Below are 72,089 nucleotides of genomic sequence, written 5' to 3' on the forward strand. Positions count from 1 at the left end.
CTATCTCCTATTGAAGTGATCTTTTGCTTCTTAGATTTTCTCTCTGATTTCACTCCTGACATTATCTTTTATCTTGCAGATTAGTTTAACTATGAATTTTCTAAATTCCTTCTCTGACATGCCTGTATCACTGTGATACCATTGGATTCTGTTAATGAGATATTCTGATTTGTTCAGGTTAGTTTGTTCTCCTGCTTTTTCACACCCTTTGTATGTCTACCCATTTATCAGTAAGAATATGAGGGATCTGAGCTCCTACCCTACAAATTTATAGTGTCCCTGAAGGTTTCTAGTACTTCACAGTTTAGGGAGAGTCCAATAATAACAACAACCATTGTAAACAATATACAGCATTACACTAAATACTTAGTTCCTATTATGATATCTACACTGCTACTTGGCACTATAAAAAGAAATGGTATGGTAAGTAATTGCCAAGAGTAGAAATGGGTTTGCTATTTCAAACAGGTGAAGAGGGAGAATAAAAAAGAGATGTAGGATGTAATAATTGTGAGGGAGGAGGAGACAGAGTGGTAGTAGTAAAGAGTTAAAGAAGAGTGAAAGACAGAATAATAGAATTCAGCTGTTAGAGAAAGAAAAGAGAGGTAGAGAATCAAGAGAAATAGGAGAAAAATAGTAAAACAAAAAATATGAAAAACAAAACCCAAGTATACCAAGTAAAAACCCTAGCCCTCAAAAGATAGAGTCCAGAAAACTAACTACCTCCAAGTATTGCTAGAAACGAGAAGCATGAAACAAATATGAATATGTACAAATGTCCATGAACCATTAAGCACACAAACAATTTAAGAATAAGGTTCTTAATGGAAGAGTAAGGAATTGTTTCCATTGTGGTAGTCAAATATTGTCAATAATATCATATATTGGTTGTCTGTTTCCAATTGTCTTTCCATTTTTTCTTGAGGAATGTATTGCACATGAGAATAGTAGCTGGAGGCTGTCAAGTCCTCTTCTTTTTTGTGGAGTTCATCAAGTTGCCCATTCTCAGCTTCCCTTGTTGGCAGAATGGGATGGGATGAGTCAGAGGGTGTTGTCTGCTCCACTCATAGCTTGGGGTTGCTATAGAGTTCTGTGAGAGGAGTTCCCATAGCACAGGTTTTGGAGGTCAGGTTTGGGTCGAGCTAGACCCCTCTTCCCATGTTTTGCTGAATGACGATTTGGCTGAAGCTTTTAAATCAGCAAATCTCCAATGCCTACAGGATCCAATCTGTACTGGAAGTCTGCACCCCTGGAGTCTCCCCTGGGTTTGGAGGAGGCAGTCCTTCACTCCCTCCACCACCTGTGGATCCTGCACTTCTCAGTCTCCTGGAATCAGTCCCAAAGCACACATCCACCACACCCCCTCAGCCAGATCAAGTTCCTGGTCCTCCCACATGGTTCCTGTAAACCACCAGACTCAGTGGGTGAGAAGTACCCTGGATCTCTTCAGTCTGAATGTCCTGAATTCCCCTGAGTACAATACTTTCCATGCCTGAATTTCACCTGGTTTTCCTGTCACACTCTGGTAGCATGGCAGGCCTCTGCCAGTCAGGTTTTCAGACCCAGCTGGAAATACACAGATCTGGGGGTCTCAGTTTGGACCCACACCCACCAGCTGATGTAGCACAGTGGGGAATACTGGTGGCTATCTTGGCTCTCCATGGGCTATGCACAGTCTCTTTCCCACATGTGACTCTAGTGTAGCCTACCCACTTGATCAGTAGCAAAGTCCTTGATCACTGATCTCTTCATTTCAAGACACACCACAGTGCCAGCTGAAAACCAGGTTTTCATAGTTCCCCTCTCCAATTTGCCTGTGGTGGGCCTGCATCAGCAGATGTCTGTGCAAGCAATGAGCATTTTCTTTCATTATTTTTTATTTTTTTTATTTTATTCTATCCAAACTTCTGAGTCCCTAGGCTGTTCTGAGAGTCAGCTATTGAATACTGGTAAGGTTTCTCTTTTCACCCACCTCAGTGAAAAGCTATTTGTCTCATTCCACAGAGCAGATTGGAAAACAACCTCCTCTACTCTGCCATTTTGACTTCCCCTAGAATTGTCATTTATAGTTTTGATTCTTATTTAAAGCATTTGCTATCAGACTCATGGAAGAGTACATTAATAAGTACAGTTTTTGACAAACTAAACTTATTTTATGGACTAATTAGTTTTCCTTTAATTATTATTGGCAAAAAATGGTTTTTGAAAAATTAGGTTACTGGTTCAAAACTTCTGTACAAACTGGATTCCTTTTGCTTTTGTTTTGGTTTGTATTCTCCTTGTTAGACTTTGGGACTGTTGCCTGTTAACATTCTACAAAATTCACAACTCTGAGAGAACAATCTGAGCAATATTTTAAGATGATAGCCATCACTTAAAGGACAGATTAGGGCACTGACTCCCAATTCCAGGATTAACCCTGATTCAGTAGAATAGTGAGCTGTAAAATTACAAAGATTAGGGTTAGAATCCACTACTCCACTTGAAGACTGGTGGAACTGACCTTTTTCTCCAACTGAGACTTGGAGTCCAAAACCAAGGAGGATAAAAAGGCTAAAGGACAGACAGGATTTTGGCCCTTGCTCTCCAAGTTCAACCAGGACTCAGGGGATGATGGGACCCCTCTAAAAGGATCCTGCAACCTACTCTCCCAATCAGGGGACTGCAAAGGCCCCAGATACCAGGAGCCCAACCAAACACCATTCTGTGAAGAGGAGAGTCATGGGAGAGGGGAACTAAACCTTGAAAAAATGGATAAAGAAACTGTGGTATATATACACAATGGAATATTATTTAGCCATAAAGAATAATATTATGTCATTTGCAGATAGATGGATGGAATTGGAGATTATCATGCTAAGTGAGTAAGCCAATCCCAAAAACCAAAGGCCGAATGTTTTCCCCAATAGCAGATGGTGATATATAATGGGGGTGGGGGTGGGGGTGAGAGAAGGGAGGAACTTTAGATTACATAGAGGGAAATGAGGTGGGTATGAAAGATGGTGGAATGAGACAGACATCATTACCCTATGTACATGTATGATTACAGGAATGGTATGAATCTACATTAGGCACAACCATAGAAACGAAATGATGTACCCATTTGTGTACAATGAATCGAAATGCAGTCTGTATAAAATAAAAATAAAAAAATTAAGATTTTTACAAATCAAAATAACTGTCTGCATTTCCTTTCAAAGTATTTTAATTATCACTATAGTTAAATAAATGACTTATTTCATGAAGATCTGTGATTTGCTTTTGATTAAATATTTTAACATTTTTGACATCTTTGGCAGGCTTCCCCAGGATCCAAAATTGAAATTAACTTTTTTTGTCCTATAATTAATGTTGAGGTTTTCCAGTCAGATCCCTGGGGATCCTTACAGGACACATATCTTATTTCCCAGAGATGATAAGATACCTATGTTTATTTGGTATATTGGCTTGTAGGAGAAGCATTGTCAAATAATAAAGGGAAGCTGAATCTTGCCTGTGTTATATTTGTTTGGAAGTGCTGCTGATGTGACTCTTCTAAAAATTTTGTAAAATTAGCCCAATGGTCTTATTGTGATGCTGTCAGTCATGATTAGAATCTTAAAATATATGAAATGAAAATAACTGAATTTTCTTATTAGTTACTAAATTGTCACCAGAATTTTCATTGGCTATTCCAAGATTTTTGCCATCTACATTTTTGTTTCTTCTCTAAATGCATCTACAATCAGATTTATGGGGAGGGAAAGTCTAATACAGGCTTTTTAAATTTTATTTTTAATACATGGGAATTGTACATGTTAATAAGTTCAGTGTGATATTTTCTTATACATATAACAGCATATGGTGATCTAATCCAATCACCATTTTCTACCCTCCACTCCCACTTTCCAAACTCTAGTATTAGCTATTCTATTTTGTGTCAACTATTTTGGCTTTCATATACGACAAACAACATGCTATACTTATCTTTCTGTATCTGCCTTATTTTACTTAACATTAGGTCCTCCAGTTCCATCTATTTTGCTGTAAATGCCAGGCTTTTCTTCTTCTTTATGGCTGAATAACACTCCACAATGTTATGTGGTTTTCTGGGGGGTGGAGATGTGGTATCATATTATCTTCCTTTCATATTTCTTTGTTCTCATGTTGGGATTTGCACATCAGACTGATCAGATATCTGTACCATGCCTATAGGGTGGTCTTCTTAACAGATGGCTTTCTCCCAATGATGTGCGTTGGGGTGCCAGTTTGTTATGAAATGTTCTCTTTGATTGTAGCTTTTTATTGTGTGTAGCGCCCTATAGCTCTTTGACCGTGATCAGTGTCTTTGGGTATAATGCCTACTGTGGCAGAGTTGGAAAGACTCATTGTTTCCACAGGCCACGCAAAAGTAGGGACCCTAACTGTTCAGCCTGGCTTGGTGCAGACAGTAGTGAGAATGGGGTGCTCACTATGTGGCTACTAATACAGTGGGAATGGTGGCCCCTGTCAGGGGATGGGTGGGGTTTTCTTCAGGCAGTGTTACTCAGCTACTGTCAAGGGCCTCTGGAACTGGGGGTCCCAGCCATGGTGGGGGCCCTAGTGACTCGATCTCTGATTGGTCAGATGCTGCATGGTTAGATGTGTGGTGGGAACCATAGCACTCCCTCTGTGATGTTTACACGCAGTCCTGACACTCAAGCATGATGAGACCCAGTGCTGGACTGGGGTAGTGGCAGCAGGAGATGCATGGGTGGGCTGGCAACAGGGACTCTGCTTTTCCTCTCTGCCACTCCTGTGGCAGTGCCTACCCTGGAGCAGGACCATAACCAGGGCCTGGCAACTATCTGCTTGGGGCCCCCTTTGGTCATGCATGTCAGGGGACAGAATAGTGGCTGGAGCCACGGAATTACACGCAACTCCTCAGCAAACCCTGGTGGGCAGGCTTGCTGGGGGAACAATGTGTTCTCCTCAACACCTGTAACATGCCTCCAGGTGCAGAACAGGGTGGAGAGGTGGCAGGGACCGTGGGAGCACCAGCCTTCACTTTTGGCACTGGTGTAAGTCCACAAGCTGCTGGTTTTAGAGGGTAAGCACCATGATCTCCTGGTCCTTGAGGAAAGTGTCCTTTGTTCCCCGCTGAGTTACAGTGCAAGGTACCTGGTGGGCTTAGTCACAGTCACTCTGAGCTAAATTGGGTTCATGAGGCAGATTCCCTCTAAGACAGTGCAGTGGAACGTCTGAGGAGTCACAGAGATTGGAGTATGCAGGGTTTTCTTACCCCTAGAGCAACCCAAACTCATTTGATATCTTACTTCTCAAGATGGCTCCTGGTACAGCACCCTGGGGATTTCACTGGAAAATGATGAGAGATCCCTTTCCAATGTCAGACTACTGTGCCGATTTCAGGTTACTTATCTAACTAGACTGTGAACCTGTGAGGACTGTCAGACTTTTTGGTAGCTAAGATTTCCATCATCGGCCCTTGATAAGAGTTGCTGGAAACTATCTCTTTCACTTTTACCTTTGGAAAGGAGAGACTCACCCTCCCATGAATGTGGAGCCAGAGTGGCAGAGGTTGGGGCGTTTCGTTTTTTCTGACTATGTGGTTGTCCCAGGTCTCTGAATCTTGCAAGATATCAGCTATCTTTTGCACACTGATTTACAGTGTTCTCTCATGGTTACTCACCTCCAAATGCAACTATAAACCTGCTACTTTGGTTCTTCTTTGTGGAGAAACTGAGCACTGAGCATCTTTGTTCAGCCATCTTGAGTCTCTTCCCACAAGTACTTTTGAATACAGATTTCTGATACCTTCAAGATCAATGAACTAAATAAAAATGTCCAGAACTGTAGTAAGAAACTGATGGCTTATGCAATTGGTAGCAAAGGTCAAACAGAACAAGAATTAGTTATAGGAGACTGACAGAACTGATAACGTTTATGGCTATTTTTTATCTTTTATTTGGAACACTGCTACATGCTAAACATTTTTTGTTTTTTAGATTAAGGACACTTCTTCCTTAAGCTATGTATACTTTACAGCAATTTGGCAAAATATACTTTTGTGAACAAAGGTGGAAGCATTTACTTCTTTTCTTCCTATTTGATTCCTTCAAGACTCAGAAACTATCAGGAGTAGTTTTTATTTTTTCATGGCAATATAGCCATTTGGGTAAGTTGAATAAGAATCCATTCTATTTATAACAGGATATAGCTGGAAATAGTATGTTTTAAAATATACATTGAAGGACTGGCTTCCAATGTCCCCAGACTTATAGTGAAGAAATCAAATTGTCACTTCCTATCAGGCCCAGGAAACTCAAGTGATTAGATACTACAGGTGAAATCTAATGTCTCCCTTGTTTGCCTTTCTATTTATAGGAGATTTTTAAGTCTGAAATTTCTATATGCTAAGTTGCTGTTCTTGATAAACTTATGTAAATAATCATGCAAAAAGTGATAGAACTAAAAGAATAATTGTCAACAAATTCATTTTTCTTTCATTATCCTTGGTATTCTTTTATTATTATTGGTATGGCTGCCGAGAAAAAATATCTTCTAAAGAAAAATTATAATACACATTATTAGATTATAATTATGTTTATTGTTTTTAAGCTCTTAACAATTATCTACGTGCAGATTAGACTTGATTCTCAATTGTTCTGATTTTCTCTGATATCTGGCCACAGCAATCCAACTAAGAATTGGAACTCCTCTTTCTTAAAGCTCTCTAAGCTGAAGATGGACAATTTGATGTAAATTTCAAGGAATAAGCCTCATGTCTGATGAGTGAGTCCCCCAGAGAACTCATTGAACTGCCTGAGGCTATAGCTAGAGACATTTGAACAGCAGGATGAAAAACTGCTATCAAAACAAGACTCCATGTCTTCATGAGACTCTTGCTCCTTTCAAATTTTCCTTGCCTTTTTTTTTTCCCACTTGGTAGGATGATGGTGTAGTAAAAATTTCACAATATAGATTTTTGAACAAAAATGGAAGACTAGAGGGAGTCTGCACTCTCCCATTTCTCTGCATCTTGGAATTGAAGCAGGGAGATAACTGTTTCTCCTTGAGGTGGGTGATGAGGGCATTCACTGGAATTCAGTAGTAGACATGGAGACTCAGGCAGACCTATAAATGTTGGTGCTGCCAACAAAGGCCAAGAAAGAACACATGAGATCCAAGCCTGTGGCATCAGTGTGGCTGGGTTGGCATAGAAATGAGAGGTGACACGAAGGGATAGAGAAGCACAGCAGAAAAAAATTGGCACAGGACAACTATAGATCAGAATGACTTTGTGAACTTAACGGATACAAAGTCGGCTTGGTGAGCTAGTGTTTGAAAAATTGCTCCATCCCATCAGGATAAATCAAGAACCAAGTTCAACCACCAGTAGCACTTTGAGGGGAGAGAGTAACTGCCAGGAACAGTGGTAACTTAAGAGCAAAGCATAACCACCTATGCTTAAAAAAATTGTTACTGATTATCTCTACAACTCTATTAACCAATGAGGAAGTGGGTGAGAAGTAACAGGGAATCAACTGAAAATAAAGGCATTCATGTTAGCATCCTCAACACTAACTTGTATTGGGAGAAGAAGGAAAGTGGAGAAAAACAGAAAAAACTGGGTGGGGCAGGGAAAGGAACAGAAGACCAATGAAGAGAGCGGAAAGGATGAAAGAGATGGAGTTGAGAAAGAAGAAAAGAGATATTGAGGGGGAAATCCAGTTAATTGAAAAGATACACAAAATTAGATAAACTATGAAAAAGATATTGAGGAATACACTATAAACACTTCACAAAATAACCACTAGGATAGGCAACCAGAAAGATTCAACTTCTCCATGCTGTGGTTTTATAGTGGAGCAACTTTTTTCTAGGTTCACGATTTTAGAATTCTTCAGCTATTTGAATGTTTGTGGGATACAATTATTGTACTATTTGCTTGTTCTTAGCTCTTTTTTATTTAGCTTTTAATTTTTTACAGACTGTGTTTTGATTTATTGTACACAAATGGGAACATAATTTTGTTTCTATGGTTGTAAACAATGTAGATCCATACCATTCGTGTAATCATACATGTACGTAGGGTGACGATGTCATTCCACCATTTTTCATACCCCCCTCCCTCTCATTTCCTTCTACATATTCTTAAGTTCCCCCATTATTCTCAAAAATAAGGAACACTTCACAAATTTGCATGTCATCCTTGTGCAGGGGCCATGCTAATCATCTCTGTATCATTCCAATTTTAGTATATGTGCTGCCAAAGCGAAGCGAGCACTCTTTTATAAAATTTATTTATTTTGATTCATTGTAAACAAATGGGGTACAACTTGTTCCTCTGGTTGTACATGAAGTAGAGTTGCAACATTTGTATAATCATACATGTACATAGGGTAATGATGCTTCTCTCATCCTGTTATTTCTCCTTCCCGCCACCTCTCCCACCCCACTTTTTCCTCTATACAATCCATCTTTGCTCCATTCTTGCCTCCATCCCACTACACATTATGTATCATCATCCGCTTATCAGAGTGATCATTCGTCCTTTGGTTTTTTGAGATTGGCTTGTTTCACTTAGCATGATATTCTCCAACTGTATCTATTTGCCTGCAAATGCCATAATCTTATTATTCTTTACGGCTGAGTAATATTCCATTGTATATATATATACCATAGTTTCTTTATCCATTCATCAATTGAAGGGCATCTAGGTTGGTTCCACAATCTGGCTATTGTGAATTGAGTTTCGGTGAGCATTGATATGGCTGCATCTCTCTAGTATGCTGATTTTAAGTCCTTTGGGTATAGGCCAAGGAGTGGAATAGCTGGGTCAAATGGTGGTTCCATTCCAAGTTTTCTAAGGAATCTCCACACTGCTTTCCAGAGTAGCTGCACTGATTTTCAACCCCACCAGCAATGTATGAGTGTACCTTTTTCCCCACATCCTCACCAACACCTGTTGTTGCTTGTATTCTTGATAATCGCCATTCTAATTGGGGTGAGATGGAATCTTAGGATGGTTTTGATTTGTATTATTACTAGAGATGTGGAACATTTTTTCATATGTTTGTTGATTGCTTGTAGATCTTCTTCTGTGAAGTGTCTGTTCATTTTCTTAGCCCATTTGTCTTCTACTACTTTTGGTGTTGGTCTGTTCTTTTTCTAGGGCTTTGAGCTGTAGTGTTAGGTCATTTATTGTTGAGTTTTACTTCTTTTATTAAATGTGCTCCATGAAATAAATTTTCCTCTAAGTACTGCTTTCATAGTGTTCCAGAGATTTGACATGATGTTTCTTGTTCTCATTTACCTCTAAGAATTTTTTAATTTCCTTCCTGATATCTTCTGTTATCCATTCATCATATAATAGCATATTGTTTAATCTCCAGGTGTTGCTGTTATCCATTCATCATATAATAGTATATTGTTTAATCTCCAGGTGTTGGAGTAGTTTCTGTTTTTTATTCTGTCATTTATTTCTAATTTCAATCCATTATGATCTGATAGAATACAAGATAGTGTCTCTATCTTCTTGTATTTGCTGACATTAGCTTTGTGGCATAATATATGGTCTATTTTAGAGAAGGATCCATGTGCTGCTGAGAAGAAAGTGTATTCGCTCTTGGTTGGATGGTATATTCTATAAATGTCTGTTAAGTCTAAATTATTGATTGTGTTATTGAGATCTATGGTTCTTTGTTCAATTTTTGTTGGAAGATCTGTCCAGTGGTGAGAGAGGCATGTTAAAATCACCTAGTATTATTGTTTTATGGTCTATTGGTTTCTAAAATTGAGAAGGATTTGTTTAACATACATGGATGAGCCACTGTTTGGGCATAGATGTTTATGATTGTTATATCTTGCTGATTTATGCTTCCCTTAAGCAGTATGAAATGTCCTTCTTTATCCCTTCTGACTAACATTGACTTGAAGTCCACATTATCTGAAATGAGTATGGATACTCCAGCTTTTTTGCTGAGTCCATGTACATGGTATGTTTTTCCCCATCCTTTCACCTTTAGTCTATGGGTATCTCTTTCTATGAGGTGAGACTCTTGCAGGCAACATATTGTTGGATCTTTCTTTTTAATCCAATCTGCCAGTCTATGTCTTTTGATTGATGAATTCAGGCCATTAACATTCAAGGTTATTATTGAGATATGATTTGTATTCCCGATCATTTGGTTCATATTTAAAATTTTATTTATTTATTTATTTATTTTTTGACACATCTTGGTTCCTCCTTTATTTGACAGTTCCTTTAGGATAATTCCTCCCTTTGCTGATTTGCTTCTTTGTTTTTTATTTCTTCCTCATGAAATATTTTGCTGAGAATGTTCTGTAATGCTGGCTTTCTTTTTGTAAATTCTTTTAGCTTTTGTTTATCATGGAAAGATTTTATTTCATCGTCAAATTTGAAGGTAAGTTTTGCTGGGTATAAGATTCTTGGTTGGCATCCATTTTCTTTCAGAGCTTGAAAAATGTTGTTCCAGGTCCTTCTAGCTTCTAGGGTCTGGATTGAAAAATCTGCTGATATCCGTATTGGTTTCCCCTGAATGTAATTTGGTTCTTTTCTCTCACAGCCTTTAAAATTCTGTCTTTATTTTGTATGTTAGGTATTTTCATTATAATGTGCCTTGGTGTGGGTCTGTTGTAATTTTGTGTATTTGGAGTCCTATAAGCCTCTTGGACTTGATTTTCCATTTCATTCTTCAGATTTGGGAAATTTTCTGATATTATTTCTTCAAATAGAGTGTTCATTCCTTTGGTTTGTTTCTCTAAGCCTTCCTCAATCCCAATAATTCTCAAATTTGGCCTTTTCATGATATCCCATAGTTCTTGCAGATTCTGTTCATGATTTCTTACCATTCTCTCTGTTTGTTCAACTTTGTTTTCTAGGTTAAATATTTTGTCTTCAATATCTGAAGTTCTGTCTTCCAGCTGTTCTATCCTATTGGTTATGCTTTCTATGGAGTTCTTAATTTGGTTTATTGTTTCCGTCATTTCAAGGATTTCTGTTTGGTTTTTTTTCAATATCTCTAACTCTTTATTGAAATGATCTTTTGCTTCCTGAATTTGCTCTGTTAACTGTCGATTGGTGCGATCATTCAATGCCTGCATTTGCTCTTTCATCCTCATCGTTGCTTCCCTAATCATTTTAATTATGTACATTCTGAACTCCCTTTCTGTCATTTCTTCTGCCATGCTGTCGTTGGATTCTATTGATGTAACATCTAGATTTGTTTGGGGCATTTTCTTTCCTTGTTTTCTCATATTGTTCAGGAATCAGTGGGTCATTAAGATATTGCAGATTTCCTCTATCGACTTATAATGTCCCTGAAGATTGCTAGTATATGCCCTCTTATCCTTCAGTAGCCTGAAGTCTTGGAGGAAGTTGATAATGCGGAGCTCCACAAAGAAGCTGCCTCTCTAGGGGTGGTGACCCTCAGGTGGCGTATATTCCCTGCTAGTGGGCAGAGGTGCTTCCACTTGTTGACCAATGGTCATCCAATGGGGAACTAGGCTGCGGGCTGAGGCAAGGCCTGTTTGTGCCTGTGTCTCTGGTTTTACCGTCCCTGTGGGAAAACCTCTCCCGGCAGGGAAGACTCACTCGGTGGGGATGTCTCGCTGGTCAGTTCCCCTCCTAGAGGTTCCCCTCAATGTACAACTACCGCCTGGGCTGGGCTGTCTTCCTGTGCAACGTTCCCAGGGGCCCGGACCTACCTCCTGGGCCTGGGAGCCTCACCCTCTGCAGGTGAGTGTCCTTAGGCTGCCTCTCCCAGAGAATCTGCCCGCAGTTCTGGAAACTTCGCTCCGCCCCTAGGCGTGTCTCTGTGCGGCTCTTCCAGCAAGAAGCCACCTAGCTCCTGGGACCCTGCTCTGCACCTAATCGCCTGGCTATGCGGCCCCTCCTCTGAGCCACCACCTGGAGCCCCATACAATAGCTCCAATACCCAGAGACCCGCACACACCTCCTCCTCCAGACAGCGGCCCGGTTTCCGACGCAGTCACTAGGAGTCCAAGCAACTCACTTCGCGTCTCCTCCTCCCGCCAACCGCCCGTAGCCCTAGGCAGTCACTCCAAGCCCAAGTGACCCGCCCTGTTCCTCCTCCTCCTCCTTGGGATAGCCCCCCAGGTGTTCAGGAGTGGTGGCTCCGAGACCAAGTGACCCACCACGCTCCTCCTCCAGGCAGGCCACTGGTGTTCAGGAGCAGTCGCTTTGAGTGCAATCAACTCACCACTCACCTCCTCCTCTGGCAACCGCCTGTGGCTCTGATGTAGTCACTCCTAGACCAAGCGACCCGCCGCGCTTCTCCTCTTCCTCCGGGTAACCCCCCGGTGTTCGGAAGCTGTCGTTCTGAGTTCAAACAGCTCGCCACACAGCTCCTCCTCTGGCAACCGCCTGTGGCTTCTAATGCAATCACTCCTAGACCAAGCGACCCGCCGCGCTTCTCCTCTTCCTCCAGGCAACCCCCCGGTGTTCAGAAGCGGTCACTCTGAGTCTAAACAGCTCACCACGCAGCTCCTCCTCAGGCAGTCACCTGGAGCCCCAGTGGTTGCTCCGAGACCAAGTGCTGTGCTGAGTCACCTCCTCTATGATGATCCCAGTTGTCTGTGTTTATCGCTCCAGCGGGGGGAGAGGCGTCTCGCCAGGCAACTCTACTTCACAAAGTTCCCTGCGTTCCGGGGCTACCGCCCATCTGGGACGCCTCCCCAATGGGAGAGACTCACCCGGTGGCCTTGAGCTGGTCCCAAGTCTCTCACTATCTCCTCTTTTGAATCCTGCGTCCTGGAGCAACATGAAATGCAGCCGCCCTCTAGGCCGCCATCTTGAAACCCCCAATAATTCTTATATTTGGTCTTTTCATGATATCCCATACTCTTGGTGATTCTGTTCATGATTTCTTACCATCTTCTCTGTTTGGTCAACTTTGTTTTCAAGATTAAATATTTTTTCTTCAATGTCTGAGGTTCTGTCTTCCTGGTGTTCTATCTTATTGGTTATGCTTTCTATGGAGTTTTTAATTTGGTTTATTGTTTCCTTCTTTTCAAGAATATCTATTTTTTCAGAATCTCTATCTCTTTATTGAAATGATCCTTTGCTTCCTGCATTTGCTCTTTTGACTGTTGATTGGTGTAGCATCTCGGTTTGTTTGGGACACTTCCCTCCCTTGTTTTTTCATATTGGTCAGGTATCTTCTCCTCTTGGAGTGCAAATGTGAAGTATTGCAGTTTCCCCCCTATAGACTTACAGTGTCCCTGCAGGTTTCCAATAATTCACCTCCTAGTCTTCAGTAGCCTGAAGTCTTGGAGGAGCTTGATAATGCAGTGACCCCAAAAGGATGCTACCCCTCTAGGATGGTGGTCTCCAGGTGGGGAATATTCCCTGCTAGTGAGCAGAGGCACCTCCACATGTTGACAGATGCTCAACTGCAGGGACACTAGACTGCTGACTGGGGCCTGGCTGGTATGGGCCTGGGTCTCTGGGCCTACCCCCCAGCAGGGAAATCTCACCTGGCAGCTCTTGTTCTCAACTCTTACCCAAATTAGCAAAACTTGTCAGGGGAGTCTGTGTGCTGATCTCTACCCACTGCTTGCCAGTCAGCATTTACTGGGAAAGTGTTGTCCCTTTTACAGAAGAATTCACCCTCAATGTGACTGTGCTTTTGTACCAAGGGTTGGGAGTGTCACTTTAGCAGGAGCTGCTGGCCAAGCCTCTCACTGAGAGTCTGTAGCCAATCCAGATTGCATTGCAGCATTCATTTAAAAAATGCAGACTATACACTAGGCGCAGTGTGTTCAATGAGCCCAGCAGAGTTTCCAGTTACTTCTGGCCATGGGGGAGGTGGCCAGGCCCTTAGTAGTGTGCTGTAGGTAGAACTTTCCACCCAACCCACACCTGACACACTTCTACATCCTGTCAGTCTTGCTCCTTCTCATAGAGTTCAGAACATCGGTTTCAAATGATGTTCTCCACTCTAAGGCCTGGCAATTCATAGTCCCTGGTTCTGTCCCTTTTGCACTAACTATCTCTGTACTTGGACTTCAAGGAAACCCTAGTACCCCTAACCTTCTTTTATTCCCTTTTTTTCCCCCTTACATTAGACTAAGATTAACTCTGTCCCTGGACAGAATTTTCAACAAATATTCACTCTTCCACATGAACTCATCAATTCCTTCATGCATTTATCAATTTCTATAAAAATAAGTCATGATTACTGTAAGCCCATGCTGTATACTTGTCTCTAAGAACACGGAGATGACAGATAATGAAGACAAGCTGCCAGCACAGGGCCAATGATTAAAACATTGAATTATATCACAATACAGAGATACTGGGAGGAATTAGAACCCGGGGAAAGAACATTCTGGGGTCAGCAGGTTAGGGTTTAATTCAATCCACGGGCATTGTTCTAGAATCATTTTCCTCATCCCTTCAGTAAAACAGGAAAAACTATAATCCCTTCATAACCACAGGATTGCCTTGAGCATACATAATTGTAACAGTTGCTAGAATTTCTATGAATAAGGATTGTTAAGTAAGAAATGTATGTCCCACAGTGTGGAGACTAGAAATCCCAAATCATGGTGTTGGCAAGGCTATTTCCTTCCATGGGTTCTAAAAGAAGCACCTTTTTATTTTTTGGCTCGTATAAGTCATCTTCTCCCTATGTCTCTTCACATTGTCTTCTCTCCATGCTTATTATGGAGATAAGCACATGGTAAAAAATATTCTTTCTATAAGCTTATGAGTCACACTGGATAAGGGCACACCATAACAATCTTATGTTACTTTGATTACTTTTATAAAGATCTTCTGTCCAAATAAAGTCATATTCTGAGTTACTAAGGGTTAGCACTTCAACATATAAATCCGGAAAGAACACAAACAACCCATAACTCTAATATAAATGTGTGAAAGACTTGTACAACATGGAGGCCATCACTGAACATCGATCAAGCATTTACTATGTGTAAGAATCTTAAGGTAGCTCTGAGGATGGGCCCATAGAAGTTCAGCAGAGAGGAAGAACCTGACCTTAGGTCAGGTCCTGGAATGACAGCTAGAGTCTGGATCAGAATGCCACAATCTCCATGACCAAACCCAAGAAACCTAACACACAGATATTGAGAAAAACTGGGATCAGGTGGAACATTGCAATCTGATGGACAAACATGTCCGAAGAATTGGCCCAGCAAGTTTATTTATACGGGGTCTCTTAATCAAGAAGTTAAGGACTATAGTGGCATTGTTCTTTGTGCACCAGAAATTTGGAGGGTTAGAAAGATTCTTGCAGCTATTTCACTGTTGCAATGCTTGGGACTTCCTGTGGCACCCAGGAAGCCCATTGTTCAGTCTCTACCTAGCCAACAAGACTGAAAGTTATAGCACTAGCGAAACATTGTAGTTACCTTGCTATCTATCCCTGGGAGCTGGTGTTTGAACTCAAAGCTATGAGCTAAAAAAAATTCTGTGTCAGGCACAGAATTCTCCCTCTTTACAGGGTTCACCATCAATCGGGCAGTTTTCAATTAGCAGCTTCCCACTGAGAAATTTCCAAGAGTGGCGTCATCTCTGTCCAGGGTCAGTTCAAAGTAGTAATTCATCACTCACTCCTGGCCACCAGAACCCAAGTTCTCTCAACAGTCTAAGTTCTTACTTGTCACCCCTACTGAAAGAACTAGATTTAAAAGGAAGAATATTACCGATTTTATTTACTTGGTGGCAGCATCCAAAAGATTCAGGCACTGAAACAGATGTGGAAATGAGTAGAGAAATTCCAATTCCATGTTCTCACTGGCTCTAATAGAGTGAGCTCTCATCCTGGCTTAAAGCCCTGACTACATGGCGGTGATCTGGGTAGATCAGAGGAGAGGGAAAACCTCATCCTAGCAGTGGCTGTAGTTTTTCTCTTCTGGGTACATAGCTATGTCTGCAAAATTCCAGAGAAAGGGTGACATTTCTAATGTTGATGTGTGAACCCTCTTTCAGCCCTCCACCCAGCCCACAACCCAGACCAAAGGCAACAATGTATTATTCTGATTACTGAATATTTAAGAAAACAGCTGTTCAGAGCTAAACATTTAAAAGTTGTTTTCTCTTTTTGTTGTTCAGTTTTGTAAACCAAATTGAACTCTGTAATGTAAATGGCCCCAGGTGTTAAAAATGAACCTCATATGCACACTGATGTGGGTATACACATCTGATACTTGCTTGTCCTGGGTCACAGGAAGACTAAGTGTCCACTCACTGTAGAAAAAACCATAAGGCTCTGCTCTTGTCATTGAGGTCATGTTCTATGACTTAAGTCTTTGTCACAGCCCTGGGGGTATTCTGTTACTAATCCACAGAGCCTGCCTTCCTGAGTCCAACTCACAGTCAGGGCAGAGACCAAAGGGCTTGGGACACAGTAGGAAGTGACATAACAAACTGCAACTGTCATCACGAACCCGTGGCAGACCATAGCCTCAATCACACTTGCCTACAGGTTACCTTATTTGGTCACTGCTACTTTCTCAAAAGTCCTTCCTTTCCTTTTGGACCCCAAAGCTCACGGTAGTGTGGATTCTTGGCTCCCTAGATTGGCATATATATCTAAATGTGGTCACTCCCCAGTTAGGGTTGCCAAGATCTATTTCTCTTTATGACTGTGATGACCCATCTCTAAATCAAGCCTCATTTCTTGTAACCAGGCCCTCACCTCTTCTTCATGTTGCTATTTGCCCTTCATCTCCTTTGGTATTTCCCCCTAGATGTATCCAAACATTCTCAACTTGATATTTATTTACGTCACTCTTGCTCTGCCCTGAACTCTATCCAGCCTCTATCTCACAGTTGTCATAATCACATCAAAGGTAACAACCCAAGTGGGAAATTTGCATTCCTGGAAATTACATCATTATTCTTTTTGTCCAAAAAAGTTCTGCAATCTGGGTTTTCTCCTTCTATTGTTACCTCCATGTGGTTACACAGATTTTTTTTTTTATTCTAGCACCCCAGGTTTTGATTCTTGACTCAAAGATTAAGCACACACATGGATTTCTGTCTTCACTTTCATTTTTCTTGGAAAACATCCTTATATTTGATAGAATGTGTAGATAACTCCATTGTGATACATGCAAAGGAAATACACATCAGTTAACATGATGATGACTCAATCTTCAGAACCTCCTCCACGTGGATATTCACAGTCTCTGGGTGTGGTTTCAGGACTTGAGCCCAAAAATTCTCATTCCCTGAGAAGTGGAGGACTGGAGAAGGAATCAGAGAGAGACAGAGGGAAACATGGCTCTTTCCTTGGGCCAAGGCAAGAATGGAATCCCACATCATGAGTCAGATACAGTCCCGTGTCAGAAGAGCCCTACAGTGGATGGCAGAGACCAGCAGATGGCTATATCTGAGTCCCCTCTCATGGCAGAAGGACACCATTGCCTCAGTTGCCATTGAGGGGGGTCTCACCTCTGCCCTGGCACACCATAACTGTGTGATCATAGAAATGTCACTCAGCCTCTCCAAGTCTATGGCCCCCCTTTGAAAGATGAAGATGTACATCAGCTTTCCTTGGTAGGCATTTGCATTGAGCGAATTAATTTATGTTGTCCAATGACTCACAGGAGGCATTTGACGAATGTGAGTGGTCACTTGAGTGAGTTCTTACAAACTGTGAGCCTCCAGTACTCTCTTGTTTGTCATTCCCGATGGAAGTTTTCTGCTTCTCACCTCAGTTACTTTGCCAAGCCCTCTCCTCTCCAACTCCCTGAAACAGTATCATTCAGCTCCAAAGACATGACTTCTGGCTCCAGGCTTTTGGGGCATGCAGACCCCCTGAAGACTGAGGGACCAGAGAGTCACTCCACGTGCAGGATCAGTCTTCTCCTCTGTTTCCAACCTGGGTCACAGGAATCTTGGCCAACCTCTTCATTCATGCCCTTCACCACAACTTGAAGAGGTGACCAAACCCAGAGGTATGGCATTTAGGAGGGTAGGGGATAATCTCTGAGGATGACCTTTCCTCCTATTCCCACTCGGGGCATAGTGTCCCTTCATGGTTTAGAAGCAATGGATTGATCCCTACTTGTCCTGGCTCTACTGCTCTCTCTGCCGGTGTCCGACCCTTCCTGGTTTGCACCTGGTTCTGCTCAACACAGCTCCTCCTTCCTTTTCTTCTCAGGAGGATGTAGGTGAGGTGTCTTACATTGGTAATGGGGTAGGGGAGAGGAGAAGTCGTCTCTGGGAACAACCCTGATGTATGTTTGTCATTCCCTATGTTGCCTTATAGCTTATTTTAGGTGGTAGTTGTGGGAAAGAAGCCTTTGGTGGGTGTATCTCTGCCCCAAAGCAGGTGCCATTTCAGATTATGCCATGAAGACATTGTCTCACTGCCTTTCCCAAGATCCAGACAAATTTCAGCATCAGTGGGTTTTCCACACTTCAGTGCGTTTTGGTGTTTTCCTCACTTTAAGTACTTGACTTTATGAAGAAGAAATTCTCCTATAAATTTAACCTCAGGTATTATGCCCTTTGGTTGCCAGGATTTTTACAGGGTAGATTCTTCTCTCCCACATATTCTCAACCCTCCCACTGCTTTTTACATTCAAGTTGCTAATCCTCAGATCACGGAAGCAAGGGATTAGTTGATTGGGTTAGTTTTCAAAAGCTTGGACTGTACCAACGGTTCAGATATCTTAAAGGTGGTAACCCTTTGAAGACAGCTTACAACAATGGGCATTCTCTCCACATTTTCAGTCTCTCCCAACATGATTTTTGACTGCATGTGAATGGTTCATGTTCCTCTTGTAGCTTTCCAAGTTGTAAAAACTTGAAAGATCAAGTATGATCTATTTACCTTGAAATTACACTTAGAGTCCAGATAGTCCAATAGGGACAAACTGGAAAAGAATTAGAAATCTAGTTTAACTCAACAATTCCAACTGGCCACTCTGCTTCTAACTGACACATGACACCAACTGCCTCTCTGCATTGCACCCAGGGGGAACTTCCTTCTCAACATGGAAAGGTTTTCATAAAAACAGTAATATTTGTTTATCGTGCAACACAGAAAATGCCTAGATCCTCCCTCTTGTGGTTGTTCAATATATGTTTAATGAAACCTAAATGTGCAAAGCTCAGTTCAACCATCTTGGTGGGGAGGGAGGATGAGAAAGACAGGATCCTTCCCTTCGTTTTATGTGAAAGGGGAAAACAGATAGGTAGACAATTAAGTGTAATTGTCACAGAGAGCAGGAAGTGCAGGAAGAAATAAAGATGCTGTCACCAGAGAGGACCTGCTAGGAGAGGGCGCTCTCAGAAAGCTTCTTGATGGAGAGAAGGTTGAAGGTGAACTGCAAAGTTGATACAAGGTCTCAGTGGGTGAAGAGTAGGGGCAGAGCAATCTGGGGCAGGGAAGCAAGCAGAAAGGCTCTGGGGTGGGAAAAATCTTGATGTCTTTCAGGAGCTGCCCATGATGAGACAATCATCAGGGAACAGGTTGGAAAGATCAAGGGAGGGTGTTGGTACTCCATGACAGTCTCACTAAGGTGAAAGAAGATGATATGGAAAAGCCTCGTCTGCATGCCCAGAACAAAGATAGTATTGCACTAAATAAATGGCAGTGCAATTATCACAGAAAACAGGAAGTTCAGGAAGGAAATAAAGAAGGTGTTACCAGAGAGGCCAATGGAGAAGACCTGCTTGGAGAGGGACCTGGGGAAGGCTTCTTGTTGGAGAGGACATTGGAGATGAGCCTGGAAGGGTGATAAGGACCTGGCTGTGTGGCGAGTTGGGGGAAGACATTGTGGAGGGAGGGACAACAAGCACAAAGGCTCTGGAGTGGGAAACTCACGATATCCCAGAAAGCAGCCCATGATGAGACAGTCCTGAGATGAGGTTGGAGAGGTCAGGGCAGGGTGGTGTGTGCTCCATGATATCAGCAGAATGAAGAAAGAAAATACATGAAAGCCCTTGCCTCATGCTCAACATGCTGCTGGTATTAGAGTAAATAAATAATACTCAAGCAGTAGAAAGACAGGGGTTAGATTTGGGAGATGATGCCCCTGACTCTGACACTCACGTCTTTTGTGACGTTGAGAAGATCAATTGCGATCTCTGGCATTAGTTCTCTTGTCTGTAAAATAACATTAGCAACACCTGGTAAACTGAGGCACAGGTGTGTTTTTCAACGTCTAGGCACTGTGCAAATATGGAGGAGATATTTTTGAAGCTTGTGTGCTAACACTGTGCAGGGTGCTGAGGGGAGCAGCCTCACTTTCTCAGCTTGACCTCTATCCATCATGCCAAGACAATTGGAGGTCTGGAATGTCCCCAACCAATAAACAAAAACAACAAACACACAAAAATCCACAAGAGTTCTGTGCCTTCCTTCAGTCAGGAAAATCAGCAACATTTAGGCTTCAAGGGTGAATGTCTGGAATATTCAGCCTTTGTAGATGAATAAATGTAAGTGAGAAATGTAAAATGGCATCACTATCAATCTCAACTTTATGAAAATCCGGAAAGTAGGAACGGCCCAGGGTAACCTACCTCTGGAGAACCTGTTCGAAGTTGCCACCTCAGGACCTGTGGCCTATTCTCTGCTTTCCTTCACTTATAAACTGAAACAGGAAGCACCCAGAAATATTAAGAAATATCAGTTTATCTTTTAAAATGTGGCATCCAAACCTGACCTGGTTTGAGGAGGATGGCGATCTAACCAGTCTCGAGTTACTCACTTCCTCTCTCGCTCATCAAATCAGGAAGTATAATTGAGATCATCAGTGTGTGCAGGTCTCTGCCTCATGCTATGGGGAAATTAGGAAATACAAAGCCCAGGAACAGCATTCCAGGAGTCTTTGGTTGGGGTGTACATATATAAAAAAGATTGGAAAAAATATTTAGTGGTAAGTAAATCTTGACATGCCAAACACAGTTTTCCTAAAACATCAGCTCACACTGCACATGTAGCTGTGTATTCTGCTCCTTGTCAGTTTTTTGGAAGCATTGCTCTTATCCTGTTAGGTTTTCCATAAGAATCATTTGCAGTGACTACGTGCATCTAGCCACATGGTTCTCTCTACATATTGACACACTATGTGGAGCAGATGATCTGTGGTGTCTCCTGCTACTTGGAAACACTAGATGAAACATGATAGACAAGACATGCTCCCTGCGACCTTGGTCATGTTGTAGGACTGTACCTCCAGCTAATCTTAATTCACATTAATGGTCAACAGCAATGTCTCTGGGTCAAGGTGATCTTTCCTTTGTCCAGCTGGTTGAACCTGGGCAAGTAGCTAAATTTCTTCCTTAGGTTTCCTAACTATGCTATGAGATGTTTTGTGTTTAAAACCATTTTTAGGAAACTGAAAGCATTCCCCCTAAAAACTGGAACAAGGCAGGGATGCCCTCTTTCACCACTTCTTTTCAATATCATCCTTGAAACTCTAGCCAGAGCAATTAGACAGACCAAAGAAATTAAAGGGATACGAATAGGAAAAGAAGAACTCAAACTAATCCCTATTTGCTGATGATATGATTACATACTTAGAGGAACCAGGAAATTCCACAGAGAACTTTTAGATCTCATAAGTGAATTCAGTAAAGTAGCGGGATATAAGATCAATGCACATAAATCTAATGCATTTTTAAACATGTGATGAATCTTCATAAGAGAAATTAGGAAAACTACCTCCGTTCACAATAGCATCGAAAAAAATAAAAATACTTGGAATCAATCTCACAAAAGAGGTGAAAGACCTCTACAATGAGAACTACAGAACACTAAAGAAAGAAAGTAAAGAAAACCTTAGAAGATGGAAAGATCTCCCATGTTCTTGGATAGGCAGAATTATATTGTCAAAATGGCTATACTACCAAAAGTGCTATACGATTCAATGCAATTCCATTAAAATACCAATGATGTACCTTACAGAAATAGAGCAAGCAATTATGAACTTCATCGGAAGAATAAAAACCCAGAATAGCTAAAGCAATCCTGTGGCAAGAAAGAGTGAAGCAGGGATATCGCAATACCAGATCTTCAACTCTATTACAAAGCAGTAGTAGTAAAAACGGAATGGTATTGGTACCAAAAATAGACAGGTAGATCATGGTACAGAAGAGAGGACATGGACACAAACTCAAATAAATACATCTTCTCATACTAGACAAAGGAGCCAAAATACGCAATGGAAAAAAGGATGCCTCTTCAACAATGGTGCTGGGGAGAATTGGAAATCCATATGCAACAGAATGAAATTAAACCCATATCTCTCACCATGCAAGAAACTAACTAAAAAATGGATTAAGGGACCTTGGTATCCGACCATAGACCTGCATCTTACTAGACTAAAAGTAGGTCCAGAGCTTCAACATGTCGGCTTAGGACCAGACTTCCTCAACAGGACTCCCATAGCACAAGAAATAAAAGCAAGAATCAATAACTGGGATAGATTCAAACTAAAAAGCTTTCTCTCAGCAAAGGACACTATCAGCAATGCAAAGAAAGAGCCTACAGAGTGGGAAAATCTTTGCCAATCATACTTCAGATAGAGCACTAATCTCCGATCTATAAAGAACTCAAAAAACTCTACACCAAGAATGCAAATAATCCAATCGACAAATGGCTAAGGAAATGAATAGACACTTCACAGAAGAAGATCTACAAGCAATCAACAAACATATGGAAAAATGTTCAACATCTCTAGTAATAAGAGAAATGCAAATCAAACTACCCTAAGATTCCATCTCACCCCAATAGAATGGCGATTATCAAGAATACAAGCAACAACAGGTGTTGGCGAGGATGTGGGGAGAAAGGTACTCTCATACATTGCTGGTGGGGCTGCAAACTAGTGTAGCCACTCTGGAAAGCAGTGTGGAGGTTCCTTAGAAAACTTGGAATGGAAACCACCGTTTGACCCAGCTATCCCACTCCTTTCGTCTATACCCAAAGGACTTAAAATCGCATGCTACAAAGATACAGCCACATCAATGTTCATAGCTGCTCAGTTCACAATAGCCAGATTGTGGAACCACCTAGATGTCCTTCAATTGATGAATGGATAAGAAACTGTGGTATATATATACATGGAATATTACTCTGCCATAAAGAATGGATAAAATTATCCATTTGCCTGCAAATGGATGAAATTGGAGAATATCATGCTAAGTGAGATAAGCCAATCTCAAAAAACCAAAGGACGAATGATATCGCTAATAAGTGGATGATGACACATAATGGGGGTGGGAGGGGTTAGTGTTAGGGTTAGAGTTAGGTTTAGGGAGGGGGGCAAGAATGGAGGAAGGAGGGACTGTATGGAGGGAAAAGAGGGGTGAGAGGGGTGCGGGGGAAGGGAAAAATAACAGAATGAATCAAACAACATTACTCTATGTAAATTTATGATTACACAAATGGTATGCCTTTACTCCATATACAAACAGAGAAACAATTGTATCCCATTGTTTACAATAAAAAAAAAACATTTTTAGGGTTGTTGTGAAAGAAGGGAGATAAAGATTTGAGCATTGCCCTGAACATAGAGTGCTCACTACTCTAAAGAAGACTTAGGGATGGAAAGGAACCTCAGAATGAGGGGAAAAGTTGAGAGGAACGTGGTTTAAAAAGTTACATGTTCCTCTGCCTTTGGGTTCTGAGAGGGCTCAGGATCAGAGCAAAAAGAGGAAAGAACTCTGGCCCCACTCTTGATTACAAATCACGTGTCATGACGATTCCACTAGTTATCAGTGACCAGTTCTGCTTCCTCAAATGTTTATATGAACTTTAGATAAGTGCCACCTAGATAAGCGTCAAAAGCAGGATTTGTTTAAGAAAACAGACTTCTCCTGGGATGGAGAAGTGGTCTATGGCTGGTGCTCTGTGTCACCAGAAGTGAGAGCATCCTGTCTTTTTGTACATTTTAGGTTTTCTTTGGTCTCCTGCCTCTTACCCCTTATCTCTGTCCTTCCTGTGTACAATGCTAGGCCAAGGAGATGTTGGTGGGAGGCCAAACGTTGAGAAGCAGATGCCTGGAAGGGCCAAGGTGGAGGTGACTGGGGGCAGGAAGGGAGTAGCAGCCAGGGGGGGCATTAACTAGCAGCTCTCTCTCTGTTCAGGGGGTGGTTCTTTAACAACCTTCTGGAAGGGGCAGTATAGGCAGGTAATCTTGGTAATCAAAGGGTCTGGAGGCTTAACATTCCACACTCCAGACTCCGAGAGGTAGTGCTCCCACTTCCAGGTCCCAAAACCAGCCTCCATTTATGCGATCCAGCCCCATTACCTATCTACACTGAATGCCAATCTTTAATTCTTGCTTCAATGATGTAAGGGGATAAAAAAAAAAGGTGGTGGAAAAAAAATCATTTGGATGAGTGAAGTGGTCAGGCCAGAAGGAAACTTGCAGCCCTGGGAGATCCAGGTTCCAAGGAATTCTTCCTGAAGTATCTTTTGTGTTTACTCTCTGAATGCTGCATGTTTGGTTTGATCTTGGAGAATTATGAGAAGTGAGAGTGAGGGACCTTCAGATAGACAAGTCCCTTCCATTATTCTCCTTGGTGTGTTGGTGATGACCTTCCACAAATCACCCTCCCCTCAGGTGGTCTCCTATTCCTTCCCCCACACCCTATTCTTAGTGTTTTCCTTGCCTGGCGGACATTTTTTTCCTCCACTATGGCTTTATCATATTTTACTATACAAATGTCATTTTCTACACTCACTCACAAGACAGTGAGGCTGAGAAATTTTCTTGAATTTGCTGAAAGACTGAAAGAATGAGCTGAGCTCAAGGGTAATTGAGAAAAGGATTAACAGGCTCCTTACAAAGAAGACACTGAACTCAGAGAGGACAAGTTGCTGGCTACATATGTAATGAGGTGGATCTGGGCCTGCAGCCTCCTGAGTCCAACTCTAGTGCTCCCTCCACCAGCATGGCCACCCTGGATCTTAAGACCACAGTGAATACGGTGTGTACCAGGGACTATTTCTGAGGCAGCTGGGACTCAGATATTGGAATCCAAAAATTGGGGTCAGATTTGGAGACCAATAGGAAAGGATTCCAGTTCCATCACCCACATTCAATGGCCAATTTCCTTGAATATCTCGTCACCTCTTAGGAATAATAAATTTTTCATCACTAAAATCATGGTAGTAGTACAAGCAATCACACCTACTGAATGTTTGATGAATTAGGCTAAGAATTCCTTGAAGTCTGGGTTTATTACTGTTTCTTAAGTAACTTGCCTAGCCCATAGTTGGTACTCAACAAATATCTGTGTGCAATATGTTGAAGGGAAAGTGAGTACGTGCATGAACTTTGCCTCTGTCAGCTGATGAGACATGGACCTCACTGTTTCCCAAGGTTATCTTTCAGGTTAATTGACTCTATACTCAGGTCCATTTCTGTCTCAAACTTCTCCCTCCCACATGTAGATGAAGCAATTATCCCAGACTTAGGCAGCACTGGTAAGAATCTCTCAGTGATAGTGAGGGAGAGTGTGTGATCTAGAAGCTTCTGCACCATGAGCAACTTAGCCCTGAGCCCCCTCACCTGCTTTGAAGGCTCTTTTCCTACAAACACCTCAATTTACTTCTTTATAACAATTAATTCTTCATCATTAAATAATGGTATTAGTACAAACACCGATACCTACTGAATGTTTGATTAATTACCTAGGAGATTCTTATTTTTGAGTTCATGTCTGTTCTTCAAGCAGCTCTGTCACACCAACTAGAATGTAGCCTAGCACATAATTGGTGCCCAAAAAATATATGTAATCAATATGGAGAGGGGAAAGTAGGTGTGTGCAAGGCCATTGCCTTTGTCAGCAGATAAGGTTTTAACCTCACTGTTTCCCAAGGTGAAACTTTCAAGTTACTCAATTCTGTACACTCAGACTAAGCTTTGCCCTCACCCTTCTCCCTCCCACAAGTGGGTGGGACCATCCTCCCAGACTTAACCAGGGGCCCTCAGTGACAGGGAATAGTGAGTGATCCAGAAGCTTCCGCACCATGAGTGTCTCTGCACTGAGCCTCACCAGACTCTTGGGTGGCAACTCTGGGTTCCTCCAGCTGGCCTCCCTGCTTGGCCTGCTTCTGCTGCTCTTCAAGGCTGTCCAGTTCCTCCTGCACAGGCAGTGGCTGCTCAAAGCCTTCCAGCAGTTTCCATCCCCACCTTCCCACTGGCTCTTTGGGCACAAGGTAGGAAGGAATGGAAAGGGGAGTAGGAGGGAAGGGAGGCTACAGCCCAAAGACTGGCCAGGAAGTCCACAGGACAAAGCCTCTTGCATGCACTCGGCTCCTGAGGAACACCCAGATTACCTCCCAGCTGGGCTCATCCCAGCGCCAGGAGCTCACTCATTGAATAGAAGCCTGTCCTGCTATTACTCAGCTCTGTCACTTGATCCATCATCATGCAGATCTGACATCTGTCCTGGCAGCCCGGCATGATAGAGGGCTGTGCTTGGTTCTTCCTGAGTCTTTGCCACTCCAGACTAAGCACACCTAGACCCCTCAGAGAACCCCCACTCAGAACCGGCCTTCTGCATCCTTTCCTGCCCCAGTCACTGAATGTCATACTATTTTCTGGTCCTGAGTTTTCTCTGAAACTCAGACATTAGTGTGATGGAGTCACTACCTGAGGGGTGCTTGCTGGGTGGTAATGAGAGACATGAGTAATGAATATCAGGACATGTCAGGACACAGGAAATCAGTTACCTCTGCTCAGAGGGAAGGATCAAGTGGCTCTGTTGGCTGCAAACTAAAGCTGTTTCCAGAATGTGTGTTTTGGGGGGCAAATGTATGTCATGGGTAGAGGTGAGGAGAATGGCAGCACACTTTCTGCAGGTGAGCGTGACTGGTGTTAGACTTGCCCCCAAGAGAAGATTTGTTTATCTCTCCTTCAACACACCTTGCACTGTGAGCTCTTTGGGGTTGGGCACACCAACACTCTCTTATACCTCAGTGCCCCCAGCAAAGCCTGGCACCTTGCATAGAGTGAGAGGAAGGAGGGAAAGGAACAGCCTTAGGGCAGAGGAGGTACAGGTGAACTTCCTGCACTTCCAGCCTGAGGAGGGGCACAGAGCATGGTAAGGGGCAGTGGGAAGGGAGCTCTGCAAGGGATTGTGTTCTGAACACACTTAGGAGGAGGTGGAGGACATGAAGCTCATGCAGACAGCTGAGCTCTCACCCCCACAGCTCCACGGAGGCACACAGCTCTATCCTACAGGGCCACAGGATCCAGCTTAGGGCAAGTTCTGGGAGACAGAAAAGGTCTGGAGACAGCACAGATCAGTCTCTAGACACAGTCCCAAATCTCTAACTTCTGCTGAAAGATCCAGAAATATGTCCCTATGGTTCTGCTGCCCTTCACTGCAGTCCCAAAAGCAGAAAAAGTGAAGATTTTTAAAGATTTGTCTTTCCCCTGATATCAGATCCCAAAGGACCAGGAGCTGAAACACACTCTGACATGGGTAGGTGAATTCCCGAGTGCGTGCCCACAGTGGCTCTGGGGCAGCAAAGTTCGTTTCCTTGTCTATGACCCTGACTACCTGAAGGTGATTCTGGGGAGATCAGGTGAGTGAAGCCCCAATTCAACAGTTTCAGTTCTTCTCTTCAGAGAACATGCCCCATGTCTGTGAAAGTCCAGAAAAAAGGTGGCAATTCATTAAAAAATATCAAAATAATCTACATACTGTTCTCCCTGGACACACCTAGTATATGGGCAACAGTACTTACTTCAGAGCAGATATTTACAACAGCTTGTGACCTGATTATTTTTGTCTTATTTTTTTACTCTCTCTTCTTTAAACTCATCTGTGGTGATTTGTTAAGTAGACTATTGTTTGTTAAGTAGACTATTTGTTAAGTAGACTATTGTTAAGTAGAGGTGATCTGTTAGGTATATTGACCTGTGTCTGAAAAGCAAACTTCATATCCACAGTGTCTTTGATTTGAAACCTCTAATTTCCCTCATTTATGTAATGGGCTTACTAAGCCATCACTCATTGTGAAAACACTCCAAGGCTCAGTTGTATTCTTTGGCATTGAAAACGTGGCCTATGTTCCTTGCCAGCTCCTCTACAGTCCTGCTGGTTTATGGAGCCTGTCTTCCTGAGTGAGCCCTTCCACTGTCCCTGTGAAAACAGAATGGGATATGAGGCAGTGGGAGGTGACATGGATCAAAATGCCTATTGACAGTCATCAGAACTCATGACAGCCCATAGCCTCAACCACAGTTGCCCTGAGTCTGCATTATTTGTCTCTCCTTTGCAACTAATCCTGTTACTTATTTTTCAGATCCGAAAGCTCATACTATCTATAGACTTGTGGCTCCCTGGATTGGTATGTATACTAAACGTGGGCACTCTGAAATTAGGTTGTAAAATCTCTCTCTGACTCACAGAGAACAAGAGTTATCGTGATAGACCCTATATGAAACCTCATTTCTTCTCTTCTATCCAGAATCCCACCCTTCCTCAAGCTGTTGTGGGCCCTCCTGAGACTCACTCCTTCCACCTCTCCTTCTAGGTATATCCAGTCTCAGCCTGACGTGTACTTAGGCACCTCTTTCTCCTGCCCACAAATCCTTTCCACATTTACTTTGCAGCTGTCATAATTACTTTAGATGTCACAGCCCATTTGGGAAATTCATATTTCTGAAAATCACCAATCATTAATGTATTATCCAAAGAAGTTTAACCCTTGGGTCTCTTCCTCCAAGAGTCCCAGCCTCAGGCTCTCTCAAATGGTCCCAGTCTCCCTCTCATCCCACTGCCCACTCATTCCACACACATGACCATGTATGGCCCAGGGTACGGTTTGCTCCTGTTGAATGGGCAGAGGTGGTTTCAGCACCGCCGGATGTTGACCCCAGCCTTCCACTACGACATCCTGAAGCCCTACGTGGGAATCATGGCTGACTCTGTCAGAGTGATGCTGGTGAGTCTCTCTCTCCCTTTCATTTCCATTCACTCACTCGAGGCACACACTCAGATTCCTCACTTGAACACCCATCAGAAACAGTCACACAGAATTACAGTCTCAGGCCTTTAATGTGAGAGTCAGGTCTTCAAAAGTTGGAGGGACAGAATAAACACAGGCATCAGGAAAGAGTCACTATTTTATGGTCCAAGACAGAGATCATCATGGTGAATATAGATTCTTCTTTCAACTTCCAAGTCTTTAGAACAGTGGACTGGAAAAGGAGTTGATCCATTTTGTCAACAGGAGTACCTGTCCTCCACTTGCCTGGTCAATGGCATCTTCAGTAGTGGTGCACCTCCCCTGGTATGATTCATTCCTGGTGGACCTGAGGGCTTCCACATGGACTTGAGTGACCCATGTATTGATATTGACACCAGGTCCACATCTCACAGCAAACCATCAAAACTTATCACACCCATCAAAATTCAGCTCAATGATCTGACAATGCTCAGCAACTTTCATGAAGAATAATGAATTGAAGTATTTTCAATATGTGGTTCATATACACTACAGGGTCTATTTGCTTGTCATGATCTTGTCCTCATATTTGGTATTCTGACAGTTTTTAAGTCTAGCTCATAAATTTCAAACCTAAAGGGTGGCCCAGGGTCTTTTCGTCAACTGAATGGTCATAACTGTTTCCCCCAGATTCTAAATTTAATAAGCTATTATGTAAATATTTGTTTAATTCTGTATGAACATTTCTGAGAAAGAGGAATCAGAATACAAATGTTTGCTTTACACTCTTAATTTGCTAAAATGCATGTGGCCCAGGGATTCAGGAAAGTATACCTGGAGATGCAGAGAAAGAGGGTGGCCTAATTAGCACAGGCGTTCTGGGGAACTGAGAAGGGCAATGATCTTCTCCCTCCCCAGGACAAATGGGAGCAGCTCATTGGGCAGGACTCCCTTCTGGAGATTTTTCAGCATGTCTCCCTGATGACCCTGGACACCATCATGAAGTGTGCCTTCAGCTACCAGGGCAGTGTCCAGTTGGACAGGTTAGTGCCAAACCCTCAGCTGTGGGATCCTTGTTCTTACCAACTGGTATAAATTTACAAGAGTTGAGTGATGCATCTTGGATGCTCACAACTATCAAATAGGAGATTTGTACTGAAGTCCCAGGCCAGGCCCTAATTCCTGACCAGACCCAAATGTGCCCCAGTCACAGGTCCCTGATTCCTGAATGGGGTAGAAGCCTGTTTGCTCATGCCATCTTCTACAGGCCAGATGCTCACAAGAGATGTGGCACAGATATATGGTGTACCTCAGTGTTGTCTGTTCCCATCATTGAGGGACTCTCCACAAAATCCACTCGGCTTCCAGGTCATGTCTCTCCATAGAACAATCTGTTCTGCCATCTCTCCATCAGGAATTCCCAATCCTACATCAAGGCTGTTGGAGATCTGAACTACTTCATTTTTTCTCGTGTGAGGAATGTCTTTCACCAGAATGACACCTTCTACAGACTGACCTCTGATGGCCGCTTGTTCCACCAGGCCTGCCAGCTTGCTCATGAGCACACAGGTTCTGTCTCTAATCCTGTCTCCCTTCCTCTACCTGGCTGTCTAAAAGATAGGACCATGGCCCCTGAGACAGAGGCAGGACCCCTGCTCACATGCAGAACCTAGGACACCTCATGCTGGGCACTAGAAGCTGAGACGTTAGTGTGTCAGGTACAGCATAATGCCAGTATTGTCACATTATTAATGTTGAATGAGACCCATCCCACCAGCATTCAACAGGGATTCCAGTGGCTATGCTCCTGAGGGAGGCCTGCCCTGGATCAGTTAGTGCTGGCCTCCCACATGTCCACACACCTGTGCAACCTAAGTTCTTCAGGGCAACCAGATTGTCATAGAGGGTACACGACTTATTAGGGGTTGCGGCAGCTATGTGTTCTGCCTTGTAACTTCTTTCCTGGGACAGATAAAGTGATCAGGCAGAGAAAGGCTCAGCTGCAGGATGAGGGAGAGCTGGAGAAGGTCAGGAGGAAGAGGCGCTTGGATTTCCTGGACATCCTCCTGTTTGCCAAAGTGAGTGTGTGGGAAAGAAGTCTGTGACTTTCCCCAGGAGCAGAGCAAGGGACAAACCCTGCTCTCTCATCCATGGCCTCCCCAGATGGAGAATGGAAGCAGCCTGTCTGATGAGGACCTGCGTGCAGAGGTGGACACCTTCATGTTTGAGGGCCATGACACCACGGCCAGTGGTATCTCCTGGATCTTCTATGCTCTGGCCACACACCCTGAGCATCAGCAGAAGTGCAGGGAGGAGGTCCAGAGCCTCCTGGGGGATGGAGCCTCCATTACCTGGTGAGTGAGAACTCAAGAGGTGGAAAGGCCCTGCCTCTGATAAGGACAAGTGCATGTCTTCCTAGGTTCTGCCTGCCCATCAGGATGTCTTTCACTTCAGGGACCACCTGGACCAGATGCCCTACACTACCATGTGCATCAAGGAAGCCCTGAGGCTCTATCCACCAGTACCAAATGTGAGCAGAGATCTTGGCAAACCTATCACTTTTCCTGACGGACGCTCCTTACCCAAAGGTATGAGCTTTGTATACTCACTCTCGTAAGCTTTCCCAGGGAGAAGAGGCATCAGAAGTCCACCTGTGTTTTAGCTCTTATGAACCTCTCAGTCTCCCTTACCTCCTCTATGGAAAGGATACTTTGAAATTTGGATGAGTCTTATGAAATTCTTGACATGGAACTTGAAATTAGAAAAATCTCAATAAAAAATGTGAGACTCTAGATTAAATATCGACCTCCAGATATTAGCCTTAAAATTGTCAGTACTTAAGAAGTACAAGGGAGAGAATCATACAGATCTGGGAGATGTGACTTTTTTCCAAGTGTCAGGGCAAAGGAGGGAGATCCTAAAAACCCATGGTACAAGTCAGGTGGTCCAGAATCTAAGGAACATTGAGAGGGAGAGAAAAGAAAAGCTGGTATTCCTGCCCTGATAGGAAGCCACCCATTGTCTCACCCAACATTGAGTCTGCCACATCCCAGCTGTGTGAATGTGGAAAAGATAATCAACCTCAGTGAAACTCCAGTATATCTTATGAAAATGGGAGTTAACCAGTGTGTTCTGAAGGGTCCCTGGGAGTGTTGGGTGAGAGCATGTATACTCCCACTGGTTCACGCAGGGTATTGGATGACTGTGTGTTGTCACTTCATTTACTGTAGCAGTGAGTCTCCAACATTTTCTTGCTCTCAATCCTAGGCTCATGGTTTTCTGGTCCTCACCTTTGCTCAGGTGCTTTGCCATGCCAACATTGCCTTCCTGTAGTAAAATCATCCTGCACAAAGTGATGACTTCTGGGATTCAGGCAACTTATGCATGCATGTTTCTTCTGGTTGAGAGACCAGGGCTCTAGCCCACTGGCATAATTAGTCTTCTGTCTCCTAACCTCCCACAGGTATCATGGTCACACTCTTCATTTATGGCCTTCACCACAACCCGAAGGTGTGGCCAAACCCAGAGGTATGAGGCCCTGTGGGGATGGAAGGGTATTGTCTCCCAGGACCAACACCTCCTCCTGCTCCCACCTTGTGGATCCTGTCCCCTCGTGGTTGAAAGCAGGGACTTGATCCCAACTTGTCCTGGCCCTGCTGCTGTCTCTGCAGGTGTTTGATCCTTCTCGGTTTGCACCTGGTTCTTCTCGACACAGCCACTCCTTCCTGCCCTTCTCAGGAGGATCAAGGTGAGATGTCCTCTGAGTGGCAATAGGATGGGGAGAAGGGAGAGTCTCTGTCATGTACGTCCCCAGTATGTGTAATCCCTAGTTTTCTATGTGGCTTCTTCATGTAGGCCCTTGTTTGTTGGTTTTTGTGAGTAGACGGTGTCGTGTGTTTGTGTCTGTGTCCAAAAGACAGGACACACTCGGAGAGTCTGACCCACTGCCCTTCCCATGGCCATCTTGTTGGTGACTCAAACACCAAAATACACAGAAGTCTGAGGCACAAGTGTCATTGTGTCTTGGTGCTTTCTTCATTTTGGAGAATGAATTTTCAGAATTAGGTTTTTATGTGCAAACTTCCCTTCAGGTGTTTGTTTTCCTCAACTGTCAGATATGTTAAGAGGTGGATTTCTTTTTCTCCCCACATTTCCAGTGAACTCACCACCTTTTCTACTGAATTCATCAGTGGTCACTGTGATGCATCATTGAAGCATTTCCATATATTGAGCATCACACACTGTTGTTCTTACTGTAGAAGCCCTATGTGTGAAGTGTGCAGCCTATTGTACAAGAGTGAACACTAGTGAGTGTGATTTCATGCAGTATTGGCTTCTGCCCTTCAATTTTTGGTCTCATTCTAATATTCACAATTGGTGTCCATGTTGCTAGTCAGTAAAATGCTGCCTGTGGAGATGGATCTCTACCCCACAGTTCATGGTATAGGATGAGGAAGCTAAACTTCCTCTGAGAGAAAACTCACTATTAAATTGACACAGAGCACATACAGTCTTGTACACTCACAAACACACCTGAAGTAGCTGTTGAGCTAAATAGGACCATGCAAAAGGGCTTGCTGTGAAAACCCAACAAGACTTCAGGAATTGACTTGTGAAATACAGATTGTTGTAAATCTACTAAATAATTAATAGGAAAATTTTTCTGAGTCCAAAATCCTGTGACTTTTACAATGCCCAGTTAACTTTCAGAGAACAGGCATTAAAAAATTTTCTGCAGAGAATTCATATCTCTCAGAAATATTTATCCTGTATTTGATTCCTATCAGATACTAGCTACAAATCATGGCACTGACCCTGGAGGGCAGGACAGTATAAGGTAGATCACTACTATGTAGAAATGCTTTTACTCTGGGGGTCCCATTGCATTCATTTTATTTTTACAGTTCAATTAATCTAAATCAAGTACAAAAGTATTAAAACATTATTTTTCTCTGTGCCAAGCCCTGTGCTCTGATGCAGTTTTCCATTCTTGGTTCAGTAATAACAGAAAGGCGATGTTCAGAATCAGACACCTACCACTGAAACAGATGAACTTTTTTTTCCTTTTTGTCACACTCTCATCACTCATTGAAGATCTCATGCAATGTTCTGTGTCCCTGGCACTGTCGGAAGCCCTAGGCTGTGGTGGCTACTTGAATAAAACAGATGGTAGCTTAGGGACTTGGGAGAGAGAAGGACAGCCAGGAGAAGGTTGGGGGTCAGCTGGCCATTGTCCTGAGCCTTGAGGATGTTCAGGGAGAGATAGAGGGAGGACATCATTAGTAACCTCAAGAAGATGAGCTGAAGCAGGAAGTAGGGCTGGACAGGTAAGAGGTGTGTGAGGCAGCAGCCCACAGAGGGTGTGCAGGGAGCCCAGGCCTTGGATACGGCCATGACTGGTGGAGGGCATGAGATTAGGGAGGCAGAGGGGCAGAGAGACCAGTGAATCTTGGATAGAGAAACTGAAGATGCCAAGGAGGGATATTTCTGGAGTGGAAGTCTAGAGGTGCTGGTGGACCAACGGTGTGCAGGGGAGGCTGGAGCCTTGACCCCTGGGTGGGAGGAGATGGATCCCCAGCACAATGTCCTAATCAGGAGCTGCCACTGACATCTGATTCTGCTGTCCTTTGTCTCCCCAGATAGGATCCCAGGGAGTGTGGGCCTCACCTTCCCTCATGGCCCAGACCAGTGATAGCCACACTGAAGAGTCAGGAACCATTTGTAGAGAGAATAAACAAGTCAATGACTAATTCTTAAAATGAGAAGTGTTATTCGATTTCATTGTTCAGTGTGCCAGCCTTTTCTCAGCAGAGATTTCATGCCTACGAACGTACAAGTAGGGCCAGAGCTTCCCTGCAGGAGTAGGGGTCTTGTCAAAGGGCAGGAGAGTGTGAATCAAGGCCAGAAGCAGAGCGTCTGCCAGCTCTCGTTGTAGGAGGTTTCCCAATGCTCAGCTCTTTTCAGGAGCTCCGGGCTCAAGGCCTCTGCAGCTCAGAACGGGATCTGAGACCACTTTCTCTGTCCCTACCTGGTTCAGGAACTGCATTGGGAAGCAATTTGCCATGAATGAGCTGAAAGTGGCCGTGGCCCTGACCCTACTTCGTTTGAGCTACTGGCGGATCCCACCAGGGTGCCTGTCCCCATGGTACTCCCTGTGTTGAAGTCCAAGAATGGAATCCACCTGCATCTCAAGAAGATCCAATAATTCTGGTGGGGGGAAGGACATTTCTGCAGGCCAGCTATTTGACATCTTGTGTTTGTGTCACCTGTTCCTGTACATCACCTTTTGCCCACATCCTGCTTTCTATCTTTTCACTTGCCCTTCTTCCCACCTGCCTGCTCTCCTGCCTCCTGGCCTCCTGTCTGTTGGCCTCCGTTTCTCATCTTGCTCCAGGCTCCCTACCTGCCTCTCTTTCCATCTCTACCCTCCGGCCTGTATCTCTCTCCCCTCGCCACCCGCCTGCCCACCACCCTGTCTGCTCCTTAACCAATCATTTCCCTTGTGTTGCCTGTCTGTCCATCTGTGAGTTTCCTGCGGCTGCTACAATAAATGACAACAACCTCAGTGGCTCTGTATGACAGAAATCTACTTCCTTGTGGTTCTGAAGATCAGAGTTCTAACCTGGGTCTCACAGGGATGCAGCCAAGGTAACTGCACTCTCACAACACATCCTGGGCCATTGGTGTGCCTCTGCCTTTGTCATCTCCATCATCTGGAGCTGCATTGCTGGGCTTCAGAGCCATGATCACTATTCAAATCCAGGACACCTTTGAATCTCTCCATTTCTGTCTTCACAAGAAATCTCTATTGTAAAAATATTTGTGATTACATTTTGCCCACTGTAAAAATACCGAACATTCAGTCATCCCAATATTAGGACGTTTATATATTATTGTACATTATTCACCTTAACACACTTTTTTCCTATCACTCAATCTGTTCATCTATATTTCTCATGAAAATGTCTGTCCTAATGTCTTTATCTTCCCTCCCTCTTGCAATAAAGTTCACAAAGTTGGATGAAGTGTCCATCTTCCCTTGGAAGGAGATGAAGGGAAAATAACGGAGAATGGGGGAAAAGAAAGAAACAGGTCCCTTCTGAGGAAGGAAGAAGATGACATCTTTCTTGTGATGTCAGGACTCTGCTTTCCAGGTGCAGCCCACCCTCTACAGGATGGGACCTGTCTGTCCAGGGATCATGGGACCCCCTGATGCCCCACAACTGCCCAGTTTTTTATGGTTCCATGTAGCTAAGTTTAGGCAAAGATCTCTTCCCTTAGAGTTAAAAGAGCAAAGTTCACACTTGTTTGGAAAAGAGAAGATGCTCCTCTTTTTTATCCAAGGGGTAATGCTTCACATGCTAGGTTTTAAAAAATATCACAAGCTAGAGTTTTGAGCTGAGTATGAGGGCCACCTGATGGTGCTCTGCACCCTATTTGGACCTACGGAGCGAGGTGGGAATCCGCTGACCCTGTCTCTTGCCTGGCTGCTGATGCTCCTTACTTGCCTCATATGAATTATAACTTACTTCTATTGCTAGTTTGTATCGCAGGATCTACTGTCCCCAAACCATTCCAAACCTATGGCCCTGGATGCCATAGACCAGCATCCCTAGATCCCTTTGTTCATGGTTTGACACCATCTTATCCACAAATAGGCTTCTCCCCAGAGTGCCAATAGCCAGGGCTTCCTCCCAGGCCCCTGGATTCCCAGGTCACTGGATGAGTTCAGGCCTGCTCTAAGAGAAACTACTGAGGGCAGGATGAACATGAAGTGCCTGATCCAAGGATTAAGGAAGGAGAATGAATGAGAATGGAAATGACCTGGACAGGCTGTACAGCAGTTATTCTTCTGGCCTCAGGTGGGACAGGAGGGCTCATGCTGGCCATGCTCAGAGAGCAGAGCACAAGAGGCGCTAACTACCATTATGACACTCATCATCATGGAGCTGCACCACATGAGAGCAAGTGTCAATGTCTGAGTCCCAGAGGTGGAGACCTGACCCTGACCCAGGAGCAGGAGAAGGTGGGGCAAGAGGGAGAAGTAGGAATGTCCACATGTAATAGGTGACTTGGGTTCTTGCCTCTTCCATACATGTAAAATAACCAAAATGGTTTGGAGAGTTAAGAGATAGCCCACAGAAAGGCAGAAAAAGTTTTCAAATTAGGTGACTATACACCACACACCACACACACACACACACACACACACACACATACACTATTATATATAAAGTATTCATTCAACAGTAAAAATACAACCATCCTATGCAAAAATAGATACAAAACTTCAGTAGTCTTCTCCCTGAAGAGCATGGCTTTATGGTCAATAGAGGAACATGAAGATATATTCAACATTATTAGTTGTTATAATAATGGCGCAAATCAAAACCACAATGAGATACCCTTAGGGTGGCTTAAATTATTTTTTAAGGAACACAAGAAATATTGGATATAATGTGGACAAATGGTAACTTTTATGCATTATAAATGAAGGTAAAATTGTTTTAATCAATTAGGAAAAACAAGGTGGTGTTTCCTCAGAAAGCTAGAAATCGAGTTTATAGTATAGAATTCAGCAATTCCACTACCATGTGTTTATCCCAAACATTTGAAAACTGTACTACAACAGATCTATTTATTTTCATTTCAGCTTGTTCATAGAGTTACGAGATAGAGCACACCCAGCTGTCCCATTGACAAATGAATGTACATCCAAAAATGTGGCGGGTAACCTACAGTTGATATTATTTTGGTTATAGAAAGTCAATGGGCTCTGACACCTGGTATAGCATGAATGGTACTGATGAGAATAGGCTCATGAAGAGAGCCAGACACAAGAAGACAAGTCTTGTAAGCTTCCATTCATAGATAGTACAATAGGCAATTAATTGAACAGGTACAGAAACAAAACTAGAAAAAGTAGAAATTCGAGGTTAGGAAGAAATGGGAAAGAGAGAATGGGGTTTTGCTTAATGGTTACAATATTTCTGTTTGAGGTGATGAAAGGTTTTGAAATAGTGGTGATGACTGCAAAAACATAATGAATGTAATTAATGCCTGTAAATTGTAGAATTCAAATTGATCAAATTGTCAAACTTTTATACTATATGTTTTACTCTTCTTTTTTATTGGCTCTTTTTAGTTAGACATGATAATAGAATTGATATAATTATAAAAAGCATAGAATATAATTCGTTCTAATTCAGTCCACAGTCCTTCCCCTGCCCCTCTCTTCCTCCCAACACCTGTTCTCTCCTTTCTTGCTCTACTGATCTTTCTGCTATTAACTTATAGGTTTTTTTAATGTTATTAAAATTTGTTCTGTTTCATTATACATGACAACAGAATGCAGTTTGACACATTGTACACAAATGGAGCACAACTTCTCATTCCTCTGTCTATACATGGTGCAGAGTAACACCAGTCTTGCAATCATACATGTATATATGGTAATAATGTCTGTCCCATTCTACCATCCTACCCATCCCCATAACCCTGCCCTCTGCTCACTCCCCTCTGCCCAATATAAAGTTCCTCCAATCTTCCCTATCCACCCCCATTATGGATCAGCATCTGCTTATCAAAAAATACTTTGGGCCTTTGGTTTTGGGGGTTTGGCTTATTTTGCTTTGGTATGATATTCTCCAGCTCCATTCATTTCCCTGCAAAAGCCATAATTTCATTCTTCTTTAAGACTCAGTAATATTCCATTGTGTAAATATACCATAGTTTCTTTATCCATTCATCTGTTGAAGAGCATCTAAGTTGAATCCATAATTTACTGTGAATTGAGCTGCTATAAACATTGATGTGACTGCAGCACTGTAGTATGCTAATTTTAAGTCCTTTGGTATAAACTGAGGAGTGGTATAGCTGAGTCAAATGGCAGTTCCATTCCAACTCTTCTGAGGAATCTCCACACTGCGTTTCCAGAGTGATTGCACCAATTTGCAGTCCCACCAGCAATGTACGAAGGGTACCTTTTCCCTCACATCCTCGACATCACTTATTGTTACTTGCCATAATTGCCATTCTGACTGGAGTGAGATGAAATCTAAGAGTAGTTTTGATTTGCATTTCTCTAATTGCTAGAGATGTTGAATATTTTTCATATATTTGTTGATTGATTGTATTTCTTCTTCTGTGAAGTATCTGTTCAGTTCCTTAGCCCATTTATTGATTGGGTTATTTGGTTTTAGGTTGTTAAGGTTTTTTGAGTTCTTTATATATCCTGGAGATTGGGTAAGTCATATGTCTCTAGAAATATGTTGATGTCTTCAAGATTTTCTATTTTATGGAGTATAATTTTTAAAATAGTTTCTGATTATCTTCCATATTTCAGTAGTTTCCATCATGATATTTCCTTCGTCATAACCAATTTTAGTAATTTGAGTTTCTCTCTCTTATTCTCCTTAGCATGACTAAGGGTTTTTTATTTATTTTTCAAAGAACCAACTATTTGTTTTGTCACTTTTTTTGAATTGTTTCTTTATTTTCAATTTCATCAACTTCATCTCTGTTTGTAATTATTTCCCATCTTCTGCTTTTGATGTGGATTTACTCTTATTTTCTAGGGCTTTGAGATGTAATGTTGGGTTATTTATTCATTGACTTTCTATTCTTTAATGAATAAACTCAATTCATTGAACTTTCCTCTTAGCAATGCCTTCATGATTCCCCAGAGATATTGATATGTAGTATCACTATTCTCATTTACCTCCAAGTATTTTTTATTTCATCTATTATCCATTCATCATTCAATAGTATATTATTTAGTCTCCAGATGTTAGAGTAGTTTGTATTTTTTATTCTATCACTGATTTCTAATTTTATTCCATTATAATCTGATAGAAAGCAGGGCATTATCTCAAATTTTTTGTATTTGCTAATTGTTGGTTTATGGCATAAGATATGGTCTGTTTTACAGAAGTATCTATGTACTTCTGAGGAGAAAGCGTATTCGCTCATCGATGGAATGAAATATTCTACATATATCTGTTAAATCTAAATTACTGATTGCATTATTATTTCTATGTTTCTTTGTTTAGTTTTTGTTTGGAAGATCTATCCAGTAGTGAGAGAGGTGTGTTAAAGCCACCCAATATTATTGTGATGTGGTCTATTTGATTCTTGAATTGAGTAGGGTTTGTTGATATACATAGATGCTCCATTGTTTAAGGCATAAATATTTATGATCGTTATGTCTTCTTCTTGTATCATTTCCTTAAGTGATATGAAATGTACTTCTTTGTTCCTTCTGATTAACTTTGGCTTGAAGTCCACTTTATCTGATATGAGGACAGAAATTCCTGCTTGTTTACACAATTCATGTAAGTGATATGTTTTTTCCCATCCTTTCACCTTAAGTCTGTGGATATCTTTGCCTATGAGGTGAGTCTCTTGGAGAAAGTATATTATTTGGTTCTTGTATTTAAATCCAATCTGCCAGTCTTTGTCTTTTGATTGATAAGTTTAGAACATTAATGGTCAAGGTTATTATTAAGATATTATTTGTGTTCCCAGTCATGTGGTTTATTTCTAGTTTTTAATTTGAATTAGTTTCTCCTTTGATTGACTGTACCTTTAGTGTAGTTCCTCCCTTTGTGGGTTTTCCCTCTTTTTTATTTCATCTCCATGGAATATTCTGTTGAGAATATTCTGAAGTGCAGGCTTTCTGATTGCAAATTCTTTTAACTTTTATCATGAAATGTTTTTATTTCATCTTCAAATATGAAGCTTAGTTTGCTGGATATAGGAGTCTTGGTTGGTATTCATTTTCTTATAGAACTTGGTATATGTTATTCCAGAATCTCCTACCTTTGAGGGTCTGGGTTGAGAAATCAGCCGAGATCTGTGTTGGTTTCCCCCTATATGTAATCTCTTATTTTTCTTTCATAGTCTTTAAAATTCTATCCTTATTCTGTATGCTAGGCATTTTCACTATAATGTGCCTTGATGTGAGCCTGTTGTAATTTTGCACATTTGGGGTCCTGTAACCCTGTTGTATTTGATTTTCCATTTTATTCTTTAGATTTGGGGAATTGTCTGATATTATTTCATTGAAAGGATTGTTATTCCTTTGATTTGTATCTCTGAGTCTTCTTCTATCCTGATAAAACTTAAATTTGGTCTTTTCATGTTATCCCGTAATTCTTGGAAGTTCTTTTCATCATTTCTTAGCATCTTCTTTCCATGGTCAACTCTATTTTCAAATTATGTATTTTTTTCTTCATTGCTGGAGGTTCTGTCTTTCAAGTGGTCTAATTTGTTGGTGAAGCTTTCTATTGAAATTATTAATTTGGTTAATTGTTTCCTTCATTTAAAGGATTTCTATTTGGTTTTTTGTTTGTTTGTTTGTTTGTTTTTTGGAGAATCTTTATCTCTTTATTGAAGTGACATTTTACTACCTGTATTTGCTCTCTTACATCATCCTTTACTCTGCAGATCAGTTTAACTATGTACATTCTAAATTCCTTCTCTGACATTTTTTCCACCATGGTGTTGATCAATTCTGTGTTTGGAGTATCTTGATTTGCTTGGGGTTATTTGTTCCCCTGCTTTTTCATGTTGTTTGTGTGTATATCCATCTAACAGTATGAATCTGATGCAGTAGAGTTTCTACTCTGTAGACATATAGTGTCCCCCGACTATTTGCAGTACCTCACTATTCAGAGTGAGACAAATAATAACAACAATGAATGTAAACAATTTATAGCATTAAAGTAAGTAGTCCCTACTAAAATGTCTACAATGTTAATTATCACAATAAACAGAAATGATATGATCACTTATTACCTATAATAAAAGAGCAAGTTTGCAAAAGGGTTTACATTTTCAAATGGTGGACAGGGAGAGAACAGAAGTGATGTAGGATGTGATGATTATGAGGGAGAGGAGGGAGAAGACAAAAAACTGAAGGAAGAGAGAACAATAGAGATTAGCTAGTAGCAGAAGAAAAGAGAGAATCAAGGGAACAGACCAGAGAAAAGATATATATATAAAGCAAAATTGTTAAAAAATTTGAAAATAAAAGAGTACAAAATAAATATACTAACCAAAACATTAGGATGTAATGTTCAAAAAAACTAACCCACACAAAATAACTGACTTCAAAACTGCTATAAGATAAGAAGAAAAATAATAGGAAACTATATAAATGTCCATGTACCATTAAGGTAATAATTAAACAGTGAAAAAAAAAATCTTGATGAAAAGTTAAAGAATTCTTTTCATTGGGGTTCAAAATATTCTCAGATTCTCTTCTAAGTAGTTTTAGGTGGGGTCTTCAGACGTTGCTGAATGCTAATTGGTCTGGATATTTCAAATCAGCACACCTCCACTACCCAGTACATGTTGGTCCACACTGGAACACTTTATACCAGGGATCTCCCCTGGGGTTCCACTCATATCATGGGAGAACCAATTTTTAGTTCCCTACATTACCTGCAGACCACACATTTCCTGGTCTTGGGTTTAGTCTCCAAATAGTTTCTCCTGACCCTGCCCTTCTGAGTTCCCAGTCAGATCCATTTCTCCCAGTAAGTTTTGCAAGCAGTCAGATTGGAGGGGAGGGGTAGAGCCAGTGGGGTTTCCATGACCAGTATGTCCCCTGTGTAAACCTCTCTCCATGTTTGGTTTACTTCTGGTCACTTAAGCACACTCTATGTCGTGGAAAATGTGTTTACTGTACTTGTATTTCGGGTGAAACTCAGGTTTGCCAGAAATTGGCTTCCTCAGTTGCTGGCCTCTGCAGCAGAGCTGCAAAATGTTCTTTCCTTTGTCCTCTACACGTGGACTGGAGAGATGGTGACTTTCTTTCCCCACACATGACTATCGTGCAGCAAGTCCTTCGGATTTGTTGGGAAATGTCCTTGGTCTCTAAATGCTCATACCCAGACACACCTTGGCCTCCCAAAAAATGTGGGTTCCTTTAATTCCCTTATCCCTCTATAGTGCTCACAGAGGAACCTCTCTGGCTGGAGCTTCTGGCCTGGTTGTGGTAGTGGCTGTGCTGCTGGGGATTTTTTTTTTTCTTATTTTATTACATCCAACCTCCTATGTCCCTGGTCTGCTTTGAATGTCCAGTTTTATGTTCCAGTAAAGTTCCCCCTTTTTGTGTTCACCCACCATAGAGAAGTTGCCTGTCTGCTTTCTTGGTTGCATGCCATGGAGCAGCCAGGAACGTGACCTCCTCGTTTCTACCATCTTGAATCTTCACCCTTCTCTTGCAACTTCATGGAATAATTTGAGAAAGACTGCTGTTACTTCTTCTGTAATGGTCTGGTAGAATTCAGCTGAGAATCCATGAGGTCCAGGTTTTTTTCTTTTTTGGAAGGCTTTTAATTGCTGTTTCAATTTCATTACTTAATATTGGTCTGTTTATTTTCTATATACTCCTGGTTCAATTTAGGCAGGTTGTATGTGTCTGAAAATGTGTCCATGTCTTCCAGATTTTCTAGTTTTTTGGAGTATACATTTTCAAAATAGAATCAGATAATCCTCTGAATTTCAGAGGGGTCTGTGGTGATATTTCCTTTTCCATCTCTGATCTTGTCAATTTCCTTCTTCTCACTCTATTTGGGTTAGTTTGACTAAGGTTTGTCAGTTTTATTTATTTTTTCAATGAACCAACTCTTCATTACATGAATCCTGTGCATTGTATTCTTTTCTTTTTTTTTTTTAATTTGTTCTTTTTAGTTATACACGTCAATAGAGTATATTTTGACATATTTATACAAAAATGGAGTGTAGGCCTAGGACTGCAGCTCAGTAGCAGAGCACTTGTCTAGCATGTGGAGACACTAATTTTGATTCTTAGCACCACATAAAAATGAAACAAAATAAAGTCTTGCTGTTCATCTACAACTACAATTTTTAAAATGCAGAGTATTGTTTTCTTATTCTCAATTTCATTGATTATATCTCTGATATTAATTATTTATTGTCTTCTATTGGTTTTATAGTACGTTTTTCTTTTTCCAAGGCCTTGAGGTGGAGCATAAGCTTATTTATTTGGGATCTCTTTAATTTTTTTTAATGTACAGTACTCAGTACTGTAAATTTTAATGTACAGTACTCAGTACTATAAATTTGCCTTCCAAATCTGCTTTCATACTGTCCCAGAAATTTTGATATATCATTTCCTTGTTCTTATTCATTTCTAAGAATTATTGATTTCTATTCTCCTTTCCTCTTTATCCATTCTTCATATAAGAGGAGTACTGTTCAATCTCCATGAGTTTATGTGTTTTTATTATTTTTCTTGCTGTTGATTTCTAGTTTCATTTTATTATGATCCAATATGACAGGATCATATCAAATTTTAAATATTTGCTAAGATTTGCTTTATCACCTAGAATATGAACTTTTTTCTATTTTGAAAAAAGTTCCATAAGCAGCTGAGAAGAAGGTAAATTCAGTTACTTGGGGGTGGAATATTCTGTAGATGCCCATTAGGTCCTATTGATTTTTAGTATTGTTTAGGTTGGGGGTATCTTTGTTGATTTTTGTTTTGATAACATATCCATTGGTGATAAGGGTGTATTGAAATCCCCAATATTGTTGTATTGGAATCTTTGTGGACTATTTTTTCATATAATTGGGCACATTAACATTTGGAGCATAAATGTTTATTATGATTATACCTTCTTGTTTGCTTGTTCCCTTTACTAGGATTTAATCTCTTCTCATTAGTTTTTGCTTAAAATCTGCTTTGTCTGATATGGAATAGCTAGCCTTCTTGTTTTGGGAGTCCATTTGTGAGGAATACCTTTTCCATCCTTTTACCTTCAGCCTGTGGGTGTGCTTGACTATGAGTTTGTTGTAAACATCCTGTAGTTGGAACTTGTTTTTTGATCCATTCTGCTAATCTGTGCATTTTAATTAGGAAGTTGATACCATTAACATCAGCAAGTGTATGGATATGTGTTTGTGTTTCCTGCCATTTTGGATTTGTTGCTATATTTTATCCTGTTTGATTCTTCTATTGAACTTCCTGTTTATGGACTTTGGGAATTGTTTTTTAGTTCTTTGATGTGCAGTTTATCTTTGAGTATTCTTTTAGTGCTGACTTGGTACTCATAAATTCTTTTAGTTTATTCTTCTTGTGCAAAGTTTTTATTTCCCCTCTTGAATTTGAAACCGAACTTTGCTGGGAATAGTAACATTGGCTGGCAGTTGATTTCCTTTAGGGCTTGGAACATCTCTTTCCAGTCCCTTCTTGATTTTAGGGTCTAAGCTGAGAATCAGAAGTGAGTCTCTTGGTTTGTCTCTAAATGTGATCTGACATTTCTCTCTTGTGGTTTTAATATTCTTTCCCTGTTTCTACAGTGAGTAATTTGATTATGATATGTCTAAGCAAGCTTCTCATTTGACTTGGTCTATTTGAGGTCCTATAAGTCTCCTGCATGTGCATGTGATCTCATTTCTGATATGAGAGAAGTTTTCTATAACTGTCTCATTGAAAATGTTCTTTATGCCTTTAGCTTGTATCTCCATGTTCTCCTCTATCCCTCAGGTTTGATCTTTTAAAGTTGTCCCAGAGTTCTTGTGTATTCTTGTCATGTTCTATATTTTTTTCCTTTTTCCTGCCTCTTTGTACTCAAGATCATATAGCCTGTCTTCAATGCCTGAAGTTCTGTCTTCAAGGCTGAAGTTATATTTTCTACACAATCTAATCTGTTAGTGTTGCCTTCAAATTAGTTTTAATTTGATTGATAATATATTTCATTTCTAGAGATTCTGCTTGGTTTCACTTCACTATTTCTATGTCTTTGTGAAAGTGGTCTTCCATCTCCTGTAATTGCTCTCTTGATGTGAAAAGATCAGGAGTTGATACCTAGCTCACATCTGCCATCTTCACCTCCATTATATTTCACTCTTTTTAAAATTAATATATGCCAGGAATGATGGAAAAATAAAAGTGTACACTTTAGGGTATGTAAATTGTATATCAATGAAGATATTAATTTTAACCAAGGAAAAGAGAGAAAATCAAGTAAGTAAAACCAGAGATGAAAAAGGAGACATCATATCAGAACCACAGACATACAAAGGATCTTTAGGTACTATCACAAACAACTCTTGGAAACAAATGAAAAATCTAGAATAAATGCATAAATATCTGGATACATAAAACTGAACAAAATTGAATTTTTAGGACATAGAAAGCCTGAACAGATCAACACAAATTAACAAGTGTGATCCAATAATAAAAGTCTTCCCAAAATGAAAAGACAATAACTAGTCATTCTCACTGGTGAATTTTACCAAACTGTTAAAAGAAGAACTAAGGCCAGTTCTCCTCAAACTATTCCAAAGTATTGACAGGGAAGGAACTCTTAGAATTTCATTCTGAGAGGCCAGAATTACTTTTACCAAAAGAAGACAAAGTCATTACAAAAGAGGAAGAAAAAAACAGATCAATATCACTGAGGTACATAGATACAAAAACTCAACAAAACCCTAGAAAACCAAATATAACGCCACACAAAAAGATTGTACATCATGAGGAAAAGGGCCTCGTCCATGGGGTATAAGGATGTTTCAACACACATAAATGAATGTATGTAATACATCACATCCACAAAATGATGGATAAGAGTCATAATCATGTAAATAAATGGAGAGAAAGGCTTAAAAAAGCTCTCAACTAGTTAGAGAAGGAATGTACCTCAGTTCAATAAGGACTATATTAAAAACCAAAAGCCAAGATCAAACTAAGTGGGGAAAAACTGAAATGATTTCCTCCAAGATCAGGAACAAGACAAATATGTTCACTTTTATCACTGTTAAACAACTTGCTACTGGAAGTCTTAGAAAGATCAAAGGACAAGAGAAGGACACTGTAGGTCAAATTATCCTATTCGCAGACTATATGATTTTATATGTAGAAAAACCTACAGTCTCTACCCCAAAACTGATAAAACTGACAAATGAATTCAGAAAGGTTGCAGAATACAAAATCAACACAGAAAAAATTAGTAGCTTTTTAATACACCAATTAAAACTTCTTTTTATTTATTTATTTTTTTTAATTTTTACAGTCTGCATTTTGATTCATTGTACACAAATGGGGTACATTATTTCATTTCTATGGTTGTGCATGATGTAGATTCATACCATTCCTGTAATCAAACATGTACGTAGGGTAATGATGTCTGTCTCATTCCACACTTTTTCATACCCACCTCATTTCCCTCTGCATAATCTAAAGTTCCTTCATTCTTCTCTCACCCCCACCTCCCATCCCTATTATATATCATCATCCAGTTATCAGGGATGGCTTATTTTGGGATTGGATTATTTCACTTAGCATGGTGTGGATGTGGGGGAAAAGGCACACTTTTACATTGCTTGTGGAGTTGCAAATTAGTGCAGCCACTCTGGAAAGCAGTATGGAGAATCCTCAGAAAACTTGGAATGGAACCACTGTTTGACCCAGTTAATCCCACTCCTCGGTTTACATCCAAAGATTTTAAAATTAGCATACTACAGTAATGCAGCCACATCAATGTTTATAGCAGCTCAAACTTCTTGATAGAGAAACCAGGAAGCATTCACATTCACATTAGCTACAAATAAGGAAGGAGAAGTAAAAGAAACCTAGAACTAAACTTAACCAAGGAAGTGAATTATCTCTGCACTGAAAATTATAAAACATTGCTCAAAGATATTGAAGAGGAAACAAAAAAAATGCAAAACATTCCATGATTGTGAATTGGAAGAATTAATATTGGCAAAATGTCCATACTACCTGAAGTAATCTACAAATTCAATGTACTTTCTGTAGAAACACCAGTCACAGAAATGGAAAAATCATTCCTCAAAGTTGTATACAACCACAAAAGACTCCAAAGAACCAAGCAACAAAATAAACAAAGCTTGGAGGCATTACAATACCTGACTTCAGAATGTATTACAAAGCTATAGTATTCAAAGCAGTATGGTACTGGCATTAAAAAAGAAAATGGAACTGAATAGAGAACCCATGGATACCACATATTTGCAGTCAACTGATTTTATACAAACATGGTAATAACATACACTGGAGGAAAGAGATTCTCTTCAATAGGTGGTGCTATAACAACCAGATATCCATGCACAGAAGAAAGAAATGAGATCCCTGTCTCTCAGCATGTACACAAATCAACTCTAACTGGATCTAAGACTTAAGTGTAAGAACTAAAACTATGAAACTACAAAAAATATATAGGGGAGATTCTTCAGGACATTGAACTGGGTCAGGATATTTTAGATATGACCCCAATCGCACAGGCACCACAAACAAAAGCAAAAATAGACTTAATAGGATCCATCAAACTAAAAAGCTTCTGTACATCAAAAGAAGCAATCAACAGAGTAAAGAGACAACCTACAGAATGGGAGAAAATATTTGCAAATTATCTGACAAGATATTGATTTCCAAAACATATAAGTAACTCAATACCCAAAGGAAAAATAATTAATCTCATTTTAAAATGGATGAATGACCTGAATAGACTTTTATTCAATGAGGATATGCAAATGGTCAACAAATATACTTTAAAATGCTCAATTTCAGGACTCATTACAGAAATGTAAATTAAAATCAGGATGAGGGAGAAAAACATCACAGGAACCCACAACTATAGCAGCTGAATTAAAACAACAGTTCTGTGGTGATATACTGAGGTAGGAGTCTTTCCCCAGCAGGGAAAGCTGGTTGACAATTCAGAGAGGTAACAGCCAGGTGAAAATAAAAGATATTACTTTGTAGAACATGAAGAGAAGTAATTATTGTGCAGCAACAGGTGTGCAGTAGCTCAGTGGGGGGTGGAAAGGAAATTCTTCTCTAATGAACCTCATGGGAGGCTGAAGCAGGAGGATCGCCAGTTCAAAACCAGCCTCAGCAACTTAGTAAGAACTTGTCTCAAAATAAAAAATAAAAATGCTGAGGAAGTGGCTCAATGGATAAGCTCCCCTGAGTTCAATCCCTGGTATACCCCCAACAAAAAGGATGAATGACCTTGAATGACCTGAATATATCTTTCTCCGAAAAGGATATGCAAATGGCCAAAAAGTACTTTTAAATGTTAAATTTCAGAATCATTAAGTAAATGTACATTAAAACCAGGATTAGGTAGAAAACATGACATATCAGAGGAACCCACAATATTATAGCAGTTCCCCAATATTGAAAGCTCTGCCACAGCATGTTCAGGTAGGAAGACAGTAAGAGGAAGTTGGCTGGCAGCTCAGAGAGGCAGCAACCCAGTGAAGAACCAAAAATACTGCTTTCTAGAATAGAGGATCAACAAAAGGAAAAGCTTGATCAGTGACAGGCACAGGAAAGTTCATTGAGGGAGAAGTAGCTCCCCTCCAATGAACCAAAAGAAATTATTCCACTAAGTAGAAGATAAACAGGCACTGCTGTCCATAAAATTGACAATCTGAGCAGAAAATGTCAGACATGGCAAACTGAGCTGGTGCAAGAGAAAGTTCTAACACTCTGGTGGAAATGGTGAAAGCAGGTAAGTGGTGACAAATTTAAATGACTCTTCGTTTTGGACTTTTGTGGTAGGAGACAAAGAAGTTACTGCAGTTGATCTTGGTTTTTCATATTTCAATCTCTATTTTTGTGTTTTATTTGTCATGTTCTTAGAATACTAGTTTTTCAAATACTCAAGACAGAACCACCAGACTATCAGTGGGTGACTATCATGAGTCATTCTAGGCATAAGAGTGAGACAGAAACACGGACTTGGAAGAAGTAAAGGAAGCCATAGATGCTGGTCTATCAGGATGCAGAGCAGAGAAGAGCAAAGGGTGCTTTCATTTTAAACTGGTGATCTGATCTCTGGGATAAGGAATATGGTTGACAGGGAGGGAAATAGGATGAATCAGGGTTGGATAGAAAGTGGTTATCCCACTACATGCTACTGTGGGTCCTGCACCACCTACCCCATGCCCAGAAAGTCCTAGAGGGTAGGCTGATATCCCCCCCCCCACCACCACACACACACACACACACACACACACACACACACACAGCTCAAGGACTAGGCTCTCACACCAAGGGTGCAACACAATTCAGATCAGTCCAGTGGATGCAGGTGAGAGGCCTGGCCTGCAGCCCAGCCAGACTTACACTCCCACCCCTGTTCACAATAACCAAGACACGTGGAGGGTGCAGTCCCCACTGAATCAGACCAGAGACTGCCAGACAAGGAGGTGGTGGTACTCTACATGTAGACTCCCCAGAAAATATTGGTCAGTTTCCATCAGTGCCAAGAACAAATAAACAGCATATTTTGTCAAGTAAACTTCCTCTTAGTTGGGAGAATCTTAAATTGAAATTCCAGAAAGAAAGCTGTCCATGTCCAAAACCTCAGCAAGAAGAAACCAAATCTCTCTATGACAGTTATGGCACTAACTGTTTGACAGAAACTATCTACCCAGTATCTACCCACATTTTGTACTTGCCAGAGTTCTAAATTTATATAGTTTGTCAATTAGTTGAATCTTCTCTAAATACCTCTTTTCTTCTGTCCCATCTCCATCTCCTTCCCATATTCTTTGTCTGTTTTTCTTCCCTCGTTTTATCTTGTCTCCCTTCCCTCTTCAATTTTTCCCCCATTTTCTCAATTTTTATTTCTTCTTCCAAGTCAATTTAGTCCACTATCACTCATGCTTAAACTTTTCAGTCTATTCTATATTATTTCTCACCCATTTTTCTCTTTAATAGAACTGTAGAGATTACTACTAACAATTTTTAAAGCATATGTGAATATGCTATATACTTTCACCTTTTATCAAATGCATAAATGCATTCTGTCATGTATAACTAATTAGAACAAATATTTTTTTTAAAGTTGCACAGGTAGTTGAAATTTAACTTGTTGATTATGCTTATTGGATATGTTAAAACTAGGGTATATCTCCATCCCAGGACTTGCTATAAATACTTAACTACACACTAAAAGCTCAGAAAATAAAATCAAAACTTAATAATTGCTATTATGCCAAATTAAAAAGCTTCCTCACAACCTAAGAAATAAGAGCTTAAGAGAGATCCTCCATAAAGAGAAAAATCTTTGCCAGTTACTTTTCTGCCATAGGATTAATATCCAGAATATATAAAGAACTCAGAACACTCAACACAAGACAAACCAATAACCTGATCAAAAATGGGCAAATAAACTCAACAGACATTTCTCAAAAGAAGAAATACAAATGGTCAGCAAATACACGAAAAAAATGTTCACCATCTTTAGCAATTGGGGAAACACAAATCAAAACTACACTGAGGTTTCATATCACTCCCTTCCTAATGGCAATCATGAAGAATACAAATAATAACAAATGATGGCACAAATGCAAGAAGTAAGGAACACTTACACTTTGTTGGTGGCATTGTAAATTAGTATAATCACTCTGAGAATCAGTATGGAACATTCCTCACAAGACTAGGAATGGAATCACCATGTGACCCAGCTACTCTACTCCTTGGTATTTATCCACAAGAATCAAAATCAGCACATAATAGTACATGCATACCAATGTTTGTAGCAGTTAAATTTACAATAGACAATTTATCAGATCATCCTCGGTATTCATCAACAGGTGAATGGATGAAGAAAATGTGAGATACACACACACACACACACACACACACACACACACACATGTTTAATACAACCATAAAAAGGAATGAAAGTATGACATTCGCTCATAAATGTTTGGAACTGGAGAACATCATCTTAAGTGAAAAAAATAAACCTCAGAAAATCAAGAGTGGAATGTTTTTTTCTCATTATGAGGAAGCTAGAGAGTAAAAAGGAAAGAAAAGGGACCTCAGGAAAAAAAGAACAAGGATCAGTGGAATAAAGAAAGGGGATCCAGGGAGGGAAAAGGGATGAAAAGGGTAGAGAAAGGGGAATAAATTAGACAAATGTATGCTCTGTTCATATAAAAATATATCACAATTAATTCCAACATTATGTATACTTATAATGCACCAATAAATTTTTAAATTAAATATAACTTTGGTGTGCTTATGATAAACGTCATCTTGAGAAAAGGTTTTGCATGAGAAATTCAATTTTTGAAGAGAATTAAAATGGAAAAGAGAAATGTGAAATTGCATCAGCATCAAAATTCACTTCATTAAAATCCAGAAAGCAAGAAGGGCCCAGGAAGCTTTCCCCCACAAGAGTACTTGCTAGTACTTGCTTCCAGCTGTCACCTCAGGGATCTACATCCTATCTTCTGCGTTTCTTTGCTTATAAACTGAACAAGGAAGTATCCAGAAATATGAATCATTTCTGTTTAAAAATGTAGTACCCCAATCTGAGTCTACTCTGAAAAAGATGGAATCTAGCCAGTCCCAAGTTTTAGTCATTCCCTCTCTCCCTCATTCATCAAACCAGTTAGCATTAGCTATCATCAACAGTCGCAGCCTCTGCCCCAGGCTACGGGAAGCATAACAGACAATGCCTGCTTACAACCTTCCAGGAGGCTTTAGTACAGGTGTCTGAATAACAAATGGATCAAAAAGATGTTTACTTGTTAATAAAGCTGATAATGCCAAGCTAAATTTCTCTAAATTCAGATTCATACTTTTCATATAGTTCTACAGTCTGCTTTTATCGTTATGCTATAAAATTTGCTTACAGATTCCCAAGTTCCTTTGAGCATATTTTTCAATGACCGTGCTACACCTCACTACATGGTTTTGCCTCACACCTTCTCAGAGGAGCTTCCCTGGATAATGAGACTTGCATTCATGCCATTATGTGGTGTAGATAGTCTGTCACATCTTCCCATTCCTTGGAAACACTGAGAATAAAACAAAACAAATGTGGAATACCACCTGGAACATTTGGAATCTGCAATGTATAGACAGGAGACTCAACCTCATCCTCATCTCCACATTGATGTTTCACGTCTAAGCCTCTGAATCCATACTGGGGTAGAAACTGGCCACACCTCTGATTAACTGGGTGATGCTGAGCAAGCAACTAACCTGTTCCTGCCTCAGATTTCCATCTATATTATAATTTTAAAGATAAAACTATTGTGTCACATGGTGGTATTGTCAGGGGAAGCTGTGAAGTTCTTCGTTCCAGGCCCTGAACATAATAACTGCTCACTCAGAGTTGGCTTTTACTACATATGGGTCAAACTATATGGGACTCAGGATTCAGAGAGGGAAAGAAACAGTCACAACCAGAATTCAAAGCCAAATTCTCACTCCAAAGCTCTTTCCATTATTGTCCCTTGTGATATGGATGAAAAGTGTGTGTGGAGCCATGGTCAAGGTCCAAGAGTTCCTTGTGGGAAAGTAGAGCAGAATATTCCCTTCCCTAAATTCTTCTTGGGACTGTTCATTATTTCAGACACTCAACAAATATTTGAGGGTGGAAAGTAACCAGAGAATAAGGGGATAGTTGAATGGAATGGGATGCAAATATTGGCATTCCTCTCTGCCCTTGGTTTTCAATAGGGCTATTGATTTTTGAGAGATAGAGAAGAACTCTGGACCTATGGGTTGTGTAATGAATCCCCTCTCATGAGGTAAAACAGAAGGAAGATGGTGGGAAAGAGTTTGGATGGAATGATTTGGGAGCAAACCTGTAGCTTCAGGAAGAGCTGACCTCAAAGGGATTCTTCCTGAAATACCAGTTTTGTTTTCCTCTCTACCTTCTGCACACTGAATTTGACCTGGTGGGATTGCTTATGATGAAAAACATGAAGATGAGGATCTTGAAGATGAACACGTTTCTGTCCTTGTCTTCCATCAATTTGTTGATGCCCATTCCTTTACCTCGCCCCCTCTGCCCAGTGAACTCCCATTCATCCTTCCAGACCCTGTTGCTCTGTTTCCATTTTCTCTTCCCCAAGTGGACATTCCTCCAGAATAGTTTTATCAATTTGGTTTTCTGCCTTTACCTACTATGTCGTGAAGTCAAGAAACTTTTGTTGAATGAATGAATGACTCAAAGAAGGAACAACCCTATAAAGTAATTAGAAAAAAGATAATAAATTCCACCTTATGAAAGAAGACACCGAACTTAGGATACGCTGCTGCCTACATGTAGTGAGGCTGACCTGGGTTTTGATCCTCCTGAGTCCAAGGCCAGTTCACCATTCACCAGCACCCTTACCTGGGTCACAACTGCAGGGTGGATAGGACAAGTCCCAGGGACTATTTCAGAGCAGCTATGGCAGAGAGTTTTAGAGTTCAATTTAAAGTGATTCTAACTCTACCAAGAATTTTCAGTGGTTCTTTTCCCCTGTGTGATTGATTTTTCATCACTAAAATTGAGGAAACATCACAAGCAACCACACTTGATAAACTGGATCATGTAATCCTTGAAATCTGGTATATGTTTGTAATCTTTGCAGCTAAGCAGTTGTGTGCGTGACTATTACCACTTTTAGCTAGTAAAGCTGTTCTGTTCGCCAAGGTGGATCTGTCAAGTTAATTACCACTGGACTCTGAGAACAAAGTTCAGCCCCTCTCCACAAGTGGCAGGGGCCAAAGAGGGCAGGCTGGACACTCAGTGATTTGTAGTGGGTTAAGGAAAGAAAGTGAGCTGGGAATGTCCTGGACAGGGTGTTTGGCAGTTTCCCTGGCATCAGGTGGTACAGAAGGGCTTGTGCTAGCCAGAATCAGATAGCACAGGACAGGGGAAACACATTTCAATTATGTACCACCCCTGTCCTGTGGGTGAGAAAATCCTAAAACCACATGAGGAAAATCTCAATATCTGCATCCCAGAGGATGGAGAGGGGGAAGCCTAACACTGACCTAAGAGATGGAAAAGGGAGCAAGAAGGAAAAAACTGTAAGTCCACATATAAAAGAATTGGACCTGTGCTGATACCATATACACAAAGAAACAAAAACTGGATAGAAGAGTTGAAAGAGCACCCAATGAATGACAGAAAATGTTCCCAGATCAAATGAAAATACATAAAGAACTCCTATACTTAATAACAAAAATACAACCACCCAAGGAATAAATGAGTAAAAGATTTTAGGGTGGACACTTCCCCAAAGAAAATATGTGAATGTCAATAAGCAAGACATGAAAAGAGGTCCAACATCACTAGTTCTTAGGGAAAAGAAAAAAATCAAGACCACAATGAGGTACTCCTTACAGTGGCTGTAACAACTTTTTAATGGAAAATAACAAATGCCAAACAAAATGTGGAAACATAGGAAGGTAATATAGTGTGACTAAAAGCAGTTTACTTATAATGGCACAATTTGGAAAGCACGGTGTTGGTTCCTCTAAAAGATAAAAAGGCAAAAAGATACAGAAATTCCACTCCTAGGTTTAGATCCAAAGGAACTAAAAGCAGGGACTCAAACAGGTTATCTGTGATGCCGAGTACAACATGACGCACAAGAGGCATAAGGTAGAAAGAACCCAGTGCCTATCAACAGATGGATGGGTACACAAAATGTGGTACATACTTACAACAGAATAATATTCAATCACAGAAAGGAATAAAGTTCCGATACATGCTACAGCATGGATGACTAAGCAAAATAAGCCAGACACAGAAGGACAACTATCACATGATTCCACTTAGAGTAGTAAATAAATTCAGGGAGACAGAAAATATACTGAGAAAACAGGTTGAGTTAATATGAACTGGGTGAAGAGTAAATAAGGGAACATTGCCTATTGTTTACAAAATTTCTCTTTGGGATGATAAAAAGGGTTTGGAAATAGATAGTGGTCATGCTTGGAAAACATCCCAGATTTCATTAAAACCACCAGATTATACAAAAATCCAATGATTACATTGTCAATCTTATGTCCTATATATTCCAATAATTTAAAACAATTAATATATGTCTATATCAAAAATCCATGTAAATTTTATGTAGGTAAATAATATTGTAAAAGCTATGTTTTTGGTATCTTTGTCTAGTATGAGATAACTGTATTTGTGTGGGTTTGTCTCTGGGTCTTCTATTCTGTACAATTGGTCTTCATGTCTGTTTTTGTGCCAATACCAAATTGTTACTATTGCTCTGTAGTATAGTTTAAGGTCTGGTAAACTATACTACCTCCTGCTTCACTTTTCTTGCTCAGGATTACTTTGGCTATTCTGGATCTCTTATTTTTCCAAATGAATTTCATGATTACTTTTTCTATTTCTATGAAGAATGTCATTGAGATTTTAATAGGAATTGTAATAAATCAGTATGATACTTTTGGTAGTATGATCATTTTTTTTTTCTTTTTTTTTTTTTTTTTTATTTATTTTTTTTACGTTTACATAGGGTAATGATGTTTATTATATTTTTCCCCTCCACCCCACCCCTCCCACCCCTCCCACCCCTCCCACCCCTCTTTTCCCTCTACACAGTCCTTCTTTCCTTCATTCTTACTGCTCTCCTTAGCCTAACTCTAAACCTAACCCTAAACCTAATGCTAGCCCCTCCCACCCCCCATTATATGTCCTCATCCGCTTATCAGCGAGATCATTTGTCCTTTAGTTTTTTGAGATTGGCTTATCTCACTTAGCATGATATTCTCCAATTTCGACCATTTGCCTACAAATGCCATAATTTTATCATTCTTCATTGCGGAGAAATATTCCATTGTATAAATATGCCACAGTTTCTTTATCCATCCATCAACTGAAGGGCATCTAGGTTGGTTCCACAATCTGGCTATGGTGAATTGAGCAGCAATGAACATTGATGTGGCTGTATCTCTGTAGTATGCTGATTTTAAGTCCTTTGGGTATAGGCCAAGGAGTGGGATAGCTGGGTCAAATGGTGTTTCCATTCCAAGCTTTCTGAGGAATCTCCACACTGCTTTCCAGAGTGGTTGCACTAATTTGCAACCCCACCAGCAATGTATGAGTGTTCCTTTTTCACCACATCCTCGCCAACACCTATTGTTGCTTGTATTCTTGATAATCGCCATTCTAATTGGGGTGAGATGAAATCTTAGGGTGGTTTTGATTTGCATTTCCCTTATTACTAGGGATGTTGAACATTTTTTCATATATCTGGTGATTACTTGTACATCTTCTTCTGTGAAGTGTCTGTTCATTTCCTTAGCCCATTTGTTGATTGGATTATTTGTATTCTTCGTGTAGAGTTTTTTGAGTTCTTTATAGATTCTGGAAATTAGCGCTCTATCTGAGGTATGGTTGGCAAAGATATTCTCCCACTCTGTAGGCTCTCTCTTCACATTTCTGATAGTTTCCTTTGCTGAGAGAAAGCTTTTTAGTTTGAATCTATCCCAGTTGTTTATTCTTGCTTTTATTTCTTGTGCTATGGGAGTCCTGTTAAGGAAATCTGATCCTGAGCCAACAAGTTGAAGATTTGGACCTACTTTTTCTTCTATAAGATGCAGGGTCTCTGGTCTGATTCCGAGGTCCTTGATCCATTTTGAGTTGAGTTTTGTGTAGGGTGAGAGATAGGGGTTTAGTTTCATTCTATTGCATATAGTTTTCCAGTTTTCCCAGCACCATTTGTTGAAGAGGCTATCTTTTCTCCATTGCATATTGTTGGAACCTTTGTCTAGTATGAGAAAATTGTATTTATTTGGGTTTGTGTCCATGTCCTCTATTCTGTACCATTGATCTACCTGTCTATTTTGGTACCAATACCATGCCGTTTTTGTTACTATTGCTTTGTAGTAGAGTTGAAGATCTGGTATTGCAATACCCCCTGCTTCGCTCTTGCTACTGAGGATTGCTTTAGCTATTCTAGGTTTTTTATTCTTCCAGATGAATTTCATAATTGCTTGCTCTATTTCTGCGAGGTACATCATTGGGATTTTAATTGGAATTGCATTGAATCTGTATAGAACTTTAGGTAGTATAGCCATTTTGACGATATTAATTCTGCCTATCCAGGAACATGGGAGATCTTTCCATCTTCTAAGGTTTTCTTGAATTTCTTTCTTTAGTGTCCTGTAGTTCTCATTGTAGAGGTCTTTCACCTCTTTTGTGAGATTGATTCCCAAGTATTTTATTTTTTTCGATGCTATTGTGAATGGAGTAGTTTTCCTAATTTCTCTTTCTGAAGATTCATCACTTATGTATAAAAATGCATTGGATTTATGAGCATTGATCTTGTAACCTGCTACTTTACTGAATTCACTTATGAGTTCTAAAAGTTTTCTGGTGGAATTTCCAGGTTCCTCTAAATATATAATCATGTCATCAGCGAACAGGGATAGTTTGAGTTCTTCTTTTCCTATTCGTATCCCTTTAATTTCTTTGGTTTGTCTGATTGCTCTGGCTAGAGTCTCAAGGACGATGTTGAATAGAAGCGGTGAAAGAGGGCATCCCTGCCTTGTTCCAGTTTTTAGGGGGAACGCTTTCAGTTTTTCACCATTTAGAATGATATTAGCCATGGGCTTAGCGTAGATGGCCTTTATAATGTTTAGGAATGTTCCCATTACCCCACTTTTTTCTAGTGTTTTGAGCATGAAGGGATGCTGTATTTTATCAAATGCTTTTTCTGCATCTATTGAAATAATCATGTGATTCTTAACTTTAAGTCTGTTGATATGGTGAATGACATTTATTGATTTCCGAATGTTGAACCAACCTTGCATCCCTGGGATAAAACCCACTTGATCGTGGTGCACTATCTTTTTAATATATATTTGTATGCGATTTGCTAAAATTTTGTTGAGAATTTTTGCATCGATGTTCATTAAGGATATTGGTCTGAAATTTTCTTTCCTTGATGTGTCTCTGTCTGGTTTAGGTATCAGGGTGATATTGGCTTCATAGAACGAGTTTGGTAGGGTTCCCTCCTCTTCTATTTCATGGAATAGTTTGAGGAGTATTGGAATGAGCTCTTCTTTAAAGGTTTTATAGAACTCGGCTGAGAACCCATCTGGTCCTGGACTTTTCTTTGTTGGTAGGCTTTTGATGACCTCTTCTATTTCATTGCTTGAAACTGGTTTATTTAAGTTGTGTATGTCCTCCTCGTTCAGTTTAGGTAGTTCATATGTCTCTAGAAATTTGTTGATGTCTTCAAGGTTTTCTGTTTTGTTGGAGTATAGATTTTCGAAATAGCTTCTAATTATGTTTTGTATAATAAAACATCTGTTGTGATGTTTCCTTGTTCACTCCGAATTTTAGTAATTTGAGTTTTCTCCCTCTTTCTCTTTGTTAGTGTGGCTAAGGGTTTATCAATTTTATTTATTTTTTCAAAGAACCAACTATTTATTTTATTAATTTTTCCGATTGTTTCTTTTGTTTCGATTTCGTTGATTTCGGCTCTGATTTTAACTATTTCCTGTCTTCTACTACTTTTGGTATTGGTCTGCTCTTCTTTTTCTAGTGCTTTGAGCTGTAGTGTTAACTCGTTTATTTGTTGATTTCTACTTCTTTTTTTGAATGCACCCCATGAAATAAATCTTCCTCTAAGTACTGCTTTCATAGTGTCCCAGAGATTTTGATATGATGTGTCTTTGTTCTCGTTTACTTCTAAGAATTTTTTTATTTCCCTCCTGATGTCTTCTGTTATCCATTCATCATATAATAGTGTATTATTTAGTCTCCAGGTATTGGAGAAGTTTCTGTTTTTTATTCTGTCATTTATTTCTAATTTCAATCCATTATGATCTGATAGAGTACAAGGTAGTATCTCTATCTTCTTGTATTTACTAACAGTAGCTTTGTGGCATAAAATATGGTCTATTTTAGAGAAGGATCCATGTGCTGCTGAGAAGAAAGTGTATTCATTCTGTGTTGGATGGTATATTCTATATATGTCCGTTAAGTCTAAATTGCTGATTGTGTTGTTGAGATCTATAGTTTCTTTATTCAATTTTTGTTTGGACGATCTATCCAGTGGTGAGAGAGGTGTGTTAAAATCGCCTAGTATTATTGTGTTGTGGTCTATTTGGTTTCTGGAATTGAGAAGGATTTGTTTGACGTACGTGGATGAGCCAATGTTCGGGGCATAGATATTTATGATTGTTATGTCTTGCTGATTTATGCTTCCCTTAAGCAGCATGTAATGTCCTTCTTTATCCCTTCTGAGTAGTTTTGGTTTGAAGTCCACATTATCTGAGATGAGGATGGATACTCCAGCTTTTTTGCTGTGTCCGTGTGCATGGTATGTTTTTCCCCATCCTTTCACCTTTAGTCTATGGGTGTCTCTTTCTATGAGATGAGTCTCTTGCAGGCAGCATATTGTTGGATTTTTCTTTTTAATCCAATCTGCCAGTCTGTGTCTTTTGATTGATGAATTCAGGCCATTAACATTCAGGGTTATTATTGTGATATGATTTGTATTCCCAGTCAATTGACTCATATTTGTTTTTGACATGATTTGGTTTCTCCTTTATTTGGCTATTCCTTTAGGCTAGCGCCTCCTGTTGCTGATTTGCATCGTTGTTTTTCATCTCTTCCTCATGGAATATTTTGCTGAGAATGTTCTGTAATGCTGGCTTTCTTTTTGTAAATTCCTTTAGCTTTTGTTTATCATGGAAGGATCTTATTTCATCGTCAAATTTGAAGGTAAGTTTTGCTGGGTATAAGATTCTTGGTTGGCATCCATTTTCTTTCAGGGCTTGGTATATGTTGTTCCAGGCCCTTCTAGCTTTTAGGGTCTGGATTGAAAAATCTGCTGATATTCTTATTGGTTTCCCTCTGAATGTAATTTGATTCTTTTCTCTCGCGGCCTTTAAAATTCTGTCTTTATTTTGTATGTTAGGTATTTTCATAATAATGTGCCTTGGTGTGGGTCTGTTGTAATTTTGTGTGTTTGGAGTTCTATAAGCCTCTTGTACTTGGTTTTCCATTTCGTTCTTCAGATTTGGGAAATTTTCTGATATTATTTCATTGAATAGATTGTTCATTCCTTTGGTTTGTTTCTCTAAGCCTTCCTCAATCCCAATAATTCTCAAATTTGGCCTTTTCATGATATCCCATAGTTCTTGGAGATTCTGTTCATGATTTCTTACCATCTTCTCTGTTTGTTCCACTTTGTTTTCAAGGTTAAATATTTTGTCTTCAATGTCTGAGGTTCTGTCTTCCAGGTGTTCTATCCTATTGGTTATGCTTTCTATGGAGTTTTTAACTTGGTTTATTGTTTCCTTCATTTCAAGGATTTCAGTTTGGTTTTTTTTCAGTATCTCTAACTCTTTATTGAAATGATCTCTTGCTTCCCGTATTTGGTCTTTTAACTGTTGATTGGTGCGATCATTTAATGCCTGCATTTGCTCTTTCATCTCCTCCTTCAATGCCTGCATTTGCTCTTTCATCTCCTCATTAGCTTCCCTGATCGTTTTAATTACGTACATTCTGAACTCCCTTTCTGACATTTCTTCTGCTCTGCTGTCATTGGGTTTTATTGATGTAGTATCTAGGTTTGTTTGGGACATTTTCTTCCCTTGTTTTCTCATAATGGTCAGTTGTCAGTGGGACCCTGAGATATTGCAGTTTTCCACTATTGGCTTATAGTGTCCCAGTAGATTTCCAGTGTATCACCTCCCAGCCTTCAGTAGCCTGATGTCTTGGAGGAATCTGATAAAGCAGCTCATTCGAAGAATACTGCCCCTAGCCCCCTACTGGTTCCACGTTTTGGAACTGGCTCTGTGCGGAAACGCTCTCACTGTGGGCCTGTACCGTGCAGCTGGCCGTGTGGGAAGAGCCCACTGCCGGAGTGTGGAAGACTACCTTGGGAAGACTCAAGCTGCCCTGCCCGGCTCTGCTAAGCCACCTCTATCTGGGCCTGCCACCCGGGCTGAGCTTTACCCAGTGGGCAGACTCACCCGTGGCTCCACTTCAGTCCGAGTCTCTCAATGCCTCCCCTTCTTAACTCCTGGGTTCTGGAGCGACCGGGGGTGCAGTCTCCCTCTAGGCCGCCATCTTGGATCGCCCCGTGAAGAGAGCCCGCAGCCGGAGTGGGCAGAGCTGCCTGAAGAGGTCTCCGGCTGCCCTGTCCTTATCCCTGAGGCTGATTGCAGATCGAGGCTCTCCGCTGGTTCTTTGCAGGAGTACACTGCACTGCAGGGGCTCCGGGACTCGGAGCGTGCTCTGTTCAGACAGGCTCTCACTAGCGGGCCAGTTCCGTTCCGAGAACCTGGAGAAGCTGGCTGTGTGGGCGGGGCCCACCGCCGGAGTGCGCAGGACTGCCTGTAGATGACTCTAGCTGCCCTGCCCGGCTCCGATAAGCCACCTCTATTTGGGCCTGCCACCCGGGCCGAGCTTTACCCAGTGGGCAGACTCACCCGTGGCTCCACTTCAGTCCGAGTCTCTCAATGCCTCCCCTTCTTAACTCCTGGGTTCTGGAGCGACCGGGGGTGCAGTCTCCCTCTAGGCCGCCATCTTGGATCGCCCCGTGAAGAGAGCCCGCAGCCGGAGTGGGCAGATCCGCCTGAAGAGGTCTCCGGCTGCCCTGACCTTATCCCTGAGGCTGACTGCAGATCAGTATGATCATTTTGACAATGTTAATTCTGCTTATCCAAGAGTATGGGAGATCTTTCCATCTTCTAATGTCTTCTTCAATTTCTTTCTTTAGAGTTCTGTAATTTTCATTGTAGAGTTCTTTTGCCTCTTTGGTTAGATTGATTCCCAAGTAATTTGCTTTTTTGAGGCTATTGTGAATGGGATGATTTTCCTAATTTCTCTTTCAGTGGATTCATCACTGATGTAGAGAAATGCATTTGATTTATGAGTGTTAATTTTATATCCTGCTACTTTGTTGAATTCTTTGATTAGTTCCAGAAGTTTTCTGATGGAATTCTTTGGATCTTCTAAATATAGAATCATGTCATCAGCAGATAGTGATAGTTAGAATTCTTCTTTTGCTATTCGTATTCCTTTAATTTCTTTCTTCTATCTAATTGCTCTGACTAGAGTTTAAAGGACTATGTTGAATAAAAGTGGTGAAAGAGGGCAACCTTGTTCCACGTCTTACAGGGAATGCCTTCCATTTTTCTCCATTTAGAATGATGTTGGCCTTGGGTTTAGCATATATAGCTTTTATAATGTTGAGGTAATATTTCTAACTATGCCTAGTTTTTCCAGTGTTTTGAACACAAAGGGGTGCTGTATTTTGTCAAATGCTTTTTCTGCATCTATTGAGATGATCATATGATTCTTGTCTTTAAGTCTATTGATGTGATGAATTATGTTTATTGATTTTCATATGTTGACCCAACCTTGCATTACAGGGGTGAACCCCACTTGATCATGGTGCACTATCTTTTTAATATGTTTTTGTATGCAATTTGCCATAATTTCATTGAGAATTTTCACATCTATATTCATCAGGGATATTGGTCTGAATTCTTCTGTCCTTGATGTGTCTTTGTCTAGTTTTGGTATCAGGGTGAAACTAGCTTCATAGAATAAGTTTGGAAGGGTACCCTCCTTTTCTATTTCATGGAATAATTTGAGGAGTATTCATTTTAATTCTTCTTTGAAGGTCTTGTAGAACTCAGCTGAGAATCCATCTGACCCTGGGTTTTTCTTTCTTGGTAGGCTTTTGATGGTGTCTTCTATTTCATTTCTTTTGAAATTGATCTGCTCAAATTGTGTATGTCCTCCTGATTCAGTTTGGGTAGGTTATACATCTCTTGAAATTTGTCAATATCTGTGGAGAGCGGTAACAAAGGATGGGAGAGCAGTGACTGAAATTGGGGGTGTCTCTGATAACCTGATGGCCTTGGCATGCCCGGTGCCTGGGAATGTTTCTGTGCAAGAGCATAGGATGCTTAGCTGCTGTGGCCCTGCATGAGGAGGCTCTGTGCAAGAGTTCTATCAGCTCTGACTTTGATCTCAGGCACTCAGGTCCTGGGAAGGAAGGAACTCCTATGCTAGATAACCACAACGTTTCACCAGCTCTGATTCTCCAGTTCCTGGACTTTCTTGAGAGCTACACAAAGCTCCTAACATTGCACTTTGCAACTGTGGATTGCAACTGCAGAAAAGCTACATAGGCTGTCCTAGTTTCTGTAACTTTCCTGGACACAAAGAATAATGGTTGCATAGTCTTTACCTGATAATGAGACATATATAAATAAAGATTGCTGGTGTAACTCTTTAGATCTGCATCTCCATCAGAGAGCAGAATGCCAACTGATCCTAGCTTAATCTTCAAAATCTGTGTCTGTGAATTTTTATATTCCAATCCCTCTTTGCCCCTTGCTGGACCCACGAGTTTGGTTGCATTGATCACAGCAATTATCTTGAAGATTTTCTATTTTATTGGAGTATAAATTTTCAAAATACTTTCTAATTATCTTCTGTATGTCAGTAGTGTCCATTGTGATATTTTCTTTTTCATTATGAATTTTAGTAATTTGAGTTCTCTCTCTCTCTCTCTATTTCTTTTTGTTAGCTCAGATAAGGGTTTATCAATTTTATTTATTTTTTCATAGAACCAACTTTTTGTTTTGTCAATTTTTTGAATTGTTTCTTTTGTTTCAACTTCATTCATTTCACCTCTGATTTTAATTATTTCCTGTCTTCTACTGCTTTGGGTATTGATTTGTTCTTTGTCTAGGACTTTGAGATGTAATATTAGGTCATTTATTCATTGACTTTCTTTTCTTTTAATGAATAAGCTCAGTGCCATGAACTTTCCTCTTAGCACTGCCTTCATAATGTCCCAGAGATCTTTATATGCTGTATTGCTATTTTCATTTACCTCTAAGTTTTTTTTTATTTCATCCCTGATTTCTTCTACTATTCATTCCTTATTCAATAGCATATTATTTAGTCTCCAAGTGTTAGAGTAGCTTGTTTTATTATTGTATCAATGATTTCTAATTTCATTCTATTATGATCTGATAGAATTCAGTACATTATATCTATTTTTTTGTATTTGCTAAGAGTTGATTTATGGCATAAGATATGGTCTATTTTAGAGAAGGATCTATGTGTTCCTAAGAAAGTGTTTTTGTTCATTGATGGATGAAATATTCTATATATGTCTGTTAAGTCTAAATTATTGATTGTATTATTTAATTCTATGGGTTTTTTTTTTTTTGAGGATCTATCCAATAGTGAGAGAGGTGTGTTAAAGCCAACCAGGATTATTGTGTCGTGGTCTATTTGATTCTTGAAATTGAGAAGTGTTTGTTTCATGTACATGGATAATCCATTTCGGGCATCATAAGTATTTACAATTGTTATGTCTTGTTGTCTAATTCCCTTAAGCAGTATGAAATACCCTGCACAAAACTCAACTCAAAGTGGATCATGGACTTAGGCAATAGAATAGAGATCCCTGCACCTAATAGAAGAAAAACCAGGCTCAAATCTCCATCACATCAGCTTAGGAACTGACTTCCTTAACAAGATCTCTAAAGCACAAGAAGTAAAATCAAGACCAATAAAGGGGGGCTTGGACTGTGGCTCAGTGGTAGAGTGCTTGTCTAGCATGTGTAAGGCATTGTGTTCGATTCTCAGCAACACATTAAAAAATATTTAAAATAAAGTTATTTTAAGCCAGGCATGGTGGCACACACGCAAAAAGAATCAACAAATGGGATGGAATCAAGTTCAAAAACTTCTTCACAGCAAGGGAAATAATCAATGATGTGAAGAATGGGAGAAAATCTTTACCACATGCAGCTCAGATAGAGCATTAATCTCCAGGATATATAAAGAACTCAAAAAATGTAACACCAAAACAAACAAATCACCCAATCAATAAACGGGCTAAGAAACTGAACAGACACTTCATAGAAGAAGAAATTCAATCAATCAACAAATTTATGAAAAAATGTTCAAATATCTAGCAATTAGAGAAATGCAAATCAAAACTACACTAAGATTTCATCTCACTCCTGTCATAATGGCAGTTATCAAGAATACAAGCAACAATAAGTGTTGTGGAGGATGTGGGGGAAAAGGTACACTCATGCATTGCCAGTGGGACTGCAAGTTGGTGCAGCTTTCCCACACCTCTGTTTTTACCCAAAGGACATAAAATCAGCATTCTACAGTGCTGCAGTCACATCAATGTTTATAGCAGCTCAATTCACAATAGCTAAACTATGAAACCAACCTAGGTGCCCTTCAACCAATGAATGGATAAAGACAATGTGGTATATATACACAATGGAATATTACTCAGTCTTAAAGAATGAAATTATGGCATTTGCAGGGAAATGAATGGAGCTGGAGAATATCCTGCTAAGGAAAATAAGCCAATCCCAAAGAACCAAAGGCTAAATGTTTTCTCTGATATGTGACTGCTAACTCACAATAAGGGAGAGGGGGCTAGGGAAGAATGAAGATACTTTGGATTAGACAGAGGGGAGTAAAGGGAAGGGAGTAGGTATCGAGGTGGGAAAGACAGTGGAATATACGGGATATTATTACCCTATGTGCATATATGGTTACCTGACTGGTGTAATTCAACATCATGTACGACCAGAAGAATGAGAAGAAATACTCCATTTACATGTGATATGTCAAAATGCATTCTACCGTCATGTATAACTAATTAGAGCAAATAAAAAAACAGAAAAAAGTTATTTTTTAGTTTCCTAAAGCAAACAAAAAGACTTCTACCTGAGATTCAATCTTCAAATAGGAATAAAATTAAATGAGAAATGTAAAATTGTCTCAAACTCAACTTGATAAAAACCAAGAAACCCAGAATTACCTGGGGTGATCTATCCACAGGAATACTTGGCTTCTGCAGCCACCTCAGAATTCACAGACTTCTCTCTGCTTTTTATGACTTACAAACTGAACAACACAGCATTTAGGAATATTAAGAAATACCAATTTCTCCTAAACTGTGGCATGCAAAACTGAATCTAGTCTTATTACAAAGATGACCTAACCAGTCCCATTCATTCACCGAATCAGGATGTATTTTCTTGCCATTATCAATAGGCACAGACTTCTGTCCAAGAAATGGGAAGAATAAGAACATATAATGACCAGTTATAACGGGTTATTGTATACATGCCTGGAATTTAATTTACTCCATTTCAGCACCTGTGTTCCCCTTTTCCCTCCCCTCCTCCCTACCCCATTGTCCTTCTTCTGCTCTACTGTTCTGCCTTGCACTCATTTATATATTTCAATGGTGCATTATAAACATATATTAAGGTGGAATTCACTATGGTATATTTATACATACACAAAGCACATTTTTGCCAAATTTATTCTGCATTTCCTCACCTTTCCTGTCCCTTTCCTCTCCCCCTCAATCTCCTCTGCTAATCTTCCCTCTGTCTTTTTGATATCTGATACACACACATTCCCTTTCTTTCCCCTTACTTCTTACTTTCTTTCCCTCTAGTTTCTTCATATGAAAAGAGAACATTTATTTTTATTTTTTTATTTAGCTTTTAATTTTTTACAGGCTGCATTTTGATTCATTGTACACAAATGGGGTACATAATTTCGTTTCTATGGTTGTACACAATGTAGATTCATACCATTCATGTAATCATACATGTACATAGAGTAATGATGTCTGTCTCATTCCACCATTTTTCATACTCCTTCCCTCTCATTTTCTTCTACATATTCTAAAGTTCCCCCATTATTCTCTCATTTAATCCTTGATTTTCTGAATCTGGCTTATTTCACTTAGCATGATATCCTTTATTTCCATTCTTTTACTAGTAAATGACATAACTTCATTCTTCCTTATGGCTAAGTCAAACTTCATTGTATATATACGCCACATTTTCTTGAGCCATTCATTCATTGACAGGCACTGGGCTGTTTCCATATCTTGGCTATTGTTAGTGGTTCTGCCACAAACATTGAAGTGGATGTATCAATATAGTACACTGATTTTAGTTCTTTGAGATAAATACTGAGGAGTGGGATAGCTAAGTCACATGGTTATTCCATTCTGAGTTTTTTGAAGAATCTCCATACTGCATTCTAGAGTGGTTATGCTAATTTGCAGTCCTACCAACAATGAGTGAATGTACCTGTTATGGTACAGACATGTGTCCCACCAAAGCTCATGTTTGAGACAATGGAAGAGTGCTCAGAGTAAATTATGAAAGTTGTAACCTAATCGGTGGATTAAGTCACAACCAGTTAACTGGTTGGTAACTATAGGCAGGTAGGGTGTGGTGGTAGGAAGAAGCTCATGGGGGCATGCCTTTAGGATTTATATTTTGTCCCTGATGTGTTGAGTTCCCCCTCTACTTCTGGCTGCCATATTTTGAGCTGCTTTCCTCCTCAACAATGTTCTGCCTCACCTCAGGCCCAGAGTAATGGAGTCCACTGGCCATGGCTGAACCTCTGAAACCATGAGTCTCAATAAACTTTTTCTTATCTAAATTGTTTCTGTCAGGATTTTTGTCATAGCAATGCAAAAACTGAATAAAAAAGTGCCTTCCCCCCAAACATCCTCACCAGAATTTATTAATATATGTGTTCTTGATAATTCCCATTATGACTGAATTGAGATGAAATCTCAGTTTTTATTTTAATTTCCCTGGTTGCTAGGAATGTTGAACATTTTTTCATATATTTGTTGACTTTTTTTATTTCTTCTTTTGGGAGATGTTGATTCAGTTCATTTGCCCATTTATTAATTTTGTTTTATTATTGTTAAGTTTTCTCAGTTCTTTAATTATTCTGGTTAGTAATCCTCTGTCAAAAGAGTAGCAAGCGAGGGCTGGGGAGATAGCTCAGCTGGTAGAGTGCTTGCCTTGCAAGCACAAGGCCCTGAGTTCAATCCCCAGTACTGCAAAAAAAAAAAAAAAAAGAGTAACAAGCAAAGATTTCCTCCCATTCTGTAGGTTCTCTCTTCATGTTCTTAATTGTTTCCTTGACTGTGCTGAAGATTTTAAATTTGGTGCCATCCCATTGATTAACTTTAGGCTTTATTTCTTAAGTTTTAGGGGTCTTATTGAGAAAGTTGTTGCCTGCACTTATATGTTGGAGAGTTGATCCTATGTTTTTTCTGGAAGTTGAATAATTTCTTGTATAATTCCTAGGTCTTTGATCCATTTTGAGTTGACTTTATTGCAGGGTAAATGATAAGGATCTAGTTTCATCTTCTACATGTGGATAACCAGTTTTCCAGAACCACTTGTTTAAAGAGCTCTCTTTTCTCCATGGTATGTTTTTAGAACATTTGTCAAGGATCAGATGCTTGTATTTGTGTGGACTTGTCTCTGTGTCTCCTATTATATACCTTTGGCCTATGTGTCTCTTTTTATGCCAGCACCATGCAGTTTTTGTTAACATAGCTCAGTAGTATAATTTGAAGTCAGGTGATGCCTACAGCATTGCTTTTGGACTAGAATTGCTTTGGCTATTCTGAATCTTTTATTATTCCAAATGAATTTTAGGATTGCTATTTTTCTAGTTTAGTAAAGAATGTCATTGGTATTTTGATGGGAATTGCATTTAATCTGTATATTGCTTATGTTAGTATGGCCATTTTAATATTAATTCTGCCTTTACATGAACATGGAAGGTTTTTTCCATATGCTTAGGTCTTCTTCAGTGTTCTATATTGTAGAGGTCTTTTACCCACTTGGTTAGATTTATTCCTAGGTATATTTTGAAACTATTGTGAATAGGATTCTTTTCCTGGCTTTTCTAAGCAAATTCATTGTTGGTATATAGGAACATTTTAATTTTATATGTTGAATTTGTAAGCTGCTACTTTCCAGAATTTGACCAAACACAATTTGACTAAAACACAAATTCAGACTCCCCATGTAGCTCTATATTCTGCTTTCGCTGCTTTCTTGAAAGCGTTGCTCATATCCTGCTATGTTCTCCATAAACATAATTTTCAATGACTACATATATGTAGCCACATAGCTGGCCTTGTGCCTTCTCATAGGAGCTTCCCTGGGTAGTGAATCTTGCATATGTGCCAATATGTGAAGCAGGTAATCTTCCCACTACTTGGAAATATTGGATGAAACAAAATAGACAAGAAATGCTCCCTAAGAAGTTGAGGCATGCTGTAGAACATTAAGGTCAACAGCAAAGTCTCTGGATCCAGATGGCCTGAATTATAATCCTGGCTGAACTTCTCCTCAGCTGGTTTATCCTAGGCAAACAGCTAACCCCTTTCTTCCTTAGGTTTCCCATCTATGCAAACAACAACAATAAAAACAATGAACTTATGAGAAGGGCTTTTTTTTTTTTTTTTTTTTTTTTTTTTTTACTGTTTTTAGGGTTGTGAAAGAAAGCAGGAAAAGATTTTTCTATGAACCTACAGTGTCCACTACTCTAAAGAAGATCTAGAGATGGAGGAAAAGTTGAGTGGAAATGTGGTGTAAATAGTTGTATGCTCTCTTTCCCTTGGTTTATAACCAGGCTCAGAATTCAGAGGAGTGAGAAGAAAACTCTGGTGGAGGTTTCAAAATGGCAAAATAGAGCAGTTTGCTTTCCTGGTTACTCATGGAATAAAGCCAAGAAAGTATACCAGCAGCTTCTCTGCAAGGTGGGTGAACACTTGCAGAGAATACTTTACTGGAATTTAATATCACTCAAAGCAGATGAGGGACTCAGGAGGTTGGATATAATAAAAGGGAAGAAGTGCCCAGTGCCACAGCTGCAGCAGTGAAGGCGCCAACCAGGGCAGTCCCTCTGTGAGCACAGTGGAGGCATAAGGGAATTGAAGGAACCAGCATTTTAGGAGGACTGAGGCATGTTTGGGTACAGAGAGTTTAGAGATCAAAGAAACTGACTGACTAAACTGAAAGGTATGCTGCACAATAGCCTCATATGGGAAAGAAACTGCATGTCTCCCTAAGTTATGTAGAGGACAGAGGAAGGAAGCATTTTGCAGCTGCAGCAAGGGAAACAGCAACTGAGGAAGTCAAGTCCTGGAAAGCCTAAGCCTAGTCTAAAATACAGACCTGGAAAACCCACACTGTATGACATAGAATGTACCTAAGTGACCAGGAGAAAATCAAACATGGAGAGAGGTTTATGCAGGGGACCACTGGTCACAGAAACCCACCTGGCTCTCCCCCTCCAATCTGGCTGCTTGCAAGACTGACTAGGAGAGAGGCATCTGGTCAGGAATTCAAATGTGCAAGGGTGGGAGAGACTGAGTTTGGAGACTGAACCTGAAACCAGAAAACTTTGGGTCTGCAGGTGATGTAGTTGACTAAGAATTGGCTAGTTCGCCAAATGAGTGGAATCCAGGGGGGATCCCAGAGTACAGTCTCCCAGTGTGGACAGGCAAATGCTTGATCTTGGGGGTGCAATGGTTTAAAATTTCCACACCCATTGGCATCCAGCAAAGAGCCTGGAGCCTACATAAGCCTAAACTGCACCTCCAGGTGTTCTGCCTATGGGATTACTTCTCTCACCATAGCAACTCCACCCTGAGGGTGGAGCAAGCATCACACTCCAGACAACCCCATCTACCTGCTGAGAAGGAATGCTGAGAATCTTTTGAACTACAACAGAAACAGTTCTTTAGATTTTCATTGAGTTTTTTTCTTCTTTTTTTCTATCTTCTGTTTAGTAGTAACCATAATGGTTCATGGACATTTTTACAAATTCATATTTGGGTTTTTTTTTTCTTTCTTTATCATTTCTAACATTTTTAAACCAGTTAATTTTTATAGATCAGTTTTGTGAGGACTAGGAATTTTGATTTGTATATTTAAGTTTTGTTTTCTATTATTTTATTTTTTGTTATTAATTTTTAAAAGTTTTTACTTTATATATTTTTTCTATCACTTATCTGCTTGCCTTGAATCTTTCTCTCTTTTCCTCTGTAACAGTCAATCTCTATGGTTCTCTTTTTCATTCTTGCTTTAAATTTTTACTTCAATCCTCTCTCCTCCTCCTTTGTAATCATCACATCCTACTCACTCTGTTCTCTCCCTGTCCACCATTCACAATTGTAAACCATTTTACAAACTTACTGATTGTATCATTTCTGTTTATTATGATAACATTTTAGATGTCATAGCAGGAACTATTTTGTTTAATACTGTATGTTGTTTGCATTGGTTGCTGTTAATCATCTCCCCCTAAATGGTTAGGTACTGTAAACATTCAGGGATAATATAAATCTACTGGATAAAAACTCTACTGCCTCACATCTATACTGTTAGATGGGCAGTCACACAAACAACTGAAAAAACAAGGGAACAAATTGCCCCAAACAAACCAAGATACTTCAACAACAAAATCCATCACTGCTACACTGGAGTAAATGTCAGAAAAGGAGTTTAGACCGTACATCATTAAACTAATC

The 72,089-nt window shown here is 40.2% G+C and overlaps 1 protein-coding gene and 1 non-coding gene across 2 annotated transcripts; one reads left to right on the forward strand and one right to left on the reverse strand.

Moving 5' to 3' along the window:
- Positions 1–8,154: 8,154 nt before the first annotated feature.
- On the reverse strand, positions 8,155–8,266 carry LOC124969047 (U6 spliceosomal RNA). Its single transcript, XR_007105918.1, has one exon. It is a non-coding gene; the product is annotated as a U6 spliceosomal RNA (small nuclear RNA).
- A 17,685-nt stretch (positions 8,267–25,951) lies between these two features.
- On the forward strand, positions 25,952–35,351 carry LOC124978267 (cytochrome P450 4A11-like). The gene is given in 13 exon segments (XM_047542477.1): positions 25,952–26,177; positions 27,410–27,551; positions 28,275–28,319; positions 28,789–28,916; positions 29,838–29,962; positions 30,334–30,488; positions 30,891–30,997; positions 31,083–31,273; positions 31,374–31,507; positions 32,383–32,447; positions 32,591–32,667; positions 34,957–35,018; positions 35,021–35,351. Coding segments are annotated over 13 exon segments (1,524 nt in total). The 5' UTR covers positions 25,952–25,988; the 3' UTR covers positions 35,125–35,351.
- The last annotated feature ends 36,738 nt before the right edge of the window (positions 35,352–72,089 follow it).

The sequence above is a fragment of the Sciurus carolinensis genome, chromosome 1 (genome assembly GCF_902686445.1).
Source record: "Sciurus carolinensis chromosome 1, mSciCar1.2, whole genome shotgun sequence".
NCBI classification, from domain to species: domain Eukaryota; kingdom Metazoa; phylum Chordata; class Mammalia; order Rodentia; family Sciuridae; genus Sciurus; species Sciurus carolinensis.